At 41.7% G+C, this 71,203-nt stretch overlaps 1 long non-coding RNA gene across 1 annotated transcript; it reads left to right on the top strand.

The window, feature by feature from the left end:
- Window positions 1-10,900: 10,900 nt before the first annotated feature.
- Window positions 10,901-46,701, top strand: Gm40161. Its single transcript, XR_867687.1, has 3 exons — window positions 10,901-11,066; window positions 45,011-45,082; window positions 46,599-46,701. It is a non-coding gene; the product is annotated as a predicted gene, 40161 (long non-coding RNA).
- The last annotated feature ends 24,502 nt before the right edge of the window (window positions 46,702-71,203 follow it).

Here is a 71,203-nt window from a genome sequence, read left to right as displayed (position 1 = left end):
CTCAAACTCAGAAATTCACCTGGCTCTGCCTCCCAAGTGCTGGGATCAAAGGCGTGCGCCACCACTGCCTGGCCCTACGGTTTTATTTTAAAAGCATAATGTTTACCAAATTATTTCACATGAAAGAACATTCCCTACTCTTTTGTTATTGTTTTGTTTTAAAGTGAAAGCTCCATTGATTTAGGACCATCCTTTCTTCACAGGATTCTAATGCATTATACCAACGCGGGCCTTGGTATCAGTTACATGCAATGCGGTGGCGCTTCTGTAGGCCAAGTTTTCACACAAGCCTTATGATACTTGTTAGTCTTTAGAAGGGTAAACCAGTAGGAAACTGTGCCTAACTAACTTGTCAGCAGTTGGGTGAAAATGTGTGAGTGCTTTCTGTCCTGAAGTAGTAGTATATAAGATGTGTGAACTGTTCTTTCAAAGCTCACAAATACTGATAGGAGAGTTTCAATTAAGTCCCTAAGTCAAAAACATCTTATCAGCATCCTAAAGAGCTCTATGCTTTATGCAGTTTAATGCTCGTTATTAGTCACATAGTGGTTCTGCCTGGTTCCTGTACTGTGCAGGCTAATTTTTAAACATTCTAGGTTTGTATTTTTTCCTTTTCTCCTGTCTTTTGCCTACTCTTTGTATTATTAACATTTCTAGTTTTCTATGCCTGGTAGATTTTTGAATGTGTGTGTGTTAAGTACCTCTGTACATAGGCTGTGGCAGCCAAAGGCCAGCTGCAGGTGTCTTACTCAGTCCTGCTTCACTTTTCTCTCGGACAGAGTCTCTCATTGAACTTGGAGCTTTCTGATTAGCTGGACCACCAGGCCTGTGAGCCCCTGGGGCCTTTGAGCTTTAACCCTTGAGGGCCCGGGTTACAGGCACATATTGCCCCATTGGGTCTTTAAGTGTGCATGATAGGGAGCTAAGGAGTTGAACTTGGGTCCTCATGTCTACATGGAAGCACTTGCCCTCTCCAGCTGTCTGTCTGTTTAGCCATCTCTCCAGCCTCAGGCCAACACTTTAATTTTTAATTCATATGTGTAATTTTAAAATTCAGTTTGTAGATGAATTTTGTTTCTTGACAAAATTTGGAGCCTTGATATTTTAATGAAGACTTTAAATCTATTTACATTTATTTTTAGAGCTGACACCCGCGGGTTTCTTTGTTATTTTGCTTTATGTCCTCCCCACTTCCTTCTTGATTCTTTATTTCCTTTATTTCCCCACCTTCACCTGATATATGGACTAGATTTTCTTCACATTATCCTACTTAGGCTTGCCCTACCTGCATTTCTCTGAAATTTTAATTAGCATATATAATCCTATATTTCCCTAATCATGCCAAGAATGAAACAATCTCTTGACCTTTTGTTTGCTAGATGATATAATTAGCATGCAGCAGCTTTTTGAAAATGATCTATGATCATGAAAAAGTAGGGTTTTTTTTTTTTTTTTTATACTATGAAACAACTTTGGTACCTTTCCTTCATTTTGGGAGCTGGTGAATATTGCTATGTTATGGAAGATGTTGGTACATAATCTTAAGTGTTCAATATCATCCATGCCAAGTGTTTCATCACTGAAACGAAACCACAGAGGTCTCAGTGACTTTGAAGGACTTGTTCTAGGTCCCCAACTTAAGGAGCAGCATTATACTTCAAAGACAGGTATCCCCCAAACTCAACTCTTGCTATCTCTATTGTGCTATGTATGTCACTAGAAGCAGTGGAGACGGCGAAGAAGCTTGACGTTATTTGGGACTGGAGGACAAGTGAGTTGAGGAGAACAGATTTGAAGCCACAGAGAGAAAGGTGGTAGCACTTGATTTAGAAAAGGGGGAAATATATAGCTATAGCTTCAACAGAAATATAAGGAAAACGCATAGACTTTCCCTGTCTGCCCGTGTCATCTCAGGAGGGGCTTGAAGTTGCTGAGATGCTCTGCTGTGATAATGAGTCTCAGAAGAGGTCTGAGTTTGAGCATCTTTGGGTGATTTGGCTCCTCCTGTGCCGGGATTTTCCTTCTGTTCGCTTTTATTGAGTTTTAATAAGAAACCATCTGGTGGAATATTTTGGACTTAGGTTGATATTTAACATGCAGAACAGGCTGGTTTCAAGAGTGACTATTTAGCCACCAAATAAAATAAAAAATAAAGGCGATGATTATAGCCCAAATAACACCATGCTTTAATCTTTCCTGATTGACGTAAAGATTCTGGTCAATTATCTTTTAGTCGAGAAACAAAATCTTTGCGGGGACCATCAGCTCAGAAAAATTCTGGCATGAGGAAATGGCTAGCTTTTCTCCTCAATATCAGAGATTCCGGAACTCAACCCACTAGACCTAAAACATGCCCTGCAGGAGGCAGAGGAGAGAGGCAAGCTGGAGTTCAGCTTCCATGAGCATAGATGGCTCCTGGGCAGAGCAACAAAGTAGTCCTCATTTATGTAGGACCCAGTGTTTCATTCATTTCTTTCTTTAATTTTTTTCTACCAAATACAATGACTACCTGCTAAGATATTAAGATGACTGAAATGAGACAAGCTAGAACGATGGCCTGCTTGAGCCTTATAATTTTTTTTAAAGCTTTTCTTTGTCAGGGGGAGAGGTTGGTGTCCAGGTTATTCTGAAGGATTCCATTGCTCTTAATCCATCTTCCCTCTCCCTATGTGTCTTTTCACACCAAGGAGTATGGTCACTGTTGGGATAACCCCGTGGATAATGTTATTAGATCCATTTTAAAGACAAAACCTCAAACATACTTGAGGACATATACAAAATATCTCTCGAAACTGGGAAATAGCCATTGTGCCTGTTCTTCTTCCTTTGCATGGAACCCTCAGTTCTGTACATGGTGTAATTAGTTCTTCAGAAAATATCTGTTTATATGTATGGTCTGGGTGATGCTGATATTTAGGTATGACTCGTTCTCTCTTTAGCACTATTCCAGGTGGATTTGACTCTTGCCAACAGTTGTAACTCATCTTCACATCGGACACTTGTGCTGGCTAGTGTTATGTCAGTGACATACAAAGTGGAGTTATCTGAAAGGAGGGATCCTAAATTGAGGAAACTCCCTCCATAAGCTCTGGCTGAAAGGCATATTTTAGTTAGTTATGCTAGGGGAGGGCCCCGCCCATTGTGGGTGGTTCCATCCCGGACTGGTGGTACTGGGTTCTGTAAGAAAGCAGGCTGAGCAAGCCATAGGAAGCAATCCAGTAAGCAGCATCCCTCCATGGCCTCTGCATCAGCTCCTGCCTCCAGGTTCCTGACCTGCTTGAGTTCCTTTTCTGACTTCCTCCAATGATGGACTATGATCTGGAAGTATAAGCTGAATAAGCTCTTTCTTTCCCAACTTACTTTTGGTCATGGTGCTTTGTCACAGTAATAGAAACCTTGACTAAGACAGTATTACTGTTAGTCCTTGGAATCTTTCTAGTACATGTTCAATTTCATTAAGTACATCTTCATGTTCAATTTTATTAACTTTTTGGACTCATGTCATTCTCTCAATATAGTGTAAGGCTGGCTACTGGGGCTCAGGTCAAGCTCATATACTTTTCATGTCATGCAATCTTATTGACCCTACTTCATTTGGATGCAGGATGATTAAATTTGAATGGAATACCACTACTGGATCTGTCTGTCCTACTGATTTTTAGGATTTTAATCCAGTTTCAAAATAGAAACCATGGTTTGTGGCTATGAATTCAGTGGCAGTGTGCATGTCTAGCAGATGTCACAGCCCAGGTTCGATCCCCAGCACTGTAAATCAAACACTTGATACCATGATATCATCAGCTTCTCTTTTCCCACACATTATTTATAAATGTTTTACAATATATTATGTCAAATGACTATATGGCAACAAAGGTCAAATAGCTTGTATTACACCTTTGCCTGACCCATATATTTGTTCCATTGCACAGAGGATTGGCCGTCCTCTGGTCTACGAGCATGGTGACAGTGCTGCCCCTGCAGAATGGTCCCAGGAGGCTAAGGCTGTGATTCCCAGCCTCGTTGCTCACCCGAGAGAGATCAGGAAGGCTAGATGGGTGCTCTAGCTTCAGTCAGGCAACGGGAAGCAGAATCGCAAAAGTTCTTAGGATCAGAGTTTTAAACCAACTCATTGTTCAGTCTGATCTCTCGTCAGGACAGCTGTTCCCCTTGATGATTGTGTGTGTGTGGATGTCCACATGTGCCTGCGGCACTAAACAGGACCATCTTACAATGAGACAGAATTCTTTGTGCTCTCCTAACAAAGTGAGAGATAAGTTTAGCGTTCTTTGTGGCTTAAGGTACATGAATGAGTGCACTGAGTTAGCTGGGGGAATGGAGAGAAGCACTGTGTGTGTGTGTGTGTGTGTGTGTGTGTGTGTGTGTGTGTGTGTGTGTAGGTGGGGGAGTAAAGTGCCTGACTCTTACCCTAGACTTACTTTCTTTATATTATGCTATCTTTGATATTTATATACTATATGAGCATATACACACATATACGTTACCTATATTTTTTCCACATTTTCCCTTAGAAGACCTAGATTACATATTGGTAGTGTCTTCCTTTCTTGGCCACTGAGACGTACACTAGAGTTTGAGAAGCTATGTGCTAACTTACAGCAGTCAGGAAAGCATCGGCAACACAGGCAGACAGCATCAGTAGCTGCTACACTGAGAGAAGTAGAGCTGGCAGATGAGAGATCATGTGGTGGACCACACAGGCCTCAGAACAAATCCCAGTTTCTCTGTGTGATTCTGGGCAATCCCATTTTACAATTTCTGGTTCTAGAAAATAGACAAAATAAACTTTTACTTCTGGTTGTTTGGTTAAATAGTTTATACGTGGCATCTTATAGTTGGTAACTAGTAATACTTTTCCACTTGTAGAGTGCTTCGTAAGTGCCATGAGTTAGTACCATGGTCACTCAGGCTGAGACTTTCCTTTTTCATTAAACTTTTCTGGAAACACCCTCATAGACACTTCCGGACATGTGTCTCTTCAATAATTCTAAATCCTGATAATAGGGATGAGCAATCAACTGGGGATTTGTTTGTTTTTAGTGCCCTCCTTGAATCTGAGCCTCTTCTGTGATAAGCATTTACACTGACCTACGCGGTCCTCTAACCAGTTTGATCTTCTTTCTATCAGACAGAAATGTGCTCTCCTTCCATGGTCCTGAGAACTAGATGGGCCAAAATCCAAACAGCATTTGTCACCCACATGTGGTCCACCTAGCAAATGATGTTCAGAGAAGGGGTCTCTGAGTTTTTAAGTTCTGGCTGCTCTGCAGAAAGGAACGGGTTCAAAGAGGCATAGACAATGGAAGATGCTGCAAGAAGTACCACTGAGACACGGTAGCTGTGGCATGGACATTCTTCTTTACATCTTCTCTAGTCAAATGAAGAGTTTAGATCATGAAGACTGTTGCTGTGGATAACTGCACCTGCATATGCACTCATACATGCCCATGTGTGAGCATGTGTCCACGCACTTTCAGCTTTGCTTTGTCATTAAACTTGAGGAAGGACTTTAGAAAGCCCTTCACTGTGTGTGTATGTATGTATGTATGTATGTATGTATGTATGTATGTATGTATGTATGTTTGTGTGTCTGTGTGTCTGTGTGTGTGCATGTGTGTATATGTGGGTATATGTATATGTACACACACACACATATATATATATGTGTATATACATATATACATATATATACATGTATACACACACACACACACACACACAATGCTTTTTTTTCCTGCCAAAAATGCTGTCATGAAAACACTGTATTGCTTATGGAATTTGAGCTCCATACCCTGAGGTTGGACAGTTTCCCACACTCTCAGCTTTAACAGTAGCAATGTTCTAGTCTACTCCTGCATCTTGACAACACTTATGCCTTGTCTTAGAATAGTATCTCAGCACCCTTCAGTCTGTTTTTGCTATGCACACAGCACTCTTTTTCAGTATGAGGATGAGGCTAAGCCACAGCCCAGGGCTAGAGATTCCAGCTTAAGCCAGTTGTTACCTGTATCCTCCTGCTCCCATCCCCAAGCACCGATACTTGATTAAATGAATATCTCTTATGCCGTATTTGTGTAAATTAGAATGTATCTGCTGCAGGTCAGTATTGCACTGAAATGGATCATGGCACTCTGTTAACAACACTGCTTTAGCCTCCACTGACTCCAGTCCACGTTAACAGGACAGCAACTTTATTCTCTTATAAATATGTGGGTGTATGCAAGAATCAGATATGTGATGCACCGAACTTACAAAAGTCATAAGCACTATGTGATTATTTAGATTGCAAAGAGATCTTTCACTCTTGGATATCCCTTTAAAAATAGTAGCAGTGTCTTTAGTGGAAAAAGGCTTTGAATGTCTTTCATATACATGATCTCATTTGTTCCTGTCCACATTCCTATGAACTAAGTGGGGCCGGGACTATTATCTGCATGCTTTACGGCTTAGTCATTTGATATGTGATTTCCTTTACAAAAAGTCAGCCCATCACTTCCTTAGAAAGCACAATGGATCGTGAGAGCATGCCTCACTCCATTTGCTCACATATATGTCTGGAGAGTGCCATGATTATCTCTTGCCATGTAACAAATTACCCCCAAATTTAATGGTTTAAAATGTCATCTCAGTACATCTTACATTTTTTTGTTTGGTAGTTTAACAATAGTGAGCTGGATAACCTATGATTCCTGTGGAGTCGCCTGCGATCACCTGGCTTGGTACTCAGTGCTGGAGATGCTCAGAAGGCTGGGATGTCAACTAGGATACCTATGCAGACTTGGGCTCCTGCAGATGTTACACAGAGAACCTAAGCAAATTCAGCTCCACTTCAGTTCTGTCATATTCATTCATTCTGTCTGTCTGTCCGTCCGTATCTATCTATCTATCTATCTATCTATCTATCTATCTATCTATCTATCTATCTATCTTACTACATAGCCCAGGCTGGCCTTAAAGTTGACATCTGTTCACCTCATCCTATACCTGCTAAGATGACAGGCTTGCATTATCAGGCTATATTCTCAAGACCACAGAAAGCCATGGAAGGTACCCTATGCATCCTACTCCTCAGTGCAAAGGGTATTTATTAGAGAATTTGTTATAATCTTTAAACCCCGACAATCTCCTTCCTGTGCTGGAATGCCATCACCCCAGCTAAAGAACGCTTAAGTTCTCATTTTGTAACAGCAACAGGACCCAGGCAGCATTGGGCTTTGGCAGGAGATCCAGGATCTTGTCATTCCAATCAGTCTAGTATGTTCCCGTGAGTGTAGTTCCTTCCAGCTTCTGAAGAAAGCAACACATTAGGTGGTACCCATTCTCCAACATGCAGTGCCTGACATGATGAATGCAATGAATGTTCTTACCCACAAATGGGGAAAACGGAAGCACGCCTTTGTCTGGACACTGTCTGAATATAATTGCTCACTACCACAGTCTTCTTTGATTAGCACAGTAATATAATAAAATAATATACATAATTATATATGACACATAATTAGCATTTATTCTTTAGCCTATTTTGCTCAATCTGTAGTATTTTATAAATGCTAAAAATAATCATTTGGCACTTCTGGTATTCCTTTCAGTCATCAAAATGTAGCCAAATTCATTACTTATGTGTGTGTGTGTGTGTGTGTGTGTGTGTGTGTGTGTGTGTGTGTGTGTGACAACTATGTGGCCAAAGCTGGCCTTCAACTCCCGATTCTCCTGTCAAATCTTCTAAAGCTTATTGGTTGTATTTTCTACTATCTAGATTGCCACGGTCAATATCATCAACATTTTTTGCCACTTCAGAAGCAGGGCACTGGCTCCCAATAGTTATCATTATATTATTATATGATTAGTCACTAGAGTCCACCCACCTTCATGAGCTTCTGTCCACTTTCTAGTTCTAAAATAGGTGGTCTGAGATCTTGCTGTGACAACATTCCACAGCCAAGTATCAGGTTTGATTTTTTTTATTGTTTATTACTGCATATTAAGTTACTCTTACACATGGCCATCAGTAGTCACTCTTTTACAGTTTGTTGCTTGGGAAGTAGACATAAGGCTCTGCAGGGAAATTGTTCTTCTCTTTGACAAATTGACTGAGATCATTTGGAAATGTTTGGCAGGTGGCTAGGTCTGTTAGGAGGGTCAAGATAGACTTCCAATACTCCAGACAAGGTAAGTTTGTCTGGAAGGTGGGTCCTAGCTGGGACTGTGTACTGGTGTATCTGTCTGTACATGGCTTCTAGTAGGGTGGCCTTTGACGTCTCACATGGTGGCTCAAGGTCCTAGAGAGAGTATCCCAAGCGGTCAGAATTAGAGCCTGCTGATTTCCTAAGGCCTAGAACAGCATTGGCTCAGCTTCGCTTCTGCTCTGTTCTATTGGCTAAAATAGTCAGAGTTCCCCCAGACTCACGGGCATGATAGACCTCATGTGTCCCTGAGTAGAAAAATAACCTCTAGCTTTTCATCAGACTTGTACAGGGATGCCTGATTCAATGGAGCAATTCAACATCAGACCATCAGAGTTCCATCTCCCCTCCTTCCCTTGCTCCATGCATCTGAGCTGATTCAAATACCTCAGTACTGGTTCAAATCATAAGCAAAATGGGAATGGTGTTACCTGTTGTCACTCAGTGGCTCTGGGGCATGTGTGCTATGGCTCTCTTCAAATAATTAGCATTCAGAGAGCACATTCTAAATTGCTCTAGGAAGTAGAATAATGAATTACCATAACTAATTGGGCCATTAAAAAGTTTCAGCATTTTTATATTGAGAGACAAAATTGAGTCTCAGTATTTATTATATAGTATTAGCAGGGCTACATAGAAACAGGTACACACAGAACCCCTATATATCAAGCACAGAACTGCATGTCCTAATATGTATTCCCTCTGTCTTTCCTGTGCCAGGTAATATACATTTCTAACGGAATCTTTGCAGCATCCTTTTGAGGAAAGCAGAATTATTAACAGCTTAATCATAGTTCTCTGAAACATTTTAGTTCTGGAGTTTAAATTCTAACATATCCTTTGCATATTTATGCATAATACATCTTAAAAAGAATCTAATGAAAACTTTAGTAGAGTCTGTAGGGGTTTTGTTTAAGTTCTATGGAAACTGTCCCTTTTTACTTTGTACAAATATTCTTGCAAAATGAGATAAAAGCAGATCTATGAAGATATCAAAGTGAAATAACTAGAGGGAGATTTAAAAAAGGACATAGAGAAATGAGAAGCCGTTCATTTTACTCACAGCAGCTGGATGGAAGACGGGTGGTTGTCTCAGTGAGTCAGAGGGCAGGTGGTTGTTCTAATGTGTGCAGAGAATGGGTGGTTGTCTCAGTGGGTCAGAGGTTGGGTGGTTGTCACAGTATGTGCAGAGGATGGGTGGTTGTCCCAGTGGGTCAGAGGTTGGGTGGTTGTCACAGTATGTGCAGAGGATGGGTGATTGTTACAGTATGTTCAGAGGATGGGTGGTTGTCACAGTAGATGCAAAGGAGGTTTGGAAGCCAAGGATGAGATGAGTAACCTTGAAAAGGTAGTTTCTTCCCTTGGGCCAGTTTCTTTTACTGCCTTAGGAGAGAATGGTACTAGAGACCCTGTATAACTCATGTCAATGACAGTGTCCATTGACGACTCCATGTAACCGTAATGAGAAGCTGGATCCAACAAATCTCCCTGGTAAGGAAGTGGCAATGTAGGTTGGAAGGTAAAGTTAGAAAATGTAATGTTAAATTAGAAAAAGTCAAGCACATGAAATTCCAACTTGGAAGATAACAATTAACACAGTGGCCCTGGAGAATGATAAAGCCAACAACGGCGGAGAATTAATATAAAATTAATACTGAGATGGGACATCAATAAGATCATTTTCAAAAAGTCTAATCATTTCTTTCTGCAAATGTTTGTTGAGCCTCCTGTGTATTAGGTATTAAGAGTATAGTGCTATCAAAAACTTTCCTCTGTGATAGAAATTCACTCTAGGTTGGAGAGCCAAGGCAATATATAAGCCTAATAAGGAAATTACAGGGTGTGTCTTGTATGTGCTCAGGAGAACAGCATACAAGAGAAGGATAGAGGAAGACTTCACTTTGAGATGGTGAGGGAATGAACTGTGGTCACTCTGTTTCCTACTTCCTGGAGGAAGTGAGACCTCAAAGGATAGTGTAGGCAGGGGCAGCTAGTACAGACAGAGGAGCTTCAATGGAAGCAGGGCTGCTTTGCTCATGGAATAACCAAAACAGAGCATAGCAGGAACCAATTCCATGAGAGGAGGGTAGTGTGGCCAGGAGTAGACAAAAGACTTCAGTAAATGTCACGCAGAGAATGGTAGCAGTTAGAAGCAATGGAGAGTGTTGGAGTTCTGGGTATATTTGAAGGTGGAATTAAGATATTTGGATGGTTAGGACTTAGGGTAGGAGAAAAGAGGAGCAAGAGAAACTTTGTGAGGATTTGTTCTATTTTAAACATTTTATGTTATGTATATAGTGTTGTGCTTGAATGTATGTCTATACACCGTGTGAATGCATTGCCCACTCAGATCAATCACATGGGAATTTTAAATGAACCAAGAATGGCCAGTTGCTCAAATGAAGTCAGTGAGAAGAACAAGTCATGGTGTTGGGGATGGAGCTAGAAGGATTTAGTTTAGACACGTCTGGCACTGGATGTGTCTTAGGTATCAGTCCATGCTTGGATCATGCTTGTGGTCATGATACATGGATATGGATGTCGGTGGAGGTAGTTGGGCTACAGGCATAAATTTATTATATCCAAGATATCAGATTAAGTTTCCAGTGGTGTAGAAAAATAGAAGAGAGACAAGATCCAGCTCATCTAAAGGGAGATAAACACATTTTCAGTGGCTCACGGCCGACCGGATTCTTCCCTGCTATGTGTCGCTGGAGGTCAGTTGAATGTGCCTCTGTATATTCTTCTCGGTCTGCGGCTGAGGAAGACTCTACACCTACATCGAGCATCGCGATGTTCTCTGGGCGGAAGGAAAAGAACAATGGCAGAGTCACGTGATGCCCACCAAGCTTCTCTCTGGAAGTGGTAATTGTCGCTTTTGCTTACATTTCATTATTGAAGCTCAGTCCATACCAAAACCTGATGTCAATGGGATAAGAAAATACACCCTTCTTTTCAGAAGGAAAACAAATAATTTGGAACAATCATATAATTAGCTACAAATTTTTCCAGGTGTAGCAGGAAAAAAAAATCCTCCTCAAACAATACAATGGGGCAAATTACCTCTTCTCAACCATGATTGACATCTAGCCCTCGGGGGTAACCTCAAGGAGATTAGACACTTCGGATGAATTTCTGGGTATAATTTTACGTCTGGGCCTGAGGGTTATTTAGCTTTAGAATTTAGAAAATACCCTACCTTTAGGGAGTGGAAGCATGCATTTCATCACAGATGTTATGGACATTATAATTGTAAAAGGAACCGTGCCCAATTTTATAAGATACATAATATAAGCTGAGAGAGCAAGTCACATCTAGACCTGTCATTGGAGATGCTCTTACCATCTGCATTCTCAGGGCCTACTTAAAAATAAGACGAAATAAGAAGCAATAGGAGGAAGGAGCTGTGCTGTCAACTCAGTAAGAGGGAAAAAAAATCCAAATTTGGTAAAGAATTCTTTATTCTTTGTCTACCAGGGGGGTTTTCAGAGCTGAACAAAAAGCTTGGGTAGTTTTCTTCATAATGCTATGCTACCAAGCTTCTGGGTTCATGACTTCCGGTGCCCCGCAGGAAGCAATGATGTGAACGCCTAGCCATGGTCTCATGTCAGTGAGAAAGAAGACTGGGAGCGAACCCCAGGACCCCTCCCGTGCCCCCGCTGATGCAGCCCGGGTCTGCGGGCTTCAGTGGCTCCATGCTTCCTTCCATTAACACAGGAGTCATAGTTTTATCTTAATGAGTCTTTTCCTTTTTATTTAGGAATATGTGATTGTGACCACTGACAAAGGACGTACCAAGGACTTAGTCAGAGCCCAAACTTGCACCGCTGCGGGGGTTTTCTCCTCATAGATTTGTCCAATGACCCAGCTCCGGAGAAAAGAGTCAGGTGCTGTGTTCCCAGTGGTAGCTCACTTCCCACCCGCTCACCACTGGTGCCCTCATTAGGATGTTTTTCTTTCTCCCAGAAGTAGTCTTTCTTTCTTTCTTTCTTTCTTTCTTTCTTTCTTTCTTTCTTTCTTTCTTTCTTTCTTTCTTTCTTTCTTTCTTTCTTTCTTTCTCTCTCTCTCTCTCTCTCTCTCTCTCTCTCTCTCTCTCTCTCTCTCTCTCTCTCTCTCTCTTTTTTCTTTTCAGTCCACCTTAGCCTCCCACCACAGTGAATTTATTCTCTGTGAAGGGGACTGGCTGGCTGTCCCCTGAGATGGTATTTGGTTTATTTTTAGTGCAAGCAGTTTGGAAAAATGACTTTCTCTCTAAATAAGCACCCCTTTCATTCGGACTCAGAGTCTGACACTTCTCACAGTGGACAATCTGCAAGCACATCGTCTCTGCCTTCGTTTTGAAGACGGAAGCACTGTCATATCACAAGGAAAAAGTGACTGGAGGCGTCACTTGAAAAGTGTTTTCCTTGGATTTGCTGGCCTCGGATCTGTAGAGATGTTTAGTTGTGTAAAATTGCAAGTTAGTCTGACTAAATTGGGCAGATTGCTAGTAAGACGCCCCACTCCCTCGGTCCCAATTGATCCCCTGAGCCATCCGTACTCCCTAAAAGTGTTATTATTACTATCAGGCTACATGCTCAAAAATTATTTCCCTTGGGAACACACACCTAACCCAGACAAAAAGATTACTTTTTTTTTGTATTTGTTGTTTTACTCTTCCAATACTCTTTGTCCCAGCTCTCTTGTTTATTTCCGTCTTCTTACCTTAGGTCTCACCCTTGTGTTCCTGTTCCCTGTCCACTGCTAGGTAGAACCGTATGAAATTGCCAATATTCCAGAGTTTTTTCTTTTTTCTTTCTTTTTTCTTTTTTTTTTTTTTTTTTTTTTTGACCTACAAAGGCGGTGATGATTTCATACAGTTGAAGTTAACGCAGTTAGAATGAAGTGGTAAATTGGGAAAATTCTCATGCGAAAAAAAATGCAAATTTATTGACCAAGTCAACTACAACTCGATAACAGGCAACAGCGTAGAGTGGGTACCCAAGCTTCAACACAATTCTTTGTAACAGGGAGGATAATTAGCATATTAAATGAGAAGTTAATATTTTGGAATACTGGAACAGAATTTCCACTTCTAATAGGAAAAACATAAGTTTAACTGAGATGCATGCATGGATGTTAATGTGCCAAGATTCTGTGTGCAGTTGGCCGTGACCACTACTTGGCATGTGCAATGTGTTCAGATATCTAGAAAAACTAACTCCCTCTCTCCCCCCCTACCCCTTCCTCCCCACTTCTCCATCTTTTCATGATTAGACTTCTGAAAAAGTCATATTAACCCATACTCATTTTGCCTATATTCCCTCATATTCATTGTGTTTCCTGTGCCCTGGGTTTCTATCCCCAACCCGCGTGCGCGCGAGCGTGTGTGTGTGTGTGTGTGTGTGTGTGTGTGTATGTTTGTGTGTGTGTGTGTGTGCGCACACACAGACACACACACACACCTTCTTTTGACCAAGGCCACTAATGACTTTGATTGAACAATTCAAAGGAAGCCTTTTTTGCCTTTATCTTACTTAGCTTTCTTGCCATGTTTGGTAGGATGGCCTGTGGCTTGCTTCTAAATATTTCACCTCTTTCCCTGACTTGCATGCTCTATTTCTTGTGGTTTATGGATATGCCCCCAATCCAGGTTAGCCTAGGTTAGACACAAAACAAGACCATACATTGGTTATTGTGTAGCTCAGAGACCTGGTGAGTACAGACATTGGAAGGTCCTTTTCTCTATTTGTGGAATGAATGAAAGAAGGAAGTGAAGAAGTTACAGCGCTTTGCTAATCATTAGTCCTTGAAGATACTTTGTTTCTTTTTGCTTGGGTCCCAAAAGTTCTTTACAGATTACATCGTTTAGTTCTTTATTAATGTCTAACAGTGAAGGGGCCACATTCTTTATGCTTCCATCTCTGCTGCTACTCTGTAGTTGAATGTGCCCAGCGGTTTCTCCTCTCATGGCTTCCTGGAGCTCTGAGCAGAATACTGAACCATGTCTCTTGTTTTTAGTAACTACTGCCGCAGCCTGGAAAACATAGTCATGGCCTTTCCCCCTCCCAATACTTAGGGGGCCAATAAAGTGTACCCCACAAACAGCCATCACTTGTTGCTCACTTGGACATATGACCCCACAAAGGGCAAAACAACCCTAGGAAGACTCCTATGAACAAAAGAAACACAGAAGCAGAGACTGTGACCCACGTGTGTGCTTTATGCAAGTGTAATTTCTGTTGTTTTGGTTGGAAAACAGCTGCAGGTGTCCTCTAATTATAACCCCATTTTCACAAATATCAACTGTCATATTTAATCTGTTATACTCACCATATAGCCCACTGTTAGAGCACATTTCTTTCATTATAAATTTAGTAGCAGAATTTCAAATGCTCGAGCTAACATTCAGGCTAGTCAATTAATGCATTATTTACAAGTTAAATGTTATTAAAAACAGGTTCTTAATTTGCTAATGATTTAGTAGACCCAAGGCAATATTCCAATTTTTTTTTCATTGAAAATGAGAGAAGGTTTAGAACAGTTGGGGTTGGAGGGCTCTGAGTGATATTTGGGCTCCCTCGTCATCTGAATTTCCTTTTGGCTTTCTTCTTTATTGTGTGTCGGTTTGGAGGCCTTTGTTAGAGACATCCTATTGGAGAAGAAAGACTTACAAGACACAAACAGCACAGATGCTATTGTGGAGGGTAGGTTCTGCAAAAGTCAGCAGGCAGTTTGTAAGGACTCAGTGTATTTTGATAAACCACCGCTGGAACTGCACAGCAGGGTGCAGAAGGTCAGAAGTCACGGAAATTAAACGTCATTAACAGCCCACAATTGTCCAGCTACACAAACAGAATATATGTCTCTCTAAATAAGCTGTGAAAATGTTCTTTTTGAGGTTCTGGGGTCTCAGAATAATTACCACACTCTGGATTGTATTTTTGTTGTTGTCGTTGTTTTAGTTTTCTTCTTTGTCGTTTGACCCAGATTGTTCTCCATGCATCCTTCATGTATATTGCTCCACAGCAAACTCCTGACTTACAGAAGAGGATGTGGGGAGTTCTGTGGTGGACAGGCTCTTGTGTACCATGGATCCAGTTGCCCCCATGTAACAGTCTCTGTAGAGCTTCTCTTGACCAGGACTCTGACCTTTAACCTCCTTGCTTTCCTCTGCCTGTTTCTCTTAATTTCTCAAGAACTCAAGATCCACGTTCTTAATGACATTGTGTCAGTACTAAGTCTGTCCCACAGCTGTCACCCTGTTCTCTCGAATAGAGAGATTTATTGTGTAGATTTAAGGTCCTCATACTACATGCTGCTTTGATACACATGCCTGCTGAACATGTCCATATCAAACGTTGTTTTCCTTCTTCCTCCTTACCCCATCCCTTCTCCTTTCTTCCTCTTTTTTCACTGCAACGATAATATTTAAAATCTTTTTTCTTGTTTTAGTTCTTCTCTGAGTTTGGCACTGTTCTATTTTTGAGACTGAGTCTTATTTGTAGTTGGTCTTAAATTCATGGTTTTCCTGCCTCAGCCTTTGAAATCCTGAGATTTACAGGCATAGGTTACTATGCTTGGCCTTCTCTGAGGGTTTATAGGTCTTTTTATTTGTGTTTTACAACGTATATCTCTGTGTGCTTTTCATACACACACACACACACACAAATAAATATAATAAGATATTGAGTAAACAACAACAACAACAACAACACACATCAGCTGTGCACTAGTAGTGGGACCTGAGTAAGTTCTCTCCCCTCCGATTTCAGGAAACTCGCCCTTCTGTCTGCTCACTTACCTTCTCATTTAAGGTCTACTACATAACCAGGCTGAATGTGAATCTTCTTGCCTTAGCTTCCCAAGAACAGGGACTACAAACCTGTGCTACCATGTCTGTCTTCCCCATTTCTTAAATGATGACAGAACTCTCCTTACTTAATTGTACAAAATCAGTGAGATTATGTACTCTTGTGAAAAATTTAGTTAAAGGTAGAACCCAAAATATACCTGTTGTTGTTGACTTGTAGAAATAATTTTTTCATCTATTTATCTATCTATGTATCTATGTATGTATGTATGTATGTATCTATCTATCTATCTATCTATCTATCTATCTATCTATCTACATCATCATCTATCTTCTATTTATTTAATCTATTATCTATCTATCTATCTATCTATCTATCTATCTATCTATCTATCTAGTTTCAGGCTTGTGTTTGGCACTGAAAAATCTTAATTCCCGTTGGCATCAGTAAATAGGGCATAATCATTTCTTGTTTCAAACTTCATCCAGAACAAAGTTTTCTCAAGAACAAAGGCTAAGCTCCTTTCTCCTGGCTGTCATATTTGTGTAGAATGCGGACTGAGTGCTGGGTCTTCCATATTCTAGGAGCTATTGTGTCTCTTGGCAAATACTCTCTTCCCCCATCAACCACCCATATAATGAAACTCTGGAGATTTTATTCTTCCTCTTTCCAGCCTGGGATATTACCTTTCAAAGTATTATTGGCACACAAGCCTTGATTCATGAGGAACTAAAACAAAGATATACAGATTTAGAACAATAGACAAAGATAAGACATTAAACGCTGTGTAGAGGTTTCAATAATGGAGTGTATTCATTCATTTGGTAAACATACTGAGTAACATTTGTTTCCTGGTTTATTCCACACACTCTCAGATGATGGGAGGTGGTGATCCCAGTGGACCAGGTCCTAGTTCCCTACAGACTCTTTCCCATACGGAAGATACTTGAAAGGCAACAAGTCAGCATGTAAAACTATGGCAAGGAGTTATAAGACTTTAAAGACAAAAATGACAAGGAGAGAGTTCGACTGAGAAGGATGTAGCACTGCCCTATACGGTGAGGCTTAAAACAGCGAAAGTAGAATAACCTGCCTGATCTACCGCCTTCTTTTGGAGTGATTGTTAAACAAACAAAACCAAATTACTAAGAAAAAAAAAACCTGTGCTAGCCTCAGGTAGCCTGGAGATAGAGTTATAAACATGGCTGGATTATAATCCTAGTTAGAGATATGGACTGCAGGGGATTCTGAGGGTGTGATCTTCTAGGCAGGTACTGGGCTCTTCAGAAATAGCTCTTAAGACTGACGTTTGCCTTCAGCTCCTGTGCAAGGCTGCTTCATCCATATATCCTTCATTCTCCAGCTTCTCTCCTCTCTTGCCCATGATGTCTTCTTTTTCTTCCCAACTTCTCATATAAAAAGAGTCTTTATAGGATAAAGAACACACTTTGTCTCATTTGATGGTCATCTAATCTTGACCACTAAGCAATCACATTCTTTATTCATAGCCATTCGTCTCTTGTAGTAGAGCTGGGACTCAGGATCGACCCCTGCCATCCTCATCCTTGCCATGGTTACCTGACTCCTACAGACTGATGGCTTTATGGAGATTCTCACCATCACACCCTTCTGATCAGTTCCAGGTCAGATTACCCTTGGTCCAGAAGCTTAGCTCTGAATGGTCTGAAGACAATCAACTCCATCACGAGAACCTGCATGAGCATGTCCTGCCTGTCATATCTTAACTTAACCTGTTTGTTCTACTATTGGCTGTGTGGATTCTCATTTCTATCTTAAAGGTAACTATGATTTGAATGTCACCACAGTCTCATATACTTGAACACTTGGTTCCCAGCTGATGCCTGTCCTAGGAGGTATGGAATATTTAGGCCACAGTTACTGATTGGTCAGTATAAACCATTAGGGGGCAGGCATTCTAGAGTTGCGGTCCAACCTGTCTTTGGGTCCTTTTCTCTGCTTCCTGATCCACAAACTGCAAGAAGCTGTTACTAGAAGCTCCTATTACAGTTGATGGCAGTGCTCTACCTGGGGTTGTGTAGCACTTTCCTCTGAATTGAAACATTCAGGATCATCTTTAAGATTCAGAGAGTTCTAAGGTTGCTAAGATTAGGAAGCAAACAACTCAGTAGTCTCAGGAAATTCCTGAAACTTACTACATGACTAAAGTATATGAGTAGGGCTACTGAAAAGACTCTGAGCTAAATGCTGCCTGTGTGTCATGCAGAGAACATCAGGGTTCCAGATTTGTTTACTAATCAATCTTTTGGGGGTGGACTTTTTGGTGTTTGGACTGACTTTTAGTCATTCCTAACCTGTACGTAGCATGTATGTAACCCTTCACCTATAAACTCATTGCTTTACCAAGTTTGACTTTTTTTGTAAAACTTGTAATTGTTACTTTGGTCTGTCATGGAATTCCCTATCTTGGGTAAATAGAAACCTATATCATGCCTCTCAGGGAATGTATAGCATAACAGATGGATGATTATGTCCTGAAAATGAGGCAAAATAGACACATTCCCCTATAGGGGTTTGGTCAAAAATATGTAATTTTAAGATTAATATTAAGTTAAAAATAGCATGTTATTATAAATGTTTATTTGTTGTTAAGAATGTACTAAAGTTGCTGAAACTGAATACTCCTCTTTTTGAGAAAACTCCAGGTGAAATTTGGTCTAATCCTCCTGATCCATCCCCCACCCACTGGGCCTTTTTATTCCTTCAGATCATCCTCTGTGGTTCTAAATCTACAGGACTCCTTCACTCAGCGATGCTCAGGGAAGGGGACGATGCTCACAAACCCTCCCTCTGTGGGAAGAACTTCCACTGTAGCTTCCACTGTATGGTGCAGACTCAGGGCTTCCTTTGGGTTTGGAGTGAGAAACTGTGACGTTTTGAAAAGTTTAGACCCAGTATCTTAGAGAGCATATAAGGTATGCTCACGTCCTTTGAAAGGATGGTCTTTAACTTTGGGAAATAACATAGGATAAATGTTCGCACAAGGCTGTTTCTCCTTGACACACAGTCTGACAGTGCCGAGGATTCTGATGTGTGTGTGTGTGTGTGTGTATGTGTGTGTGCTGTATAGAGCACTCCAACTAAGATTCTTTAGTCCTTGTTAAAAGTAGGTAAGGTAGGTATTTTTGAATTCCATGTAATGATTTCTACTTCACCTCCAGAACACCACCACCACTGTGAAATTATTTAATAAATTAGTTATAATGATTTGTTTAACATGCAAGAATTATACGAGGAAATCTTGGAACCAATCAGACTCCTGACAACATGTGTCCTGTGGTCCTGAGCAGGTGTCTTAAATGGCTGTGAAGTCCGGCATTGTCTTTGTGTGGTTGTTTGGGATTTTAAAGGTGTTACTCTGGACAGGGGTCTGTGCGATGCTTGAGTAAGGTCAGTATTCTGTGTCTTGTTCTGTAACATTCCATGTGAGAGAGTATATGCATGTTACCAGGCATGCTCTTTCATCTCTTGTCAGTTTGGCAGTCATTGGTAATAATGATCCCATTTGCTTTCAGCTCTCCCAATTGTTGGAAAGTTCAGAAACAGAGAATAGAGTCAGTGCTTTCCCAGGGCTGGGGGTGGAGGGATGAAGGCACGGAGTGGCTATGGTTGGAGAAAAGAAATGCCAGAAATTTCTGTAGTGAAGGAGCTGCCAGTGTCACGACTATGGGGTGGATATATGACTGACATAATTGAAAAATTGCATAAGACCAAGCATACACAGATGAGCGCACACTATACCGGGAAACTCTGAAAAAGATTTGTGGGTACACTCACATCTCTACTTAGTTGTGATTCTCCACTATTGTTTGGTGGTGATGTTAGATTTGAAAAACTGGGAAAAAAAACCCAAGATCTCTCTATCACAGTTCCATATGAGTTTACAAGGAACTAAGAATAAATGGTTTAGTCAGAAAAAGATATGGTTTCAGTGGTACCCAATCTTGACAACAAGGCTTGTTGTTCCTCTTCAGTCAAGCCCCCTTCTGCAATGAACTGCCACTGCCTTCTGGGGGAATTCTCTTTTCTTGGTTCTTTTTTTTTTTTTAATTTCATAATTCTTACTTCTCCTAGGCATCTTTTGTTTATTTGTTTATTTGCTCAGTACTTGGCAATCAGACACCAGGTTTGTGCTCTCCGAGCAAAGACAAGAAGGAAGTGAGAGTTAGAACCATTGACCAACTTATTGTCTGTTCCTCCCACAAGAATAAAAGCTTTGTGAAAGGATTTAAGGTTTCAAAACATTTTGTCTTCCTAATGCCCAGGACAAGCCAGGCTCTTAAACACATTTTCTAGGTGAATGACTAAGCCGGTTGCTGAAGGTGACAACTAAGGTTCATGTCTAGTTATCCTTCTTATCCTTAGCATATTGCCTTGTGCATGCAAAATGTTTAACAAGTGTTGGTTGCTTCAGAGCTGCCCAGTCGTTGAGCTGTTCTGTATCACACTGCCTTTTGCCATGCAAAACACTCAAGAATCACATAATTGAGTTAAAAAAAATCCCTTCCACACCTGCCCAAAAAATCCTGCATTATGGCTTAACTAAGTTCACAATTTTGCATTGGGTCACAGTCATAGCTTTCTTGGGCTGGCCAAAGATTGGATATATCCACTTGGTAAGACTGCTGCCCATGGATTTCTGCGGTTGATTATGATAGACAATGATTGTTACTGAGGGCATAGGATGACTTGGTTGGTTTGTTGTGTCCGTGGAACTTCAGCATTTGGGCAAGTCTCTGGAACATAATTGAGAGCCAGTCAATAACCTTATCGATCACATAAGCTCAGAACTGGAGACTGAGGCCCACAGATGCTCAGTGACTTAAGAACTGTCTGAAAGGGGAGCAGCAGGGCTGGAGACTTCACCCTGCCTTTTAAATTCTCAAATTGTTATAGTTTGTGAATATCAAACTGCTTGTGGCTGTCCTGGGGCGTCTCATTTGGCCATAAGCTTCTCGGTTACTTGCTGTCTGCTTCCTCCTTTGCCCACAGAGGTCCAGGTTGTGGTGCAAAATCTCCTAAGTGACAGATGGGCAGGTTAGGTTGAATTATCGACACACCTATTTCCCAGAGGACAGCCTGTCCTCCAGACTCCATAGCACCAGGAGACACTGTCATATTCACAGAGCAGAAGCAAATGTTACCTCTTGGCCACCATTGACTTTGTCAGACAACAGTGCCATTCAGTTTGAAAAACTCCACTGGGAAGTTGCAGGCTTTAAAAACTAATTTGGTGTTTATTCAACTTTGCAATCACTTCTATGTACTATGTCTGTTTCACACACCGTGAAACGGCGCTACACTGTGCAATTGAATTAGTTGTACAGTGACTCAAAGGCACTAAACAATGACTTTGATATTTTAAGTACTGACTAGAAGGGATTTTTTAATTCCTTCCTCATAATGAAAGCAACAACAACAAAAAAAACCCTCTTCAGTTACACAACCCTGGAATACTTACTCTTTTCTATTCTGGGTGGACCCCACTGAGACAGAAAAAAAAAAAAACCCAACACAAAACAACAAAAACCCTTGGAGCATTTAGTTTGCTTAATGGCAGAAGAAAAATTAAACAAGCATAGACGTGCAACCTTAATGACACCCGGTAACTCTAGAATAACAGTCCTCAGCTTCTAAAACCTGTTATTTAATATAATGGGTAAATCTTGTGGGAGCTTTTCAGGTGTTGCTGAGTCTGAAAAAGCAGGCATGTGGTGAGGAGGGGGTGGGGGCAGAGGCAGGGCAAGTGCTTCCCGCTACTCATTTGGTGAGGAGGGTCTCAACATGTGACCCAGAATACTGGCAGAGTCCCTTAGGCTGTGGCTCTAAGATAGTCACTCGGCGAGGCTGGACCTGTGTGTTGTCTGAAACTTTACACATAGAGCCTTTCTGAAGATGTACTGACAAAAGGAAAGGGGAGTGGAGAGGGGGGGTGGGCAAACAAAAGCCACGGCGTGTGAATTAGTGCCTGGGAACTAGGAGCACTAACTGGTAATAGTTGAGGGCAGAGCACCTAACTGATGATTCACATCTGACAGTAAATACTTGAATAGCTGTTGAAAGCTTGTTTGATTTCCACAAAGAGGTTTAAACAAACATTCGTTTGCTCATTAGTCTTAAACAGCACTTTTATGGCACAGGATGCATTAAACCTAACGTATCTTTGCAACCAAGATATTTGGTGGTTTTAAAGATGAAGACACAAAGCCATGCATATCGTTTATACGGAGCGGCCTTGAACTACCTGTAATGGAGTGAGATACAGTTATTATGTATTGATGCTGTGAATCTTCATCCAGCAGGGGAAAGCAAGCAGGGAAGAAGGAAGGCCATGTCTTCGGAGATAAAGACTTAGAGGGGCCCTTTCCGCAACTAGGATTGAGTTTGCATAAACTCATTTTGTAGTTGTTTTTGTTGTTGCATAATTTTTAAAAACGCGAGTGGTTTAAATCTGTTCCCCGAGGTAATTTATGCTAAATGCACATCGAGCCACCATAAATTCCCTGCTTACGGCAGTCTCTGTTCGGGTGTCAGGTCGGTCTAGGTTACGGAGCAAATGGCCACTTCAAAATTTTTAGGGTAATTGCCTCTATAACTCGTTTAGCATGGGCCCTGTCAGGAAATCTCTAATTGCTGGTGAAGCCTCTGTTCCCCTTTCTCTCCTTCTCTGCTGCACATCCTTGTGCAATGGTAGCTACTCTGTTACAGGGATGCTATGGGGCAATGGTAGCTACTCTGTTGCAGGATGCTATGGGGCAATGGTAGCTACTCTGTTGCAGGATGCTATGGGGCCTTTCATCTTCAGTATCACCTTAACCTTGAGATGGTTGCTATCACAAGGTTGGCTTATGAAAGTGTCAAGAGGCCCAGAAGATGGCTCAGTTGAGCCTCGTTTTGTCCCTGACCTGCCTCCATCCTTGCTTCTGAGAGCATCCTTTGTGAGACGATTGGAGACATGGTAATGGGATGGAAGAAGGAATAAAAGAAGAGGAAATGACTCTTCCAAGTATTTTTCTTTTAATACTGAAGATGATTGGTTTTTGTTTTTTTCACCACCGTGCTATGAACAATTCCTTTTTCTTCTAACCTCATGGTGTGGCATGGTGGATGTAGAACCCAGCAAGGAAGGATGCTACTGGTTTTGTACACTAGACTCATGGGCAGCAGCTTCTCTTGATATGTCTCCACATGTGGGGAAGTTTTCATTAAGATGCATCATAAAATATGTTAAATACCGAACTCCTAAAGCCAATTCGTTAATTATCTTGCTTAAAATATGCTTCAAATATATCACAGTTGACATCCTATGTCACTGATCGTGGAGAGAAATGGTAACACTTAAATCAATACATGTTTTAAATTTATTTTACTTATTATGGTTGTCATAACATTTTGACATGGAGGGCTGACATGTCAACAATGCCGTTATCAGAAAGTAAGGCGATGGCGTTAAACTGTCTCCCCGACCAGGCTGCTGTTTCAGGGTAAAGTGGGCCCAGGGGGGAGAACAATCTTCAAGGCAACCTCTCCTTATGGAATCAACGCAGGCCATCACTGAATCCTGAGCTCAGAGCAAAAGCTGAGGGAGAGAAGACCTCACATTAATCAGCTACCACCGCTCCCTGGTGACCTAACAGTAAAATCAGTTTACATATAGAGAACATCCTCTGGGTGCCAGACCTGGGCAGTGTCTTGCGTGGCTTGCTTCATTTCTTCCTCAGAGGTGAGATATTTTATCCCTGATCTATACAAGACCAAAGCTCACAAAGCCAAACATGGACTAGGCCATAAACCTCCTGCAAAGCTTTGCCCAGGTGTGAATGGAGGTCTTACCGGTTCGGTGCCTGGCTCCACAAGTAGACTCAGAGAACTCGCTGTGGTTTTGTATGGCTTGCAACTGAAATTGATTCAGCCTTAGAGGTCCACCTTGTCCCTAGGCCTCCCCTCTCTTAGACTGCTGGATATTGGCGTGGTAAGCTAAAAATCTGAACAGAGGGCTGGATTTTACAGAGTGCTTCTGCTCTCTTGGAAAACTTTCTGAGTTATTTTATTTTATTTTATTTTATTTTATTTTATTTTATTTTATTTTATTTTATTTTTTTGCTCCTAGCTGTTATCAAATACTTGCAAAGAGAGAATGCAAGGAAGAAAGGGTCTCTTTTAGGTTGCTGTTTGAAGAGGTACAGTCTTACACAGTGGAGAAGGCTTGTGACAGGAGCATAAAACATCTGGTCACATAGCATCTGAAATCAGGAGTAGGGAGCATATAAGAAGTGGGGGACCAGGTTGTTAAACTGAAGATCCAACCCCCCCTCCCAGTAACTGATTTCTTCCAGTAAGCCTCCACCTCCTAAAGATTCCACAACATTCTTTTCTACCACCAGCAGCTGGGGAACCAAAGTTCAAAATAGGCCAGCCTGTGGTAGACATTTTACACTCCAACACAACAGCAACTAAATACCATTAGTCTCCAAACATTTGAGACGGAAGGCAGGTTAAAAACCAAACAGCAAAATATGGAGTTTCAGAATTATCCTTTTCTAAATTTAGGATATCAAACTCTCCCCACAGCTCAGTGTAATTTTTGACCATGTTTGAACAAATTACCAAAGTGGTGTGTTGGAATCCTATATAGGGCTCTATTTCCCATGCTAGTAAGAGTCCAGTAATGAGTTCTTCTTGATCCAGCGCAGGTCTACTGTGGGCTGTATGTGAGTCTGTGTCTGGCACAGACTGAGTGTCTAGTCAGTACTTGTTGAGTGTGTTTGCTCACCCACAGCTTCAGGCCGGGAGTTTGTTCTTCTCTTAAGCCTCACTGTTTCTAGGCTTTCAAGTCACACAAAGGTCTATACCAAACCCTCATAATCGGCCTTAGGATTCATGGTGGCCATTGATTCAGGCAGCATGTGTGTAGTGCTGTTCTATAAGCAAGGCCTCCTGGTAGGCACCACAGCTAGAGTGGAATAGAGAAATGAGAGTGACAGCCATCAGTCAACTAAGTAAATGGTTGCATATTTTCCTGTTATGGCTGCCAAAAATAGGAGAAGTTGACCTGTATTGGGAAATCTGTGACAGCTTTTTTCAAGAAATGCTATTTGAGCTGAACTATGGTGCATGGATGGAAAAGTCAAGCACGGTGTCCTGTAGCTACAACACCAGCATTTGGGCGTCAAGAGGATCCCCAAAATGAAAGAAATCTGAGATGTAAGAACAAGACCCCGTCTCAGAACTCCAAGCCAAAAGAGGAAGGGATGAATAGGAATTGACCGTGGTAAGCTGTTCAGGGTAGGAGAGAGAGAGAGACGTAATGACCAGGGCAAGAGAAAGGACTGGTGACAAGTGTCCCCTATGAAGCAGCTCGCTGGATTCTAGACAGAAACCAAGTTAATTCAGCTGCAAACTTCAGGGTAGGGGAGAGTAGAGCAAGATGAGACCTGGTTCAAGTTGGCCTTGAGCTTCCTCAGTAGCCCAGGCTGGCCTCCAATTGCAGTGACTCTCCTGTCTTAACACTACCTACTGAGATCACAGACATACTTGTACCACCATGACCAACCAAAGATATATATGATATATATGTGTGTGTGTATGTAATGTAATGTATGTGTGTGTGTGTATATATATATCTCATATATATATATATATATATATATATATATATATATATATATCACATATATTTATGGTATCTATGATATCTATCTCCTCCATCTATGTATCAGTGTTTCTCAACCTGTGGGTCATATGACCCTTTCATGGCAGTCACACATCAGATATTTTGCATATCAAATATTTATATTATGATTCGTAACAGCAGCAAGATTACAGTTCTGTAACAGCAAGAAAATAACTTTATGGTTGGAAGCCATCACAACATGAGAAACTATATTAAAGATAGGAAGGTTGAGAACCACTGATATAGAAGATGCATATACATATATATCTACCAACCAAGACATTTTGGATGGACAATAAAAGACACAGTAAACCAGAAGCTCCAGAGATAGGATGGCTTCAGCTATGACTAGATCATGGCTCTCTACTTCATTTTGGTTTTCTGAGCTTCATTCTCCCTTTTGCATCTCTTAAATTCATGCAACAGTTCTGACCCTCATCCTTGGTTTTAGTTCTGTCCAGAAGAGGAACAATCTCAGTGGAGCATTTTCTATAGGATCCTTGAGAGTCACCATTCTTGGGCAGTACTGGTTACACTCCCAACCAAAACCCTGCACTGTGTTCAGGAGCTATGAATGACTCGTCTAGCTTGACCTGGGATAGATGGTCTCTTTCTAATTCCAAGAAAGACTCCATCTTCTCTAGAAGCACAGGAATTAGGGATCCAGGGCTCAGGCTGTTTGGGAAATGTAGAATAGATGATGGGGAGGCCATGTACCCACAGCAAGGCTGAACGACTCAAGTAAGGTCTGATCATGGCAGTTGGCATTTACCAATACCATAGAGAGTTGCGGCAGGGGTTATAGCGGGTGGTTTATTTAGAACCATCATTATGAACTCTATCCTCACGCACTCATGGTTTCTAAGAAGACAGTTATACAGCTAAAAAAACATCACTATCTTAAGAACAAAAGTATTAATTACTCCTTTTTTCTAATAATTTCACCTATCTAATGTTAGCAATAGTTAATAATAGTAACGAAGTAGCCACTGTGCAAAAAGGTTCATAAGTGTTACACATTTTTCACTATAACCCTGACAGGTAGGTTCTATTATTATTCCTGTATTACTGGTAGGGAAGGTAAGTATTGGAAGGTTAAATAATTAGCCCAAGGTCCTGCAGCTGGCAAATAGCAAGACCATAGCTATGTAAATCAAAACAGTGTATTATTACAACGAAAACCTTTTGCTATCATGGGTGTCGGGGACACTGTTATTATTTACCTGCCAAACATCCTTATACCAGGATTCAGAAATCTCAACTGGCAAAATTAGGTTGAGTAAAGAAAAATGGGGTAAAAAGTATAAAACACAGTGACTTGTGAACAAGACAAGAACACTATACTTATAAACACATGGGAGCTGTGGAGGCCTGAACAAGACCCATATAAGATAAAGCCAGTCAGCATTATAGCACTCCTGAACTACCCGTCCCTAACCAATGAGCGAGTAACAGAGATGGCTTCTGGAGAAAGAGATTTACTTCAAGGGTGTGTGACTCCTGGTAGGACTATGGCATTTCAGGTGGCAAGTCTGCATTCTCTCCTTCCCTTGGCTTCTTGACACCTCTATCTGCTTTCTTCCACTTTGAATTTTCTAATTCTGGGTTCTATAAGGAATCATAATATTTATTTATTTTTCTGTCTGGCTCATTTCACTACCGTGCAATATTTGCAAGGTTTATCCATACTGTGGCATGTATCAGAACTTTCTTCCTTTTTCAAGGTTAAATATTCTGCCACAAAATTGACAAAAATACTTTTGCTAATAGAGTGACTACAAAATATTCTAAATTTAATAACGAGGTTTAAATGGCTCCGTGGTTTAAAGGTGCCTGCTACTGAGCCTGATGAGCTTCTTTTGGTCCCTGGACCCATCAGACAGAAGGGAAGACGTGAGTCCCACACTTTATCCTGTGGCCTCCATACTTGCCACATGGCACACATGCGCATACGTGTGCATACACATAGAATAAATAAATAAAATATTTTTAAATGCTAAAAATACTTTAAATAAGGAGTGTATTCGGTGTGTTCCACTGTCTTCATAATGCCCCAAAGTCTTAAAATCTAAGACTTTGTCTACCTGATGACAGTGACTTGTCCAATTTAGAAAGTGCTGGTGATTGCAGGAGTGACCCCTCTGATGAGAGCAGACAAGGTCTTGGAGAATTACAGTAAGCTACCTTAAGGTTGTCCCTGTAGTCTTTTTTATCACCCCATTAGCACTGAGCCTTATATGTTAAATACTTAATCCTTATCTGTGGGTTTAAATTAAATGAATAGTAGACAATCTGCACCAAGTATTTGCAGTACTTGAGACACTGTGCAGTAGACAGATACCAGAAAGAAAAGGCTGTAAGACTTCTGTTGTCTTGGAGACTCTCCAACCTGTGGCGTAGCAGTAATAATGACAAGAGTTGGTGGTCTTTAAAAATATCCATTCCTTCCATTTTCATAGCTTTTGGTCTCTAAAAATTGTTTACACATGTGAGCTCATTTAGTGCCCAAATGTTTGACATTCATTCACATTTTAAAACTAATGGCATTTTATTTTATTTTTTTTCCATTTTTTATTAGGTATTTAGCTCATTTACATTTCCAATGCTATACCAAAAGTCCCCCATACCCACCCACCCCCACTCCCCTACCCACCCACTCCCCCTTTTTGGCCCTGGCGTTCCCCTGTACTGGGGCATATAAAGTTTGCATGTCCAATGGGCCTCTCTTTCCAGTGATGGCCTACTAGGCCATCTTTTGATACATATGCAACTAGAGTCAAGAGCTCCGGGGTACTGGTTAGTTCATAATGTTGTTCCACCTATAGGGTTGCAGATCCCTTTAGCTCCTTGGGTACTTTCTCTAGCTCCTCCATTGGGAGCCCTGTGATCCATCAATTAGCTGACTGTGAGCATCCACTTCTGTGTTTGCTAGGCCCCAGCATAGTCTCACAAGAGACAGCTACATCTGGGTCCTTTCGATAAAATCTTGCTAGTGTATGCAATGGTGTCAGCGTTTGGATGCTGATTATGGGGTGGATCCCTGGATATGGCAGTCTCTACATGGTCCATCCTTTCATCTCAGCTCCAAACTTTGTCTTTGTAACTCCTTCCATGGGTGTTTTGTTCCCAATTCTAAGGAGGGGCATAGTGTCCACACTTCAGTCTTCATTCTTCTTGAGTTTCATGTGTTTAGTAAGTTGTATCTTATATCTTGGGTATCCTAGGTTTGGGGCTAATATCCACTTATCAGTGAGTACATATTGTGTGAGTTCCTTTGTGAATGTGTTACCTCACTCAGGATGATGCCCTCCAGGTCCATCCATTTGGCTAGGAATTTCATAAATTCATTCTTTTTAATAGCTGAGTAGTACTCCATTGTGTAGATGTACCACATTTTCTGTATCCATTCCTCTGTTGAGGGGCATCTGGGTTCTTTCCAGCTTCTGGCTATTATAAATAAGGCTGCTATGAACATAGTGGAGCATGTGTCCTTCTTACCGGTTGGGACATCTTCTGGATATATGCCCAGGAGAGGTATTGCTGGATCCTCCGGTAGTACTATGTCCAATTTTCTGAGGAACAGCCAGACTGATTTCCAGAGTGGTTGTACAAGCCTGCAATCCCACCAACAATGGAGGAGTGTTCCTCTTTCTCTACATCCACGCCAGCATCTGCTGTCACCTGAATTTTTGATCTTAGCCATTCTGACTGGTGTGAGGTGGAATCTCAGGGTTGTTTTGATTTGCATTTCCCTGATGATTAAGGATGTTGAACATTTTTTCAGGTGCTTCTCTGCCATTCGGTATTCCTCAGGTGAGAAATTTTTGTTCAGTTCTGAGCCCCATTTTTTAATGGGGTTATTTGATTTTCTGAAGTCCACCTTCTTGAGTTCTTTACATATGTTGTATATTAGTCCCCTATCTGATTTAGGATAGGTAAAGATCCTTTCCCAATCTGTTGGTGGCCTTTTTGTCTTATTGACTCTGTCTTTTGCCTTGCAGAAGCTTTGGTGTTTCATGAGGTCCCATTTGTCAATTCTCGATCTTACAGTACAAGCCATTGCTGTTCTATTCAGGAATTTTTCCCCTGTGCCCATATCTTCAAGGCTTTTCCCCACTTTCTCCTCTATAAGTTTCAGTGTCTCTGGTTTTATGTGAAGTTCCTTGATCCACTTAGGTTTGACCTTAGTATAAGGAGAAAGTATGGATCGATTCGCATTCTTCTACATGATAACAACCAGTTGTGCCAGCACCAATTGTTGAAAATGCTGTCTTTCTTCCACTGGATGGTTTTGGCTCCCTTGTCGAAGATCAAGTGACCATAGGTGTGTGGGTTCATTTCTGGGTCTTCAATTCTGTTCCATTGGTCTACTTGTCTGTCTCTATACCAGTACCATGCAGTTTTTATCACAATTGCTCTGTAGTACAGCTTTAGGTCAGGCATGGTGATTCCACCAGATGTTCTTTTATCCTTGAGAAGAGTTTTTGCTATCCTAGGTTTTTTGTTATTCCAGATGAATTTGCAAATTTCTCCTTCTAATTCTTTGAAGAATTGAGTTGGAATTTTGATGGGGATTGCATTGAATCTGTAGATTGCTTTTGGCAAGATAGCCATTTTTACAATGTTGATCCTGCCAATCCATGAGCATGGGAGATCTTTCCATCTTCTGAGATCTTCTTTAATTTCTTTCTTCAGAGACTTGAAGTTTTTATCATACAGATCTTTCACTTCCTTAGTTAGAGTCACGCCGAGATATTTTATATTATTTGTGACTATTGAGAAGGGCGTTGTTTCCCTAATTTCTTTCTCAGCCTGTTTATTCTTTGTGTAGAGAAAGGCTATTGACTTGTTTGAGTTAATTTTATATCCAGCTACTTCAATGAAGCTGTTTATCAGGTTTAGGAGTTCTCTGGTGGAATTTTTAAGGTCACTTATATATACTACCATATCATCTGCAAAAAGTGATATTTTGACTTCCTCTTTTCCAATTTGTATCCCCTTGATCTCCTTTTGTTGTCGAATTGCTCTGGCTAATACTTCAAGTACTATGTTGAAAAGGTAGGGAGAAAGTGGGCAGCCTTGTCTAGTCCCTGATTTTAGTGGGATTGCTTCCAGCTTCTCTCCATTTACTTTGATGTTGGCTACTGGTTTGCTGTAGATTGCTTTTATCATGTTTAGGTATGGGCCTTGAATTCCTGATCATTCCAAAACTTTTATCATGAATGGGTGTTGGATCTTGTCAAATACTTTTTCTGCATCTAACGAGATGATCATGTGGTTTTTGTCTTTGAGTTTGTTTATATAATGGATTACATTGATGGATTTTCGTATATTAAACCATCCCTGCATCCCTGGAATAAAACCTACTTGGTCAGGATGGATGATTGCTTTAATGTGTTCTTGGATTCGGTTAGCAAGAACTTTATTGAGGATTTTTGCTTCTATATTCATAAGAGAAATTGGTCTGAAGTTCTCTATCTTTGTTGGATCTTTCTGTGGTTTAGGTATCAGAGTAATAGTGTCTTCATAAAATGAGTTGGGTAGAGGACCTTCTACTTCTATCTTGTGAAATAGTTTGTGCAGAACTGGAATTAGATCTTCTTTGAAGGTCTGATATAACTCTGCACTAAACCCGTCTGGTCCTGGGCTTTTTTTGGCTGGGAGACTATTAATAACTGCTTCTATTTCTTTAGGGGATATGGGACTGTTTAGATGGTCAACTTGATCCTGATTCAACTTTGGTACCTGGTATCTGTCCAGAAATGTGTCCATTTCGTCCAGGTTTTCCAGTTTTGTTGAGTATAGCCTTTTGTAGAAGGATCTGATGGTGTTTTTGATTTCTTCAGGATCTGTTGTTATGTCTCCCTTTTCATTTCTGATTTTGTTAATTAGGATTTTGTCCCTGTGCCCTCTAGTGAGTCTAGCTAAGGGTTTATCTATCTTGTTGATTTTCTCAAAGAACCAACTCCTCGTTTGCTTAATTCTTTGAATAGTTCTTCTTGTTTCCACTTGGTTGATTTCACCCCTGAGTTTGATTATTTCCTGCCGTCTACTGTCTACTCCTCTTGGGTAAATTTGCTTCTTTTTTTTCTAGAGCTTTTAGATGTGTTGTCAAGCTGCTAGTATGTGCTCTCTTCCATTTCTTCTTGGAGGCACTCAGAGCTATGAGTTTCCCTCTTAGAAATGCTGTCATTGTGTCCCAAAGGTTTGGGTACGTTGTGGCTTCATTTTCATTAAATTCTAAAAAGTCTTTAATTTCTTTCTTTATTCCTTCCTTGACCAAGGTATCATTGAGAAGAGTATTGTTCAGTTTCCACGTGAATGTTGGCTTTCCATTATTTATGTTGTTATTGAAGATCAGTCTTAGGCCATGGTGGTCTGATAGGATACATGGGACAATTTCAATATTTTTGTATCTGTTGAGGCCTGTTTCGTGACCAATTATATGGTCAATTTTGGAGAAGGTCCCGTGAGGTGCTGAGAAGAAGGTATATCCTTTTGTTTTAGGATAAAATGTTCTGTAGATATCTGTCAGGTCCATTTGTTTCATAACTTCTGTTAGTTTCACTGTGTCCCTGTTTAGTTTCTGTTTCCACGATCTGTCCATTGATGAAAGTGGTGTGTTGAAGTCTTCCACTATTATTGTGTGAGGTGCAATGTGTGCTTTGAGCTTTACTAAGGTGTCTTTAATGAATGTGGCTGCCCTTGCATTTGGAGTGTAGATATTCAGAATTGAGAGTTCCTCTTGGAGGAGTTTACCTTTGATGAGTATGAAGTGTCCCTCCTTGTCTTTTTTGATAACTTTGGGTTGGAAGTCGATTTTATCCAATATTAGGATGGCTACTCCAGCTTGTTTCTTCAGACCATTTGCTTGGAAAATTGTTTTCCAGCCTTTCCCTCTGAGGTAGTGTTTGTCTTTTTCCCTGAGATGGGTTTCCTGTAAGCAGCAGAATGTTGGGTCCTGTTTGTGTAGCCAGTCTGTTAGTCTATGTTTTTTTATTGGGGAATTGAGTCCATTGATATTAAGAGATATTAAGGAAAAGTAATTGTTGCTTCCTTTTATTTTTGTTGTTAGAGTTGGCATTCTGTTCTTGTGGCTGTCTTCTTTTTGGTTTGTTGAGGGATTACTTTCTTGCTTGTTCTAGGGCATGATTTCCGTCCTTCTATTGCTTCTTTTCTTTTATTATCCTTTGAAGGGCAGGATTCGTGGAAAGATATTGTGTGAATTTGGTTTTGTCATGGAATACTTTGGTTTCTCCATCTATGGTAATTGAGAGTTTGGCCGGGTATAGTAGCCTGGGCTGGCATTTGTGTTCTCTTAGTGTCTGTATAACATCTGTCCAGGCTCTTCTGGCTTTCATAGTCTCTGGTGAAAAGTCTGGTGTAATTCTGATAGGCCTTCCTTTATATGTTACTTGACCTTTCTCCCTTACTGCTTTTAATATTCTATCTTTATTTAGTGCATTTGTTGTTCTGATTATTATGTGTCGGGAGGAATTTCTTTTCTGGTCCAGTCTATTTGGAGTTCTGTAGGCTTCTTGTATGATCATGGGCATCTCTTTCTTTATGTTTGGGAAGTTTTCTTCTATTATTTTTTTGAAGATATTAGCTGGCCCTTTAAGTTGAAAATCTTCATTCTCATCAATTCCTATTATCCGTAGGTTTGGTCTTCTCATTGTGTCCTGGATTTCCTGGATGTTTTGAGTTAGGATCCTTTTGCATTTTGTACTTTCTTTGACTGTTGTGTCGATGTTCTCTATGGAATCTTCTGCACCTGAGATTCTCTCTTCCATTTCTTGTATTCTGTTGCTGATGCTCGAATCTATGGTTCCAGATCTCTTTCCTAGGGTTTCTATCTCCAGCATTGCTTCGCTTTGGGTTTTCTTTATTGTGTCTACTTCCCTTTTTAGTTCTAGTATGGTTTTGTTCATTTCCATCACCTGTTTGGATGTGTTTTCCTGTTTTTCTTTAAGGACTTCTACCTGTTTGGCTGTGTTTTCCTGTTTTTCTTTAAGGACTTGTAACTCTTTAGCAGTGCTCTCCTGTAATTCTTTAAGTGACTTATGAAAGTCCTTCTTGATGTCCTCTATCATCATCATGAGAAATGTTTTTAAATCTGGGTCTAGATTTTCGGTTGTGTTGGGGTGCCCAGGACTAGGTGGGGTGGGAGTGCTGCGTTCTGATGATGGTGAGTGGTCTTGATTTCTGTTAGTAGGATTCTTACGTTTGCCTTTCGCCATCTGGTAATCTCTGAAGCTAGCTGTTATAGTTGTCTCTGTTAAGAGCTTGTTCTTCAGGTGACTCTGCTAGCCTCTATAAGCAGACCTGGGAGGGTAGCTCTCTCCTTAGTTTCAGTGGGCAGAGTATTCTCTGCAGGCAAGCTCTCTTCTTGCAGGGAAGGTATCTGGTGTTTGAACTGGCCTCCTGGCAGAAGTTGTGTTCCACTCGCTAGAGGTCTTAGGATCCCATGTGGAATCCTGTGTGGGCCCTTGTGGGTGTCAGGCGACTCCGCTGGCAAGGTACCCTGGTGCTCGAGTGGAGTGGAAGGGACTTGTGCCCCAGGTCAGGCCTGGGTAGTCTGCTTCCCTATTTACTGCAGTCTCAGGTTCCACGCGATTGGATTGGGGCAGGCGCTGTGTTCCACTCACCAGAGGTCTTAGGATCTCGTGGGGGATCCTGTGTGGGCCCTTGTGGGTGTCGGGCGACTCCGCTGGCAAGGTACCCTGGGTCTCGAGTGGAGCGGAAGGGGCTTGTCACTAATGGTATTTTAAAAAGTAGGTATGAAATAGAACCGATTTGGGAAAGCATATACGTTGACGTTAGGATTTTTAAGGTTTGATTTTTATGGGGTGAAAATGATGAATTCGTTCCTTCAGAAGAAATAATGTGTTTATATTTAAAAGTGGTTGTTATAAAGATCTCAATGCTCAGCCCAGGTGGGAGATGTGTAGTTCTCATCATGGTATTTTGTGAACCTGAGTCTGATAGCCCAGGTTTAAGTTAAAAGGGTGTCTTCAAACAAGAGGTCCAGAGCCCATTTCTCTAATCACTCCTGAGTGTTCTGTATCAGTGCAAGGCTCCCCAGAGTGTCAGGATTTCCTTCAGTGGGTTTGTTGAGTTCACCAGACTTGCTCTCAGCTATAGCTGCTGTGCATGCTTGCTTGTTCACAGTGTCCCAGTGTAGAAGAGGGTGAGAACCATGAGTAGCTACATAGGCTTCAGCGGCTTTCCTTATTACTGTGCAGTGTACTGGAGTGGAAAGTGCTGGTCACCACCTTCACCTGCCACTCTGAAGACCAGGGAGAGGGGAACAATGGAAGAACAGATAACCAGAACTGGCTCAGATGGGATGAGGTCTTCTAGAACTTTCTGCTAAGCACTCAGTCCTTGGCAATGGCCAAGTAAGGGTGGAAGGGGCCATAGGCAAGGGGCAGTTTCACTTACAGGAGCCACATACACATCATGGTTATCAAAGTGCATTTTGTCACACATTTGAAAAGAAAACCTACTCCGTTTGAAGAATTCCACCTAGGAAAATGGTACAGAAGGCAGGGAAGACTCTTCGTGTGGGAGAAAATTCCAGTTCCATCTGGTTTAAAAAAATACTTTGACCACAATGTCTTTTCAAAAGTCTATCAGGATTCAAGCATTACATCATCCCAAGAGCCTCTCATTGGCTGGCTGACTGGAGTTTTGAGTCTCTTTATCTCGCCCTTTCCCAGTCTGGGTGGTGCCTATACTGACTCTGGGAATACAAGTCCTCTGTTTTGTGTGTTGACCCTTAGGATTTTGGCAGAGAACATTACTGGAAGGATTCTTTCTGCAAACCCTTCTCCCCCATTTAAGTTTTCTGTGCGTATAGTGTCAAAAAAGTTATTTCAAATGGCTTTGTTGCTATGTAATTGCAAAAACAGCATCACTGAGAGAAATCTTTCAATAAAAGGCTTTGGAAAAATAGAGAGCCTGAAGCCATTATAGCTTTACCTCCCCACACCTCAGTCTTCTCTCTCTTGTGGCCACACTCCTGGGTTCCGGATCAACATTTGTGTCAGATTATGTACTTTGCCCTGTCATTATGGACAGCTATTAAAATTACAGGCTTTATAAATAAGCAACCACTTAGAAAAAAACTGAAGTAACTTTATAGGGCTGCCAAAGAGTAAGTATTTTGGTGAAAAGTGATAATTTTGAGTATTTTCCACTTTATGAAGAAACGGCAGTAATGTAGCTAATGATTTCAAAAAGCATACCACACTGGATTGACAGAGTCTTCCCATGGGATAACCAGGTAGACACACAGACAGTCATTGTGGGTTAGACTCAAGAACTTGGCAGTTGTGGGAGTTGGGGCAGTTATCTTGACTTCATATCAAGTTTGCTTCCTTCTAAAGATACTTTAGAAGATATATGTTTTAACAGTTTCAAAGCTTAATTTGTCTCTATTTCAATCATTTTTGTTTCACATAATGTTCTTTGAGGTTGAGGAAGGCAAGCCTAGGAATCGCAAAGCCAAATCAGGAGTGACAGCTCTGGGGACAGAAAGAAGGTCCAGCATAGAGAAGCAGGAAGATGAGATGTGTACCTCTGACCTCATACTCTTTGGTAGTAGGACTGATGCCTGAGATAAAACTGGACCAAACACTAGGGAGAAACCAGCCACTTCATGGGTTGTCAATCATGGAATTCTTGCCCCCTTTAGGTTTCACTGAAAGGAACCGTGAGGTTTGGACTCACCCTTTAGGATTTGTTTTCCCAAACTATGAAGTCTCTTACCTAAGAGACTGAAACCCCAGTTGGCTTATCTGCAGAGGAGATGAGAAGATGAGGCAAGTTCAGCAACTAGCCAGAGTAGTCGCAGCCATTCCTGTACCTTAGTGTACACAGGGACCTGCTTTTCAATTGTGTAATTGGCATGGCTTAGAATGGTACAAGCTTGAATACTTTACAATAGTTATCTTTGTGAGGGCTAAGTTTGCGTATTCTTACCTGGCTTAACAATGTTCCCTTGTTATTCCCTAACCATTTTCTTTAGATAAAAATGTAAACTTTTATTTCAAACAAGATAATTTTAGATGGGGTGCTGTGTGAGTTCCCAGGCTCTGGAGATACCCCCTGTGTATTGTTGACTCACAAATCGAAACACAGTCCTGTGACTTGGGTTTCACATCCCACTGATCAACGTACTTGGGCATCCTACAAACCTTTTCAGTTCAGTATAGTCTGTTTGTGTTTCCGCTCTGAGATTTGTTGACTTCCTGTCTAGTCCAGATCAGAACTAGCATCATCTCTACAAAGACTGATCTGGCCTAGAACTTGCAGCTAACCTTCTCAGTGCTGAGGTGATAGGTGGGTATTCACACACCTTACATCAACATCATCTTTCATCAGGAACACTGAAGGCCTTCTAGAAGGCCTGACATATGAACCATTTCTGGAATGGAGGGTCCCTCTAGCCCAAAGCTCAGGTTTATTAGTCATACTGAAAAGAAGAACAGAAACAAACCAGCCTGTGGTTATGAGTTTGATTCTGGTTCACAAACCACCATTTTTCAAAGACCCTCACTAGAAGGCTGGTTCTTTAGGAATCAGATTCCGAGGACATGTCTGAGTAGTGTCCCACCCTTGCCAGGAAGAGAAAGGTTCACGCAAGCATAAGGGAGGAGTCATGCTGTGGAGTGGTCACGCAAATGGGTGACTTGAGGGTGTTGACCTTTGTAACTTTACAATGGTCATTCATTTGTCTTAGGGTGTGTACCATAGAGTTCCTACCTTGTGACAAATGCCTGAGAAGAAATCACCTTAAAGGGTAAAACATTAATTTCCACTCAAGGTTTCAGAGATTTGAGTATATAGTTGGCTGGCTCCTATTTCTTAGCTGTAGTGAAGAACAACAATAATATCATTTGTGGGAAGGCATGACAGAGCAAAACAGCTCACCTCATAATGGACATGGGAGAGAGAGGGTGGGGAGGCAAGGACAGGGAGAGAGAGAGAGAGAGAGAGAGAGAGAGAGAGAGAGAGAGAGAGAGAGAGAGAGAGAGAGAAGGGGGAGAGGGAGAGGGGAGGGAGAAAGAGGAGCGAGGAAGGGAGAGAGAAGGACAAAAAGGACATTTCAAAGTCATGTCCCTAGTAACTCCTTCCTCCAATTAGGCCCTATCTCCTACAGTTCAAACACTACCAGTTGGGGACTAAGCCTTTCCACCTGTGAGCCTTTGGAGAGCATTACAAATCCAAATCCTAACAGGATGAGGCCACGACCTTTGGTGAGGTGGGTCTCTAGGGAAAGTTCTAGTTGGGGAATTCAGCGGATAGCCTATAAATGGTCAATCTTTCTGGCAGCTGATGACTTTCTTCTTAGGCATAGAAGATCTGGGCAGCATACTATAGTATCCACTACAGTGCTGATGAAGGGTCCCAGCCAAATTCAAAGATAACTTCAAACTATAAGTTGTTTTCTGGCCTTTCAAAAATTGCCAAAGCAAAATCAGGGCAATTAACAACTTCAGTGGACTCTCACTGGCCCAGAGTGATGGCAGATCTTTCAAAATATCAGAAGGTGAGATTCTTATTTGAAACCTAACTACTTCAGTTGTAAATAGATGCCTTTTTCCTAAGACAGATAGAGTGAGCACACAGGGACCTGCTTTTGTTAATCTGTTCCATGGTGGGGCACAGAGGAAGGGATTCAGCTGCCTCCATCATACCTTGCTTGAAGAAGATGACGAGATTGGATTAAGTTTTACTTGTGCCTCCCTTTTCAGTGGGTAAACTTGAAGGCTGCATTCTAGATCTTTCTGCTTAAGATGGGTAGCATGCACTGCCAAGCACAGATGCATTAGAGCCTCAAAATGGAATCTAAATTCTGATTGTGGGTTTGGAACAATGCCTTATATGGCATTGCTCTTCGGAGCCACTCCAGGCTGCTGTGGGTTCATCGTGGCATTGCCTGGGATAATCAGAGAGGCTGCCTGAAATTCAGGAGGTGAGGCAAGAAGATACGTGTGGCTAATGTTGAAGAAAAGCATTTTTTATGTCTGTTAACATTTATGGTGTCCGATTGAGTGGGTTAGCAAAATAAAGACAGATGGCAGCAGATTGATGCGCAGGCTCACAATGCCCACAAAGGCTGCCCCCACGGCAGCTGAGGCTCTCCTGCTCGACTCCCAGTCAAATGTCACTTAGTGACCCCGAAGAGACGAGCAATTTATGATGGATCAGGAATCAGGATTAAGCATACATTTATCATGGAATGAGGAATCAGAAAGTTCATTTACTGTGTAACTGTGATGTTTGTCTGGGACCGGTGGATCATTACTTTGCAATCGCTCCTTGTGTTAGGAAGCAGGAATTGATTAGCCCAGGGTCATTAAGTCCATCCCCTGCCTCTAGGCCGTACAGTTTGTGTAAATGGTTCCAGCTGGATAGGTCTTTATGCCGTTCTTAAGGAGCTCCTGAAGAGGAAATTATGAGATAACCAGAGGAGTGCACATTGTGAGGGTCACACAGCCCTAAGAGCCAACACGTTCTTTGTCAAGTTTAAGGCGGTCCCAAAACCTGTGTTCTCTTGTCAGTTTATACTCACTAGAAGTTAGACATGATATAGCCATTCTTTTACTTCCATCTTACTGATATATGGGGAAAACAGAAGTATGTCTCTTGATGTTCTTCATGAGGCCGTTGGGAAGCTCACAGAAGAGAGTGAGGGTTAGGGAGATGGCTTAGGATAAGAGTGCTTGCTGTATAGATCGCTAGCACCCACTGTTCAAGCCACTCATGGCTGGATACGCATCTGTAACCCTAGTGCTGTGTGTGTGTGTGTGTGTGTGAGAGAGAGAGAGAGAGAGAGAGAGAGAGAGAGAGAGAGAGAGAGAGAGAGAGAGAGAGAGAGAGAGGTGGAGGCAATAGGATAGTTTCATGTTTACTGAAAGACACTGTCTCAAGGAAGTAAGATAGAGAATTATAGGGTAAGCTACTCAGTGTTCTTCTTTGGCCTTGGCACATCATGCATTGGGTATATGCACCTGAACACACACACATACACCCAGACACACACACCCAAACACACACACCTACACTTAAATATATACCCAGACATGTGCGCATGAACATACACACACAGACACACACACACACACACACTTAAACATACAAAGAGGAAGACATTGATATGTAGAGAACCACTATGTCTTTATGCTAGGTTCAGACTTAGCAATGCTAGAAAATGTATTGAGATCAATTGGACACAGTTAAGAGCTGCTCAGGACAAGGGAAAGCAGAATGAGAAAGAGTTGAAAGTTCCCGTGAACTTAGCTTGAGCTACACAGCTGGTCTGCAGGATAGCCAGTATCATACAGGGTAGCTTGAGTGCATAGGGTTAGGATGGAGTGTCTAGAGCTTTAGGTTGCGCATGGTGCACCCCTCACATGGCTATGCTCAAGTCTATTTATCATTGCAGTGGGATGCTGAGCACTGCTAAGCACTATGGGTATCATGAAAGTCATTGCTGGATTTCAGTACTTATTTTTTTTTCCCACTAATTTTTGTTTCCTAGCTCTACAGCCAGCACATACCATTCGGCAGTTGGCTGCATCCAAGTACTCTTAGGAATAGTGTAAGTTTGGTGGTGAACCAGAAACCCACCCACTCACCCACGTGTGTCTCCATCTTGCACAACGAAAAATACATAATAGCTTCAAGCCTCTGATAAACGATGGCAAGGCTTTTTTTTTTCCCTCAACACTGGAATCTTTCTAATGTCTGATAAATGTCTTTCATAATTCACCGAAGTTTTTTCCAGTATAAGAGTACATCCATTATAAAACTGAGATATGAGTGTTCCCTATATCCTGCCTCCTGACAGGACCCACCTCTGCTTTGCTGGCACGTAAAGTGAGTTGCTTTGTTGTCTCTGCCCTGTGGGCTACACTGATACCCTGTAAGAGTTGTGACCCTCTTTCCCTTGATACTTGGACACAATTTGTCCTGTCTCTTTCACCCTTGGAGAGCTACACAGCTGGTCTGCAGGATAGCCAGCATCATTTTTATGATAAATGAAGGCTTTCTTAAAGTACAGTATCTTTCCCTCCTGTCATGAGCATAATGCTTTCTCCAAGGACTATAAAGTTCTTAGGTGCAACTATGACTCGGTCATCTCTGTTCCTTGTTTTAGGTTATTTGTTTTCTATTCTAAAGTTTGGGTATATTTCTCTCCTTCATTTTCTATTTGATTCCTGGAGCTTTATAGAAGTTTGTTGAGGCTACCGTCTTTTAGGAACTTAAGAATAAAGTTTTCTTTGCCCTTTGGTAGTGAATGGAGGCTTCGATAAAGAGCACACCATGAAGACTGAAAATAATTCAATATAATACATACCATTTGCAACAGTGCCTGAATCCCACAGTAATAGTCGGTGGTAGATGTTGGAAAGGTCAGGAAACTGAGGGTCAAGTGGTGTTTTGTCTTTTTTTATCTTTCTGGACAGGTGACAGGGCCAGAATACAAAGTCAAATTCTCTGACTGTTTTTCTCATGTCTTTTCACTAGATCACAGTGTTTCTCATTAAGGAAAACTTATAATGATATTTATTTGACACACATTTAACAACACACACAACAGTTATAGGTACAAGGTATCTACAGAGTATCTACAAAGTGAACTATCTGGAATCTAACTAATCTCAGCTTCTTTTTCTTTCTTCTGCTCACTGCTAACACCCCACAAATGTGGGCTTTAGCTGTGCCTAAACGATGCTTATTCTGTTCATTTATGTAAGTTGCCATGGATGTCGGGAGTGAGCAGAAGAGAGGGAAAAAGAAGCTGAGATTAGATTCTGGATAGTTCACTTTGTAGACACTTTGAAGATGCCTTGTGGGAGGTTCTGTTCTGATGCCAGTCAGGCCTGATACTTCAGGCTGCGATAGTGGAACAAGCCAGAGGTGTGGAGAATGAAAATCCATTCACTTTTATTTCATACAGTTGTTTTCTTTGTGCATGCATGAGCATGTATATGTGTGTGTGTGGCATGTGTGCAATTTTTAAATTTATTTTTTATTAGATATTTATATACATTTCAAATGCTATCTCGAAAGTTCCCTATACCCTCCCTCTGCCTTGTTCCTCTACCCACTCACTCCCACTTCTTGGCCCTGGCATTCGCCTGTATTGGGGCATATAAAGTTGGGAATACCAAGGGGCCTCTCTTCCCAGTGATGGCCAACTAGGCCATCTTCTGCTACATATGCAGCTAGAGATACAAGCTTTGTGGGTACTGGTTAGTTCATATTGTTGTTCCACTTATAGGGTTGCAGACCCCTTCAGCTCCTTGGGTACTTTCTCTAGCTTCTCCATTAGGGGCCCTGTGTTCCATCTTATAGATGACTGTGAGCATCCACTTCTGTTTTGATTCTAGAAATTAAAAAGAAAGTAGATGCCTCTGAGAAGATTTTTAAATTTATGTAGTGGTTAGTAGGTAGTTAAGCTGACAAGTGTGTGTCTGTGATTATTTTATGTCACCTAAACTGGTGGTAGTTAGATATGTGGGCAAATATGGGTCAGGATGTGTCTGGATTCTTTGGATGGTATTAGCATGGAAGTACGTATCCAGAGTGAAGTAGGTTATTCCCCTTGATGTGGGTAGCCCCTGCTCTGGCTTGAATCTGCTTCCCAAGATTCATGTATTGGAAATTAAGTTCTCAAGATGAGACAGTTGGTAGGATGGATCCTTTAGAGGCGATTATGTCATGGGAGGATGGATTCATGGGTCATAATGGGAGCGAAGTTGTTATCACGAGAATGGGTTTGCTAGGAAGTCAGTTGGACTCACTCTGCTTCTCTCTTGCTGTGACATGCCACCAGCCATGTTAGAACTTGCTGTGACATGCCACCAGCCATGTTAGGACTTGCTGTGACATGCCACCAGCCATGTTAGGACTTGGCAAGCAGGTCCTTGCCAGATTCACCTCTAAATTGTCCTTTCCCACCACCGAATGATAAGAAGCAAGTCAAGGTGGCTAAGCAGAGGACAAAAAGAGAGGGAAAACGCTGCCTTTCCCACCAATCAGAAGGGACCTCTGCGTTCCCACAGTTGGAGCTGGAATGTTGTTCTTCTCCCTAAAACCTGAATGGATCAAGGATCAAGTCACATTATACAGACTTGGACTACTTTTGGGAATATATATGTATATACATATGCATATATGTATGTGAGAATAACTGAAAAAGAGGTCATGAATTTGAAAGAGAGAAAGGAGGGCCATGTGGGGGGAGGAAAGGGAGGGAGAAATGACGTAATTATACTATGATTTCGAAAGTAAAAGAAAAGAAGCATTCTGACGACACAGGTATCCTATGAGCAAGCAGCTTGCTGCATTTATTCAATGTGTATTATAGGAATAACTTGCTTATCCAGTTAGTCAAACCATCGCATCATACCAAATACTGCATCCCTCTTACTTATTCCATAGCTTTGAACTACTCAGTTTTACTTTCAGTAGTATTGAGGATACCCAACTTCCAGATAAGAAGAAAAGTATCCTGGTAAAAGCCACAAACATAAATCAAAATGTAGTATTTGTGATATTTTTAACAGATTCTTATTAGCCACTGCTGTTAATTTGCCTTGTGATTTAAAACAAATATTCATTTTCAGTTCTAAGAAAACAAAACAAAACAAACAAAATGACTAAATGGAAATATTAGCTCCTCTGGGGTTTCACCCTTCCTGGGTTTTGAACTAAAATTATACCATCCCTTCCCCACTTCCCCTCCCTCTCCCTTTCTCCTTTTTGTTCTTCCTCTGACTCCTCCCCCTCTGTCCTTCTACCTCCTTGGCTCCCTCCTTTTCCCTCTGCCCCATCTCCTTTTGCCCCCTCTCTCTTCTCTTACTTTCCCTCCCTCCTCCTCCCACCCCCTCCCTCTGCCCCAACAGGAACAAGTACACAATGACAGCATTCTTTCAGTAAGATAATGAGAGAGAGAGAGAGAGAGAGAGAGAGAGAGAGAGAGAGAGAGAGAGAGAGAGAGAGAGAGAGAGAGAGGAGAGAGAGAGAGAGAAAGTGTCAAATGCAAGTCAGACGTGGCCAAGATGAGCACCTTATGGCCATTTTGGGGAGGTACTAGTGGTCTTGCTGGGCACACTGAAGAGACAAAACACAAATGTAAAACTCACTAGGTGCTCTGGTAGAGGCAAGCATGTTGTTTCTCAGCATAGCTGTGCCTAATGGTGTGGGAAGCTCTGTGGGTGAGAGTGCCTGCAGGATCTCTAGAGAGGAGGTGACACGGAGCCTGAATAAGGCCATAGAGAGAGGCCTGAAAAAGGGCAGTGTTGGGAAGGTGAGGCGGGGGTGGGTGGGTATCTGAGCCATGCTGGTGGGTGATGGGCCTGTGGATGACACATGCAGGCTCTGAGTTTTGCCTTGAGCTTGGCCTGCCTGCTCTCCTAGAGACAACAGCAGCAGTCATTCATCCCGACAAATGAAACTGTACAGTTTATTTTTAAATGGAACCAGCAAATGGTTTTCCATTCACGGGTACTTACGATAGGCCAGGCAGGGTTCTAAGATTTCGGCTCTGCAGATGTTCACCAAGCATGCAAAATTTCCTGCCTCCTGCCATTTTATTCGTCTATAATGTCACAGCTCTGGCCTATCCATGACAGACCAGGATCTCCTCTCGAGTTCCTCAGGGTCATGGCTCCTGCTCTTGTGAGACCCTGGATCCTAAATAAACAAGACAATTTCCCCTCTGAAAAAATATGACTTTCCTCTCCCTCTCCCTCTCCCTCTCCCTCTCCCTCTCCCTCCCCCTCCCCCTCCCCCTCCCCCTCCCCCTCTCCCCTTCCCTCCCCTCCCCCTCCCCCTCCCCCTCCCCCTCTCCCCTTCCCTCCCCTCCCCCTCCCCCTCCCCCTCCCCCTCTCCCCTTCCCTCCCCTCCCCTCCCCTCCCCTCCCCTCCCCTCCTCTCCTCTCCTCTCCTCTCCTCCTCCTTCTCTCTCTCTCTCTCTCTCTCTCTCTCTCTCTCTCTCTCTCTCTTTCTCTGAGTTCTTCCTTCCTAATTTTGTTTAACATATCTCTTATTCTATACCCAATCATTATATCATACTTAAAAGACTCCAAACTATATTTGATATTTTATCTCACTTATACTCTGGGGAATCCTTTAAGTTAGATACAATATGACTAATTATTTTCAAGTTTGAGTCGATGAATGGCTAATGTGAATGGTATATTTTTTAGGCAGAATTCTGTACTTATGTTCCTATCTCATATCATACTACATGACCTGTCTTTTCTCTTCTCTCCCCACCAACAGGAGAAGTGAGGAGGGGTCTGGGTGAGCCGGTGGCAGTGAGCTGGGTCCTAGCATTAGCAATCACGGTCACCGGTAGGTGCAAAGGGACATTCAGCATCTGGGCACAGGATCCTGTTTCATGCTGTAATTGGCTGTGTGCTGCTTGCCCAATCTATGTGTAATGCAGTGTGGGGGAGAAGTGTTATATGATATTAAAATTTTCTACAGAACATTTTCCCCTCCACCTACAGAGAACCTTTAGTATGCACAGATTTTTTTCTGTGAAGCAGATCTCACAGAGTGGTGGCTGAGCATTGGCTAGGGAAGGCAGCTGGAGAGGAAGGAGCAGGGCTCCTCTGAGTGCTCACTCTTCCTTTCCCAACAAGTGGGCATGAGGGCCAACCTCCTAATATGATCATAAGGACAGATGCAAGGACTCACAATAGTCTGAAATGCAGAAAACTGCCAACCAAGACAGGCTCTGGACCAGGAACACAGCTTTAGAGGTTTGCTAGGAGCTGGTTAAACTCATTGGTTGGGTTGGGCTGGTACTGTTTTTTCTACATTTTGGATAAAAATCCAAAAAGAGACTTCGAGTAATCTATAGGGATTATGCAAAAGTTAAATTAGAGTGGAGACCTGAACCATACCTGTCATTTAATCTGTAGCCCCGCTTTCTCCTGTACTTGTAATAAATGTATGTTAGTTTACTTGTTTCCCAGCCCAGCATAGATTTTACTTGGAGTTGTTATGGTCCTTGTCAGTTTCCTGTGGCTTGTAAAATCTTAGGGCAACATATCTCAACTTTGTCATCCATCTGGAATGTCTCGCCAAATCTAAGACAAGAACTGGGAAGATAGCTCAGTTGGTAAACTGTAGGATGCAGGTTCTTGCGTGCAAAGCTGGGCATCCTGGTATCCTTGTAATCGCAATGCTAGGGAAGCTGACACAGAGACATCCATCCTCAGGATTCATTGGCCACCAGCCAAGCCTACAAATGGTTCCAATCAGAGACTCTTGTGTCTCAAAACACAGGGTGAATGGTTCTTGAGGAATGACATCTGAGATTGACCTCCTAGTGCGAGTGTGTGTGTGTGTGTGTGTGTGTGTGTGTGTGTGTGTGTGTATGTGTGTGTGTGTGAATTTCTAAGTAATAGACTATAGAAATCCCTTTGCCTCTAGCCTGGGATAGTGGATTAAGATATAACACCAGGTCTGTTCAGTGCTTAAGTATATCATGTCTTGCCAAATGTTCAAACTGCTAGTAGATGTTCTTAGCAAGGCCCGCACTTATTTGGCATACATGGAAAACATACTTCCGATTGGTGCGGTTCTATAAAGATGTCTATGACTCCTGCCTAGTAGCTCATGGCCCACAGTGTTTTCTGGCCTGAGGAGAAACTGAAGTGCAGAGCCCCAAGTCTGGTTTCCTGACCACGGGATCTGGGAAATAATAATTTTGTGCTGTTTAACCTCTCCGAGTTCGTGATAATTTACTATAAAACAATAAAACCACCATACAACTCAAAATAAAGGTTTTCTAGAACGGTGGCTAATAAGCTTTGAAAAATCTTGGTGCTATTATAGCGTTTATCTTTCTTTATTCTAGGTGAAAAGAAGAACCATCGAGAAGAGAAGAGAAAGAACTGGCCTTAGATCTGCTTGTAGCCAAACTTTTGTTCACACCTACCCCATGGTTTGTGTATGTGTCCCTCCGCGCATGCACATAGATGTGCTTGCACACATGCATGCTTGTGTATGAAACATAAGTAAAATTCGTTTTAGAATTTAATATTTATTTAGAATAATATTTATAATATCCATATTAGAATTTAATGTTAATTTTAGAAACTTCTCATATCATGAAGCTAAACCTTTTTAAAAATCAATTATTTTAATTACTACATTTCAAATGTTGCCTCTCCCAGTCCTCCTTCTCAGAGTTCTTCACCATCCCCTGCCCTTTGTCTCTGAGATGGTGCTCCCCATAGGCATCCCCCTTCCCAGGAGGCATCAAGTCTCTACAGGATTAGGTGCCTCTTCTCCCACTGAGGCCAGACAAGGCAGTCCTCTGCTACATATGTGTTGGGGGCCAACCTTTTTGTGGGAAGCCACATATGCCATTACAAGGTGGTGCTGGCTACTGCTGGCCACCATGCATAAGGTTGGGTAAACAACCAATGTGTACATATGCAGTAAAGTTTTTTGCCAAGACACTGCCTGGCCCGGGCATGTTAATGAGGTTCTGTGAGGTACTGAGAGTATAACCAATCAAATGAGAGACATGCAAATGAGGTAGTAAATGCATAGCCAATCCAGGTGTGAGACACGCCTCTCCTAGCCCTATATAAGCAGCACCAGTTCTGGGCTCGGGGTCTTTTTGCCTCTGCAATCAAGCTCTCCCAATAAACATGTGCAGAAGGATCCTGTTGTAGCGTCTGTTTTGCTGGCGAGTCAGGCGCTCACACCTTTTAAAGGATATAACTATTGATTTTTAGTGTATCAACCAGTCTAAGTACCTAATATAACTATCCAATTCTGGGATACTTTCATTATGCCTCCCAAGTCCTGCAGCCATTAGCAATCCTTCTCCATCCTGCATTCTCCTTCACTTCTCCAGCCACACACCTACATCCTATCTCTGTGCATCAGCATACTCAGAAAATGCATGCAAGTTCAATCATGAAATATGTGGCTTTTGTGTCTAGCTTCTTTGACATTTTCAAAATTAGGCTGTTATGTAATAAAATGTAGTATAACCATACAATGGATAGTATACAACCATAAAAAGAGCAGAAGGACTTTGTTTTATGGATTTTGAATCTTCCAAATTAATATTTATTTTACCACAATTTAGTTTATGTTACTATTATCTTGATTTTAATGATGTACACAAACTTTAGTATTCTATAACTCTATCCTTGTCCCCTCATCATGTTGCTGTTTCATAAATAATATGACTATACATTATTTGCTCATTAGTAGAAATTGGACATTATTACTTGAAGAAATAGTCTTAAATATTATAGGGGAAAATGTAAAGCAGATAAATCTGCACTTTAAAGTTTTCCTGTATTATGATCTTTACTCACTTATTTACAAACATTCATTTGCTATCTAATGTTCTTTCAATTCAACTAGGATTGCCTTTCATGACTCTTGTAGGACAAGCTAGCTATTCACAAACTTAGCTCCTACTCATCTGGAATGTATTGAAAGATAGTTTTGCTGGATATAGAATTCTCATCTTTCTATCAGCTCTTTCAGTATGTCATTCTACTGTCTTCCGGCTCCTATGTTTTCTGAGAAAAAAAAATCACCTCTTAGTCTTCACAATGTTTCTGAGTATATGTTGGGTCTCTTATTCCTTCCTTGTTATTCAATATTGACCAAAATAAGAGTTAGGGTCTTCACATGTCTGACCCGGGCATGTGGAGAATCCCATGGCTTACAGAGTTTAAGATTCCTAGGAAAGTCCCAGAAAATTTCAAATCATGACAAAACATCCCATTGACCAATTTTATCCTTAAGATTTTTAAAAAATATTTTGTTCCTTTTATTTTATTTTATTTATTTTTATTTTTATTTTTATTTTTTTGTCACAGTTGCTTCCAGCATGTCACTTATCCTCTATTGTTTGGATATGGTCCCAAGGTAGAAGATAGAAGTGAATTTGAGTCAAGTCATATAGAGGCATATTCATCTAGTTGCTTACAGGGGGGCTAGAAGACTATTTAAATAATAGTTGTTTTCTGGCAAATCTCCAATAGTTGCTAGTTGCTGGTTTTCAGTTTAACTGTGGGGCTGTTGGGTTTGAAGGCTACAGAAGGCACCAACAATACGATAAAGTGTTTCCTTTTAGGTAAAAATCCAGATGTTTTGCTTACACAAGCACACCTACCTGTTGTACTCTTTTGTTGCCTTTTCAGGTTTCTGAACACTTTGATTTTTACAATTTCTTCTAGGGTTCCTTTTCGTTTTATGAGAAGTTAGATTGACATCACCCTCTTCTATATACATTTTCTACCTCGTTCAACAGATGTTTCTATCGTTTTCCTTTTTTGGTGGGGAGGGCAGTGTGCAGCGTTAGTGTGTTAGCTAAGTGAGTGTTTTTGTGAACTTGACACAATCTAAGATATACGGTAAAAGGAGATCTTAGTTGAGAAAATGCCTCCAGCAGATTGACCTTAGATAAGCTTCAGGAACACATTCTTGATGAATGCTTGATGTCTGAGGGTTGAGACCACAGTGCATAGCACTACCTCTGGGCAGGTGGTTCTGAGTTGTTTAAGGAAGTGGACTGAGCAAGCAATGGGGAACAAACTGTAAGAAGCATTTCTTCATGACCTCTGCTTCCGTTCTTGCCTCAAGGTTCCTTCCTTGATTTCCTGTCCTGATTTCCCTCCATCATGGACTATAAACTCTAAGATGGAATAAACCCTATCTTCCCCAAGTTGCTTTTGATCGTGGTGTATCTTATAAAACAGAAGCAGAGTAGTACCAGTAGGAATGGAGTAGCCTTGCTTTACACTGATGGTAGGCACTGCAGGGGAAATATCTGCATGGGAAATGCACGACAAACGAAGATGTCATAACAAGATTCAAGTTGATAGCGTGTTCTTGCTTGTAGTTCTTTTGTTAAGACACAGGCCTGTGGAGTGCTCTGATAAGCATAGCTCCTCAGTGTTACTACCTTTTCTTTCCCAGGCAGGGTAGGGTTATTGTAGTGAATATATGCATATATGCATATATATATATTCCTAGCCTGAGTCTATATTTTCTACTTTTCCCCCTTGTATCTAGGGGATCATGTTACTTTTACCTGAGCATATAGATCCTGAGTAAGAAATGTTGAAGATACTGGAACTATAGGTACAGGGGGATCTAGGATTCTATATCAATAAACCCTTTGGGCTTTTACAACTTGTTTTTGTTTTATTTTGTGTTTTCTCTTTGGGAGAAATCAACTTTACTGATTGGTTATTGTATAGTTCCGGTTGTTTTGCTATGTATCAAATAGGATGTCCCTAATTCAAATGGTTGACCAATTAAAAGGTTCACTTGATCAATACATTTTATACACACACACACACACACACACACATACATATATATACACACATATATTTACACACACACACACACACACACATATATATATAGTATATGTAGAATATATATTCCTATATTCATGTATATATACATTGCTAACACTGCTGGGCTTTGAGGATCTCAATGTGAGAGCCCCTCCACTGTATAGTCAGCCAATCTGAGCTAATCTACCTGGGCCATCACAATTAGCTAGTAAAACTCTTTGGTCAGAAGGAAGAACTCATATTTGTCAGGTTGGGGTTGGTGACATGCCCCCTGAGGAGAAGACCATCCTAAGAACAAAAAGCTAACCTTTAACTGTCCAACGAACATGCTTGCTACACCTAGAAAGAACGGGTTTCTTTTATGTGGGCCCAGCAGGGCTTCTCTAGGCCAAGGTCAGCCTCTTAAAAGAGACAATGTCAGGTTGGAAAAATCAGGATAGCAGACTGATGTCAAATTTAAAAATTTAACATCTGGAGAGTCATTCTGGGAGTTAGGGATGGTAGAGAAAATGGCACGGGGTGGGAGCAGGGGACACTGGTAGTGATTTGGGACACATGTGAGGCTCCCCAGGGACCCCTTGAATCAGAGAGCTATGGACTAGGGATTCTGGAGGTTTTGCCAGGCAGGGTTACAGAAGGGACAGATCTTTTGTTGGTTCATTTTGACATACATTTCTCATTGAACCATCAGGCATTTGAAACCTGAGGAAACACGGCCTTTACATAGGCTATGATGAGCTAGGCTATGCAGCTTATAATAGAGGCTGAGAGAGAGGCTGTGATTTCCGTCGGTCCTTTGCTCATTCTCTTTCATTGTCTGAAGTCTACATTTTTTTTCCCCCGTCTCCTTAATTGTGTGGCCACTGGGACTAGAGAGCTGGTGGATGGAGTTCTGAGAACTCCAGGGGAATGCTGTAAGAAGAAACTCTTTCCTATTGATCCCCTCTGCTCCCAGTAAGCTCTGCATTTGGATTGCTTTGGATGTGGGGGGAACAGGGCAACCATCCAGCCACTTACATTTTCTGGAGCTTTGTGGTTTGTACTCAGAAGCGCAGTGAACTGATAATGATGGCAAGCAGAGGTTAAATCCCCATCTCATCGTCAAACCGGGAAGAATAAAGGATTTGTATTCAGTCACACAATGTGCAACGAGGGCAGCTCTTAAAATAATTGCTCAGGGTGCTTGTATTTTTTTTTTTAAACAGCCTCTATCTGTATGTGATAAAGTCTGCTAAAAAAGAAACTTTTGACTAGACATATAATAAATGAGAAATGTCCTTGGGGAAAGGAAAACACCTGTTTTCTCCACTCTGATCAGTTCCCTCCCAATTAATTCCCCAGGGATATGTAGGTGGCAGACATCAAGAGCACAGCTTCCCACCCCACTTCCCTTCAGTCTCTGTCCTAGCGCAAGTCCCCTGGGCGTTTTAAAATTAAAGAGTTATTTTATTCTTCCGTTGGCAAACTGGCTTGCCTTTCCACAGTCCCTGCAGAGCCCCGGGAGTAGCCTGCTCCCACTCACCCAACTCTCCAAAGCCCATTGCGGGAAGGAGCCCTAGAAACAAGGGGGTGCCTTTGCCTTTGACCATACATGGGTCTCAGAACAGCAGCAGAAAACTGGCCTATGCCCTTAGCAGGCAGGCAGCTGTGCTTCCCTTAGAGTGGAGAGAGGGGGAGAGAGTGGGGGGAGCGAAAGACACACACACAGAGCGAGAGGGGAGAGAGAGAGACAGAGAGAGAGAGAGAGAGACAGAGAGAGACACACAGAGAGAGACAGAGAGACAGAGCGACACTGAGACACTGCTCAAAATCTCTGGTGCTTTTCCCTCCCCACAGATTACCTCAGAATTTTAGCCAGAGTAGATGTGACCCAAAGGGAGCTGTTTGTAAAAGCTCTCCCTTCCGAAATGTATCTCTGCCTGATCAAGTGCTTCCGGAAACGGCCGAAGGACATCTCCCTCAGAAGTTTAATTTCTTGCTCTTTCCTATTAACTTGCTTTTCTACATCTTACTTACATTTGGCGACTGCCTTTATTTTACTTCTGTGAGAGTTGAAGGTGATATTATTTAATACCCACATATACACCTTCCCACACAGGGGCTACACCTTGTCCCATTCAAAGCCCTCAAAATAAAAGAGAAAATTCAGGCAGATAATTAGTTCTGTTCTTTCCTGTTGGTGGCTGAACACAGTTTTGGTTGACTGGAGCCACGGTGCTTCAGCTAAGGGCAGTAAGAATGTCGAGGGAGAGTGTAGCCAGACCCACAACTCCATCAACCTCATTGGTTATAAATTAAGCTCTAGGTGTGTGTTGAAGCTCTCCTTCCCAGTAAACACTCTGGCTCACCCCTGAAAGTGCATTGCATGGGCGGGTGAGGGGTGGTGTGCTTTGAACAGCCTTAGTTTATCTTTGGCAGCATTGGTTGCCATTCCAACTTTGGGGTTTTAGCCTTAATTGGGAGAACCAGATAAATACAATGGGTTTGTTGCTTAGAGATGATGGCCCAGGTGTTGTCACTTAGAGCCGAGTTCTTGTCTCTTTGCTCAATACCCCCACGCCCTGTGTCTCTCTCTGTTCCATAGCTGGCCTGTAGCCCTTAAAGACAGGAAAGCCCTTGTGGAAATGCCTGTTAAGCACACAGTAACAGGAGTAGTCCAGCAGGAATAAGCCAGCAGTCTCTGCCTGGTATTTGAACATAATTTAATGAGTGCCCAGAATTCATCTGTAAACGCACATTGTTAATTTAGGGCCTGCTATCCATTAATTAGGGCTTTAGTGGCAAGTGCCACTGAGCTATCTGCACTGTTTAAGGTTACGTCAGGCCCTAGTAAACGGCTCGCTGATAACAAGGCGCATCCATCTTCATTACTCGGCCACTCCTGTCTGTCTGTGCTCAGCATCTTCGAAGGGCTTATGCCTGTTGGAACTGAAGAATTAAACTTTTATCCAAACCAGATTCTGATCTTTCACCTTTTCTGATTCCTTGAGCACTTCCCATTTATTCTGCCTAAATGACATCTGATTACCTAACGTGGAATGGAGCAGGGGCTTAACCTAAAACAGTCTGCAGACCTTGGTCCTCGGCTGGGACGTTCCAGTGGGTTAAACATGAGGGAAGCCTGCACGCTTCCATTTCATCTGATACTGGGCACAGTGTAAAAGAAACGGTTTCTGATGTTTTTTTTCCCCTTCTCATGAGGTAGCAGTTCCAGTAGGCTTTTTTTTTAATGCCAGAGAAATACAGGAAATTAATTTTAGACTTGAAGAATAAATGTCCCAATTGGTTCGAGTTTACTTTCGCAGTGTTTCTCTCTCTGAAAATATGTATTATTTGAGGCAGTCACAGTGCCAAATGAAATAATTCCAACCACCTAAACAGCCCTGCGTGTCAAGCCCTCAGCTGTATAAACGTAGCCATGCTGGAGGTACATGCTCAGTCACCAGGGCTCCAAATCCTGCCCTCCCTTTTCCATTTCTAGGCCTGCAGTTAGAGCAGGCAGGGAGCTCTGACACCACGGAGGATCCTGTCCTACAGAAATTATAAAAGTGTGAGTCTGTTATCCTCCAAAGGCTAGATCAGAGGACGTGTGTTAGACGAACTACCATTGGCAGACGGTTTCTGTAAGCAGTTGATTTGGGGAAAGGAGTGAGTTACCTGGCATGGCAGCTTAACACATTTAGGGTGCTTGCTGGGAAAGCCCACTGCTCCCCTGAACCATGGTTCAATTTTAAGCCTTGCTGGGCAGGATGGGTTGTTGTAACTAGGTGGAGAAGAAGCTCTGAGAGCTTCAATGTGTGAGGGAGAGGGGAGGAGCAGGAGGAGGCGGTGCTGTTTCCTGGAATGGTAGCCCGAGGGAGGGCAACTGAAACCTTTGCACCGCTGAGCTGGCACACTTATCACAGGGTGACAGTCTATACTGCCGGCCTGCAGTGTGATGCTGTTTGGGGTGCACGCTGCCAACTGGCTTAGAAAATGCAGATCCCACTCTCAGATAGAGAGAGCAGGAGGCAAAATGTCAGATGACTGACATTCCTAACAATAGGGGCTTCCTCAGCTCAGGATGCTGAAGTGTGGATCCCAGCTGGGTTGCAGCGGGAGTAAGGTAAAGTTGTGCCGTCTCACCACCATGCCCATCGAGGCTGGCGTTCTGCTGGAGGCTCCTGCCCTCGTTGGGAATGCCATCTTGCCTCTCCTCCTTTTTATTTTGTAATTCAATTTTACAAACACTAAGATATTTTTTCTTTTTTTAACAGAGGATCATCTTCTGGTCTTACATCATACTGAACACAAATAGATAATGCACCAAGGGGAGAGAGAGAGAGAAAGAGAGAGAGAGAGAGAGAGAGAGAGAGAGAGAGAGAGAGAGAGAGAGAGAGAGAGAATGCAAACCAAACAAAAGGCTTGGTTTATTGCATGGAGTCATGAAGTCATCTACATCATATGTGATTGAAAGAAATAATCTTAGGCTGAGTGTTCCTCACAGTCATAAGAACGAGGCACTGGACACTTGAGGCAAGAGCTCGTTGAAGCTGACGTACTACAAAGTAAAATACATTCTTCCTCAGTGAAAGGGAAAGCCAAGATATTGTGGGGGCAAAAGGGACAATGGGGTCTGTGAAACAGAGGTCAGAGTTGAAGGTTTTGGCTACACACAGGTATTTTAATTAAAAAAAAATTCAGTCAGAAATTCAGTTGCAACAATTCTGCATGCAGACTGCTGGTCAGAAAAGCACTCAATTGTTCAGTTTTATTGTTCAATATTATATTAAAATTTTTTAGGCTCTTCAGGTCAAGGCGACTTTTAAAAGGTTAAAAGCTACTCAAAGGGGATTCCATATCCATAAAAGGAAATGAGATTAAGCATAAAGACTGATGGAGAACAGAAACAATAATTTAGATAAACTGCTATTGCCTTTAAAATGTTTTGGCTTTTATCAGGCAAAGAATTGCAATGATTCGTGGATTGGCTGTTGTATCCAAGAAAGAGTCCTGAGATGTGAATCATTTTCTTGCTTCTCAATGTTTGGTGTGTTTGAGACAAGGCCCCAGCTTTCTTTGGTTACATTCTTTCTAATGGTTAGGGAGAAGTAATTGCCTGGCTCCAACTTCCATCTGTCAACTCTTGACCTTGCTGGCTGTGCATCTGTAGCATCAGACACTGTTGTCATGGGAAGAATTATGGTGTTTCAGTCGAATATATTGCAACGTTAACAAATCCATAACACGATCTGGATCACATGGAAGGGGTTACACAGTGCATTTCCGAGGTCCTCCAGAAAAGCGAGTGGGGTATCCCCAGTCATCGCCGCCACTCACCACCAACTGAGAAAGTCATCGTCTTACCATGCAGAGGCTAAATCAGACCCTCAAACCTGAAGGGATTCTTGTAAAGAGAATTTGTGGTGCAGCAACAGCAACCTAACCCATTACACGCCTTTACTGTCACGCCATCCATCCCATCGTTGGCTCCCTTGGGTAACCATGGAATGCAGGACCTCATCGGAACCTCCCCATGTTCACCCAGAATACTTACCTGCTGGATTCAGTTCTCAGTCCCAGAAAACTAAACCTGCAGAATGCAGATCTCTTAGAATAGGTTAGATCAGCTCGAAGGGATCATAGCCTCATGGCAGGCTGGCACTTCCTGGAAAACCTATGCTTATCAAATAGCATTTTGACAAGAAAGAAAGTAGTGAGTTGACATAAATGTTTAATTTGGTCTTCTGTGGAAACTGGATTTGGTCTGGACAAAGTTAAAATGCATAGAAATAATATTCTGAACACCAAAAATTTATTTTTGTGGTTCCTATGTTTGAACAAATAAGCATTCTAAATCAGTAGGAGAGTCTAAAATTTCCATTTCAGGAAATGTGAACCCCAACAAAGAGTCTGTTTTACTTGTCTCTCATATCTTTCCTATATATACACTCTGAGAAGAGGATTGCTGTTGTGTCCATTCAAATGATCCGTGCCTTAGATCCCTAGATGGCAAAGCAGAGCCGATACATTTGAGAGACACTGAAAATGCAGAAGTAAAAAAATCAAAACAAAACAAATTCACTCCTCCCAACACCCTCAATGTAGTTGGCCCTGACTGAAGAAAATCTATGATATGAAACCCATAATGTACAGATGAATAAATTAAGGATGATTATTCACATTGTGAAAGAGTCTTTACAGAATTCCCCTAGGGTTCCTCTCAAGGCTGAGCTTCACTAGCTCATGTAAGTGTTTGTATACAGACCATTAACTGTTTGACAGGCAGGCCAGAGATGCAGGTAGGAGGAGGAGGTACCCAAACAGTAGTAGAATCACTGGTACCCTAGGGTCCCATGTCTCATAAAAAACATTGATGAGACAATAACAGACGTCCGGTGAAAACATGGTATTTACTTAGAAGATGGCCTTCTACCTTGGGGCTCTTGGAGGAGTATCTGTATTATGTGGTCTTAAGTGTTAACTTAGCCACCTGTTAGGATAGTCTTGATTGAGTTATGTGATTTCTGTGAACACCAATCTTCTAGAGTTACAAGAGTTTATATGTCACATAAATATATATACATATATAATATATACACATATATACATATGTACATATATACATATAATATATGTAAATATATTAGTTTATAATATGCACATATATATATATATACATGCAGCACTTAAACAGGAGCCTGATATTGTATACAGATTTCTAAGATGTTTTTAGAAAGATTTATAACATACTAAGTATTCTCTAAAGCAAAAACTATGAATGTGACCATCAACCTAGCAGAGCTCTTACACATGCACACGCACACATCCATGCACATGCAGGCACACATGCACATAGGTATGCATGAGCACACATACTCCAACGCACCCCCCCCCCCAAATTTCCAAATACCCTCCAGTCCTGAAAAGGAAAAAAAGAAGTCCAAACATTGCAAAAATGAATACGTTTCTCTTTGGGTTTTCCAAGAAAGTCAATCTGTAATTTAACTCTCTTTGAAATGATTGCTCAGACTTCAGTTTGCTGTGTGTTTGGAGGAAAAAAAAAACCCAGCAAGATTTGGAAGTGCATAGAGGCAATCAAGAATGTGATGTCTGTTGGTTTCTCTGTGTTACTGGGCTTTGATGCACTTATTTTTGAATTAGTTATTTTAAGAACAATAGCACCAGGTTGAAATACAGCTTTATTTGTGGTAGGAGAAAACCAAACTTCTTGCTTGGTTGACTTTGCATGAGTCACACAAGAGTGGACGTGCCCCGTGTGTGTTCCACCCAGTGCAGCTGCTGAGCACAGCTTTCAGCTCAGAATGGACATTAATTGATATTTTCAAAGGGAGCAACCGGTAACAAAGATGTCCTGGCCTGCCCCCCTGGCCTGGCGAAATGGTCAAATGATTGAGTTTAATGGGTTGTCAAACTCTCATTGTTCACAATAGGCAGGAAACTCAGATAGTGTGTCTGACAGTGGTCAATGTACATGCTCTGGCCTCTGAGAGTCAGCAGCTACACAAGAGAGTGGAGGCTCATTGTGACTGGGACAGCTCATGATGGCCTCCTATGGACCTGTGGACTCCTGTAGGCACATGACAACTCCCACATGTTTAAGGACCAGATAATGATACAATTTTAAATTATGAAAGCATCCTAGCATTGAATATATTCTTCTCTTAGGCTCCCTAAACCTCTTCTCCACTTGCAATAGGTTATAGTGCCTTGTCAACTCTGTGGTCATGCGAAAAGACCCCTGATCTCGTACTATGACCTAAGTCTTGGTTAGATCCAGGAGGAGTAAAAGTATTCTCTCTTTTCCTCAGGAGTTCCTATGAGTGAACCCCAGTAGAGATGGCATGAAAATAGTTCATAAGTGAAGGACATACAATTATTTCCTTCACAACCTGAAATTCTTCACAGGTATGGAAATACCAGTGTTAAGGTACAGTTGATCTTTACCTAGCTTCTTAGCATACTGGCAAATCATTAACCTTTATTACATTATTGTCTTAAAATTTAAGTGATTTTGAATCATGTTTGCAGAGACATTTCTCAGATTCAGAAAACATGGAAAACCTTGTTTCTATTTCTGAAATCAGGCATTCACATCTCATCTCAAGGCTCAGAGATCTGTCAGGAAGAGGGCACAGAAAGATTGTATGAACCAGAGGTGGTGGATAACTTCAAGAAAACTGGTTTTTGGAAGCAACAGGGCAGATGCCCATATAAATTCACAGTGATTGTCACAGCATGCTTAAGACCTATATGAGTTCCAGCCAGGCAAAAACCCCAGCATAGAGGGAAGAAGGAGAAATCAGAATCCTACCACTGGCTGAGGGCCAGTAAGCACTGCTCGCTGCTGGGAGAAGCACTGCTCGCTGCTGGGAGAGGTAGAATCAATTGTTATTGTTTTTAATGGTGTGTCTCTGGTAGGCTGAACATAAAGCAGAGAAGTCCCCAATCTCAAGACTAACTGGGCAACAGAAAGTGGCCTCAATGGAGAGAGAGAGAGAGAGAGAGAGAGAGAGAGAGAGAGAGAGAGAGAGAGAGAGAGAGAGAGAGAGAATGAATGAATTATCACCACCACCACCACCACCAAAATAAAACCAAAGAGTCAGTTGGATGGGAAGGGGTAGGAGGGTAGGAGGTAGAGAGGATTGTTAGGGGAGGAGTTTGTGTATGAATAAGTATGTTCAAAATATATTGTAGGAAATTCTCAAAGAAGGAAAAAACATACTATTTTGATAAAGAATGAGAGGCAGAATGTTGTTTAGGTGGGAGAAGATAAACTTGGGCTTCAGAGACCAGGCTGCCTTGGAAGTAAAGGCAGGTTTCACACTCATCACCCCTTGCTACTGATGTTCTAAGCCCAAGTTTATCTGCTTGTTTCCCTTACTCCTTACTTGCCCCTCCTAGCACTTCATACAAGAGGAATTGAGCAATTTGTTCATGGACCTACTCGCTTAATGTCTGTCTTTATAGCTAGACAGTGAGTGTGTCCGTGGTGATGGGGACCTTGCCTCTGGGTCATTGTTAGAGATGTGGGTCTTACACAGAGTAAATACATAGCAAATGCTGGCCAAATATGAAAGACCGATACTCCTCTTCTCATTCGTCTCAGTGGAAATAAGTGTCTACATGACCGAAGCTTCCCGAAGCTTATTTTTCTATTTATGAATTCTTATTTTTAGACATCAACTATCATGTAAATATAGTGACTCATACATGTGCAGAGGAGAAATAGAATGGCTTGTAGATTTCCTCAAATATTTCCAAAGGAAATGATTTTCACTGCATCTCAGGGCACTCTGATATTTGCCACCATGTGGCTAGATAACACACTGTATTGTTTGTTTGTTTGGGTTTTTTGAGACAGGGTTTCTCTGTGTAGATGTTGTGATAGCTGTCCTGCAACTCACCCTATAGACCAGGCTGGCGTCGTACTCGTAGTTCCACCCGTCTTTGTCTCTTGCGTGCTGAGATAAAGGCATGCACCATCACCACCCAGCGTAGTCTCGGTTTTCTTAAGAAAACAAGAATATCCACTGACTTGCAGACTTATGGCTCTGTTTTCTCCTCAGTCCCTGCTCAGCTCTAATATTTATTCTTGGTGTCTATTTGGTTGTTGCTGTTTTAGGTTTTCTGTGGAATCACACTACTCAACCAGTCTACTTATTCTACGTTCACTAGTAGTTTTCATCCACTGGCTTTAGATGCACTTTCCTTTTGCTGGTGGAGATGAGACAGAACAACTCACCAACCAATGAATCTTCTGCTCACATAGGTGTTTTTCATTGTACTTGTGGATTGGTTTATGTTGTTCTTACATTCTTTTCCTCAGATTATGTTTTCATTTCCTCCTCCTCCTCCTCTTCCTCCTCTTCTTCCTCCTCCCCTTCCTCCACCTCTTCCTTCTCTTCCTCCTCGTCTTTTGGGTTGTTTGAGGTTATGGTTCTGTATTATTAAAATATACCAGGCAAACTTTCTGATTTCTTTCATCTCTAAAATAGCTTGTATCTGTCATTGTAGTTAATACAGAATTCTATGTTTAAAATGGCTCTTTAGTCCTTGGTACCCTGTTATTACTAAAAGTAATTGATGGTCATCTGTTTACTCATTTCTCACTTAGTTACTGTTCTTTTTCATCCTTAAAAGTTTGGTAAAGATTTTTCTTCATGTTTAGTAGTCTAAAGTTTTACCAAGGTTAGCATTTAGTGAATAATTTTATATACTTGATATTTATTGGATTTGTTAATTCTTAGATTAGTTTTCTTTTTTTTCCTGTGGGAGGAAATTTTCTCTATTTTCTTTTGTTATTTCTTTGCTTATTTCAGTTCCTTTCTATTTATTGTCTCCTACTACCTATATACAGATTTGTTTAAGGTTCTCTGAACTTATGTTCTATATGTACTTTTAATGTAAATTTAATTCTTCTAAGAGAACATGGGGGACTCTTTTTCATATAACAAATACAATATATTCTTGACTTGGATAATTAAAATCTTAAAACATTTAAATAGATTTAGCTTATTTTTTAAATTGTGTCTCTCTCTGTGTGTGTCTGTGTCTGTGAGTGTGTGCACATATAGGTATATATTTGCATGAGTACATGCATCTGAAGAGGCCAGAGATGGAGCTGGATCCACTGCAGCTGCAGTTACAGGTGGTTGCTAGCCACTGAACATAAGTGCCAAGACGTGAACTCAGGTTCTCTGCAAGAACAGTGTGTGTTATCACTGTTGAGCCATCTTTCCAGCCCCTAAAGTTTAATGTTTTCTTAATTCTCTCCATTACAGCTGTTTCCATGGAGATTTGTTTCTGTGTTTACATTCATCTTTTTTTCTCTTTTATTTGGTTTCCCTTCAATGTTTGGTAATCTTTGAATAATAACTAATTTTGTGCACAAAAGACTACCTTATTAGTGTAGTGGCTGGCACAGGTAACCTTCGAGATGAAATAGACTATTTTATCAAAGAGGACAGCATACTAAATGGAAAAGAAGCCACCAGGCTCTTTGTCAAAGGCAAACTCTGGTTTTTTCTTTCTAGAACAGGAACAGGCTTGGGGCACCACAGCTGCCAATCAAGTCAGAGGAAAAGGGGCTTCTTAGCCTAGATGTAGGAGCTTGCATGAAGAAAGCAGTTCCCACTTGTATTATATTTTCTCTCCCCTGCTCCTATATTTTAGGTTGTTCCTGATACTGGTGTTTGTCTAACAAGGTATTCCAGCCTGACTCCTGTCTGCAAGCGTCTCCTCAAGTTCTGCCCTGCCAATCCCGTTCTCTCTCCCCACTTTTCCTTTTTGTTTTATTATTTATTTATTTGTATAGTTTGTCCCAAGGTTTAAATTTTATTGTCATTTTTTTTTGTTTCTGGTGGGCATTGGCATTTCTATGGAGATTTGCAACAGATGGGAGGCCAACTAAATGGTCTAGCTATCAGCTTGAAGTAACGAAATGATGTTGCTGACCTAGTGCTGCTCTACAGGGCTACAGAACTGTTCACAAACAGATATACTGTAAATATAACTGTAAATCGATGAATTTCCATACAGGCTCCCCAGACCTTGCTAAACATTCCTCGTGGGTCAATTAGGAGTTAACTGTGTTACAGGCTTTAGATGATTCTAAATTGTTCCCCCAAATTCTTTCCAGTTTCATGTGTGTGTAGATCACTCAACAGAATAACCAACCATATAGACATGCCTGATCAAAGAAGGCAAAGATAACAATCCAGGGGAAAGCACTGAGGTACTACACATTTTTGTTCATTGGGCTTGACCACCTCTACCTTGGATCAGCCAGGAAAATAATTGATGTAAATCTGGATCCAAGATTGATAACTTGTGAGGATCCGTGGAGAATTGGCCAGACCCCAGATCACTGCAGGAAAGCCAAAGGAAGGACCTACTTTTACAATGGAATAAAAGGTTGTTTGAGAATAAATGACTGTCCTGTAAAGAGAAAGCAGTAGATATGGCATAGTTCCACCCGGATAGCTCTGGACGGTCTAGAGTAGCAGTGAACGTGAAGAGTAGAGGAAATCGATCCACATCTGTGACATCACCAGGACAGGAAGCACCCAAAGCAGAACACACTTTTCATTGAAAACATTTACAATGTAAATTTTAATCTATCATCTCCATGTACGAGGATTTTGATCCACATTTTGTTATTAATGTAGTTGAATGAAGGCATCTGGGTTGGGGCACATTGTTCCCTATGGTCGAGATGTATGTTGTCATCTAGATTCCTAGAAATATGAAAACTGTCCAAAATGATTATTCAGACATCAAGTGCCCCTTTAATAAGATGAAGCATATAGATTAAAAATTTGCCTATGAGGTAAACATGGTGGTGGCTTCTTTACCATTAAAAATGGAATAGCTAGTCATTCCAGTAGAATCAAGCTATTCTAAAGCCAATCTAAATAATGTGAAACGAGTGTTCACATTTTGTGCTAATTAAAGCATAAAACAAAGAATTGCCATAGATTCGAACTGGAGGAGCTATTCAGCGGTGCTCGTGTGCAAGGGGGTCCAAGATCCCTTATCATGTCCAGCCTGTGTTCACTCTCAGATTGCATCCGGGATTTATATTGATGCTTTCACTTCTGGAACCTTCTGCTTACCTTCTTCAGATTATAATTTCTCCACCTACCCCTCAAGTTTAGACCCTTCTCGCCTCACGTGTTGAGTTAATTTCCCTGTCGTCTGTGTTTCCTTAGTATTTGGTGCGTCCAGTTACACCCAGTGTCTGTTGGATGTCTGTTACCTTCCAGACACTCTGCTGTGCAGTGGCAGCTGCATCACAGGACCACTATCTCAATACGACCATTCTTATTGGTTCATTTGAGGCAGGTGAGTCCTGAGAAGGTAATGTGAATGGTTCAACGTTTCACGATAAGCAAGTAGTAAAGTTAGACGTAACTATACAATTGTCTACGGTTTTTCTCCATCACTGTGCTTTAAACTCTCAGGGTCAGAAAAATCATCTTATTTCTCCTTCAATCCTAAGAGCAGCACAGTGCCTGGCCTGTGGTCAAATCCTCCATGATGAACAAACAAATAACTGAATAAACAGGGAGTAAAGTCACATTAACAGCAAGCTGGACTGAAGTCCCCTTTCAAGCTGGCATTCAATAGGCATTCATTAACACTCCCATCTCCATGCTTGACTCCAATTTTGGCTTATGTAGCAGCCCTGTCAAGAGTGATGAGGAAAACATAGACCGCGAAAAGAGTTAAGAGAATGAGGTACATGTTGGGTAGGTACGCCATGCTGATGGTTTGGTTCTAAAGTGTCATATAATGTAGAGTAATCAGGCTACTCTTTCATTAGCTATTTATTTACATTTCACATGTGTGAAACGTCATCAGTCATTATGGATAGACATGGCTGCTGACCTCAAGTTCAGAATTTCAGCAGAAGGCAGGGTATGCGTGTCTACAAGGATGCACACAAGGCTACTAAGTGTCACTGACTAGTTATGAGGTGGGACTCTAAAGAAGTGGCCCCCCAACCTGTGGTTCGAGTCTCCTTTGGAAATTGAATGATCATTTCACAGGGGTTGCTTCTCAGGTATTCTGCACACCAGATATTTACATTACAATTCATAACAGTAGCAAAGTTATTGCTATGAGGTAGCAACAGAATAATTTTATGGTAGGACATCACCACAGCATGAGGAACTGTATTAAAGGGTCACAGAGTTAGGGAGGTTGAGAACCAGTGGTCTAAAGAACTTGGATGTAAATGAGGTCTTCAACAGGGCCCATTTCATGTTAGGTGCTTAGTATTTTGTTGAGTGGTATTTTTAAAGTTTAGAGCCAAGTCTTTTAACTCTGTGTATTTATTCACTAACACATTCTTGAATGCACATTATATACTGAATCCTCTTCTGGGCATTGAGATTTTGGCCATTACCTCAGTTGTAGCTCTTTCTTTAGATGCATCTATATAATTTTTTATTCTTAAAGATGAATTGAATCTCAGGGTTAGAAAGGATATTTAAAGATCATAAAAATCCACTTCATCTTCAGGCCTAGTGTCTAGAGCAGTGGTCATGACCAAAGGTTAATTTAAATACTGTGTTTTTTTAAAAAAATATATTCATTCCACTTAATATAATTCACCAGCCCCAAAGAAGAAATCACAAGAATGTTATTGGTGTTCTTTATGCATTATTAGCTCCTTGGCAACCTATGTGAGTGAGGAATTAACTCAACAAAGGAATTTTTATTGGCAATATTGGTCCAGATAAGTATTTCTGATATTTATCTGATATTAATATTTATCTGATGTCCAGATCCTACAGAGAATCTGGGTAAGTGATTACCTGCTTCATTGAGAGAATGTGGACATACTATGTAGTATTTATTGTAGATCCTAAAATGAGTGGAGGGTAGGTACAAGAACATCTACCAGATGTCCATCAAGGACATCTCTAGATGGGGCATCTCCTAACTGATATGATAATGGCCAGCTGCACATGAGGAGGACATGAGTCATACTTTTGCAGGACAACTTTCCTAAACACATTCCATTCCAAAGTAGAAGATGCTGCAGAGGGCTGGTGGTTTTGGAAACGACGGGACAAAGAGATCTCACTGAGGAAGTGGTGATGTACCTTAGTGGTTGAATCTTTTATTGGCATGCATGAGTGCCCAGAACTGGAAAAAGCAAAACAAACAAACAAACAAACAAACAAACAAACAAACAAAAAGAAAACCCAAAACCAACCAAACAAAAAACCCTACAAAACCCACAACTCTAATGAAAAGTTTCTGACTCTTTAGGCTAGAGAAGTAGCTTAGAGCAGAGTGACTGCTTAGTGTGTTTATAATGTCCTCAGTGTTGTGACCAAATGATTGAGAAAAAGCAAATTAAAGGAGGAAGTGTTTGCTTGGGCCCATGGTTGGAGGGAGGGTTACAATCCATCATGGTGGAGACAGTATGGCAGCAAGAGTTGAGCTACCTGGTCTTATTCACATACAGATCAGAAACCGAGATGGATAAACTAGTGTACTTGGCTCAAGTTCTCAGGCTACTGTAATCTTGACTGAACCCTTGAGATGGTGTGGTCCACTTCAGTGAGCCTAATGGTTATAATCCCTCATAACTATTCCCAGATGCTTGGTTTCTAGTGGTTTTCTATCCTGTCAAGTTGATAATACTATCCATCATGTGTAGCTTTTGTTAGTTCCGACACTATAAAGGAGAGAAGGGAATATTTCTTTCGCTCTTGTGCTTGTAATCTGGTGTTTGTGTAGACAAAGACAGGAAATAAATTTGAAAACCATGTGTAGTAACATATTTGGTAACTTGAGGCAGGAAGATTTTTCATTCAAGATTATTTGAGGCAATACATGCCCCCCCCCCCCACAGACACACACAGACACACACAGAGACATAGGCACAGACACAGACACAGACACAGACACAGGCACAGGCACAGGCACAGGCACAGGCACATGCACACGCACACGCACCCGCACACACATGCACACACACACACACACACACACACACACACACACACACACGGTGGGGGGGGGGTTTCTGAAACAAAGAATTGATTTTTATTTAACTTTTCTCTCTTACTAAAGGGATAGATCCTGATTCAGAACTAGAATAAATACCACCAACATTTATAAAAGAAGAGAGAGAGACAGAGAGAGAGAGACAGAGAGAGAGACAGAGAGAGAGACAGAGAGAGAGACAGAGAGAGAGAGAGAGAGACAGAGACACAGAGAGAGATTAAGATGCCTCAAAATCAGACATATCTAACAAACATTATTTTGTAGAAACAAATGTTTGCTTCCAGACTAAGAACCTGCCACATTTCATGTTAGCCTAATGTGTCTTTACAGCGACAGAATACCTGACAGGTGACAAACGATTAAAATGTTGAAAAAGCATCCGAAACCCATCTCGGGAGAATCTTCCACGGGATGGGTATATGAGGACTCTGAGACAAATGTACTATGTGTGTCTATGTGTACAAATTTGTGAATATCATATCATGTATACTATACCCATACAGACACAGTATTCTGTGGCGTTTAGCAAAACTAGCACAAGGCCTGGCAGGCCAGGTTGGCACTTCTGTTGCCACAGATGTGTACAGTGAATGTCCAGTTGCTCTCTCTATTCTTAGCCATTTCTTTTATTTCTCACTGAAAGTTCAGATGTCTAGAACCCCGGGCCTCCCAAGCCTGGACCCTCCCTTCCCATCAGCACAAGCAGAGGCTACCCCTTTCCCTCACTCCAGCTTCCAGAAAACAGAGGCTCATTGCTTATGCTGAAATTTTGATAACCTAACTGGCAGAACAGTTATTCAAATTTTTAAGCTTCTGAATGCAGCCAGATCAACCTGGCCTATCCACATAAATAATTTTGACACGATAAGTATGCGAGAGCGATGATAACCGATAAGTGAAGCAATTACCTTGCTTTTTTGGATTATATTAAATGAAGATTCTGATAGAGTAATGAAAAGAGACACAGCAGACAAAAAGGCTGCCGCGGAGCTTTGGGGCCTGTGTTATCTCTATTATACCACATTGAAATAGAGACGCTCACCAATCATGCACTTCTATGTAACTTCTGCCTTCTAACAGTGAACAATGAATAAATTGTCACAAGACAGTAACTGATAAATTAGGATTGGCAGTGCTCTTTAAAAAGCATAAATAAACTTACTAGTCACCCTTTTCCTTTGTAAAGTGGCTTTTAGGGAGTTCGGGGGGTAGGTGACTGGATAGAATCCATGACAGCAATGCTCTCTTTCTTTCCTTGCCCCCAAATCCCTTTCTGGTACTCATCCATACTGATTAACCTTAGAGAATAAGGACCTTTCTGTGCCTTTGTCATCTAAATTCTGCCAGACTTAGAATGTGGCTTGGCTATCTGTCTATAATTCACAGTACACACTTGCAGTTAAAAGTTTACTGTTAGTAAAGAACAAGGTACCTAAATCCAAAGACTGAGGTTTTCTTCATGGATACACTATCCACCTGAAGAATAAGCATATAGATTCTTCCCAAATGTGGGTAGAGCAGCTCCCGAAGGCAACAGTGCCCCTTTGGTTTGCTTCTTTGAATTCTGGTGTCTTGTTTTGTTTGCATAAACTTTGTTGCTGAACTTGAAACTCCCATTTGAAGATGATAGCTACCCAGTGATCTCCAGGAATGCCCCTGCCTCTGCTTTCCCAGTGCTGGGATCCCAAGCACACACTGTACTAAGCTTTGGATTTTGTAGAATAAGCTCAGGTCTTTGTGCTTGTAGGGCAAGCACTCCAACAACATCTCCCTCGTCCCCAAAAGTGTCTTCCAACTTACAAATGCCTTAATGATGGCCCAGCTAAGAAGAGACCATACCACCACAGACCTCTTAATTCTAGAAAGCACCCAGCGAGCAAATGGGGACTTCTAATTGGAATCACTGTAACTCGGTATCTTAGAAGCCTATCTACCCTGTGAGTTTGCAAGGCTCTGGGGTGAGTTGCTTATGTTTCTTTTTTACTGATGGTCTGTAGTATGAGAAGTATACGATTGAGGAAGGGGTACCACGCTGTTATTATTGGAATCCCAGCCCTGACTGCCAAAGCCAATTGTACCAGAACACTGCCCATCACAGGAGCGGGGAAGGCAGCGGACACTGGAGGGCAGAATTCCAGACTCCAGGTTACACTTTACTATGCGTTTGTATGTGTGTTAGCTGTACTCGGAAGAAAGTGCAGCTGATCTGACTGGTTGGTGGTACGTGTCAAGGTGCAGAAGCAACACTGCTCATGCTGCCTGTGGCTTTACCCACAAGGCTGGAGTTTCAGGCCAATGAGTGGTGATGGCAAGATGCGCCAACTTAGTTCCATAAGCAAAGAACACAGGAACAAACATTATTAGTCTGTTTTGGCTCGCACAATCACTTATCTCGTTGTTCATTTAAAAAAATAATAAAAAGCAAACCACTCACGTGGCTACTTTTCAAAAGGACAGGGCCAATAAAGTTATGAAAAGCCAATCACGTTTGATTAGACTGTTATCATTACAGGGTTTAAAATAACACTTGCTCTGTTTGTGAAGGCCCAGTCTTACTGCACCGGTAAGGAATTTGCCTTTAAAGACAAGAAAAACAACAACAGGGAAATGAAGCCCAGTACCCACACTGAGGGCCAGATTCTCCATTGTTTTTGTATGAGTTCATTTACAACGGCCCACACTGCCAGTGCTGAAGCCTCCAGACCACTAGCCACACATGTTAACAACAGTTGTGCTGAGACAACTCCAGGGTGTGGGTAGAGATGAAGGAGGAGAAAAGATGTTGACATTAATAATAGGAATGCAAGGTCTCTCTGCACTTTCTTAGAGACTATGCCACTTTTTGCACACTGTGGTCCATTCAGACTGATTTTGTATAATTTATCAAAATCTGTTTTCTAAATGTATTGTTTTTTCCTGTAATTAAAAAAAAGTGGCTGCTGTTACTTGGAGTAAAAGCAAATAATATGCATTATTTTGTGTTGTATTCTTTATTAACAGAATTAGAGAATGCAGTTTTTAATTATTTTATTGAATTTCACATCATGCAATGCCTCTTATTCCCCTGTATCTTCATATCCAACCTCCACCCTTGTAACCTCCCCCAAAAGAAAACAAAAATAAATAAATAAACAAACAAACAAAAACCAAATTTAAACCAAACTAAACCAACCAGAACACAAAATCTCATCATGGAAGCTGCAGTGTGTCACGGTGTCACACAGTACACCCTTTGTCCAGACAGCTTTACCTGCAAGTATTCATTGCAATGAGTGATTGGTCTGGATTGTGGCCTCTGGCACCTGCTGCACTATCACTACTTCGTCCTCACCAGGATTCCTCTCAGATTCTGTTGTTGCTATGTGTTATGGAGACTCTGCAGCTTTGGATCTGCAGGAGTGTCCCTTTCAGTGTGCTCCTACAGTTCATAGATGGAGCAGATGCTGGAAATTCAGAACCCTGGATCTGGGACTGGGTAGAAGCTGAGTTGATCAGCTAACTAACTCTCGTGTGCCCACCAGGGTCAACTCTACTGAGCTGTCCAGGTGAGGTATGGGACTGCTCTCCTGAATGCTGCAGCCATCGAGGGGTAGGGCTGGCTCTCCTGCTCTCATGCCCTTAGGCCACCTCACACAAGTAGTGGTGTTAGTGATGGTGGTCATGGGGAACTCTCTCTCTGCCTGTGTCACCTCATGGAAGGCGAGGGTTGGAGCTAGTTCTTCCAAGTGCCATAGACAGTGAGGGTGGGGCAGCTCTCCTGCACTCACACCACCAGAGCCAGCTCTCACATGTTGCCCAGGTGAGGGGCAGTGCCAGATTTCTCAAGTGCAGAAAGCAGGGCCAACACTCCCACCACAGGTGAGGGGTGGGGCCTACTCTAGAGTGTGGTGGCCAGCATGGGGCTGGGCCAGCTCTCCTACAGCAAACCAGGGGCAGGGCCAGCTCAGTACAGTGCTTGGACATCAATATGGTCTCAAGCAGCAGCCCAGACAAGCACATTCATATAGCCTTTGGTGCTAACATGACTTCTGACCTCAGCATAGATGCTGGCCATGATAGGATATGGAACCAGACGTGGCCTCTGGCGGCAGCACAGGCCTACATGTCACTATGGCCTCAGGTAGCAGGGTAGGTCACTCAGATCAGTATGTCTCTTGGCCTCCGTACAGCCCCAGACATCAACATGGTCTTAGGCTGTAGCCCAGACCATTGACATCCAGGTGGCTTGTGGTGGCAGCATGGGACATAGACATCAGCATTGTCGGTAGTTAGGGCCATGGACCCAGATGTGGCCTTCAGCCACAGCCCGGTCCCAGATCTCACCATAGCCTCAGGGGGTTGTGGAGGCTCCTCATTTCATCGCTCTCTATATGCACAAACCACTGGGCTTCACTTTCCCATCTCTCCATTCCATATTTGCTCATCATAGTGGTGTCTACCCTGGGGGTCAGGGTGGGAGCTTGGGTATCTTTCTTCTAGCCACCCCCTTCATGACCACCCCAACTTTACCTTCCTCCTTCCCAATATGAGAAATCAGCAACCTTAAAAATACTTGTCTATGACTAGCTGTGACTAGAATGGTAGGTAGTAGAGCTTTCTGATGGGACAGCTCAGTTGCCATGATTGGTCAAAAGCAGAAGATCAGAGTCTCCCAAAGATTCCCTCTGTTCACAGATGCTGATCACCATAGTACCTCACTGTGCTGGCTAATTTTATGTCCATTTGACACAGGCTAGAGTCATCTGAGAGGAGGGAACTCAAGTTGAGAAAATGCCTCTGTATGATTGGGTTGTAGGTGGGCTTATAGACCATTTTCTTAATTAATGATTGATGTGGTAGGGCCAGCACACTGTCAGTGAGGGCTGCCAGTGAGGTTATTCATGGACTGATAGTCCTGGATTCTAGAAGAAAGCAGACCAAATAAGCCATGGGGAATGTGCCAGTACACAACACTCCTTCATTGTCCTTACATCAGCTCCTGCCTCCATGTTCCTGCCCTGTTGGAGTTCCTGCCCAGAATTAACTTCAGTGATAACCAGTAATGTGGAAGTTTAAGTCAAATGAACCCTCTCCTTTCCAAGTTTCTTTTGTTCATGACGTTTTTAAATAGTAATATAAAGACATTCACGTATTTTCTGTAATCCTTAACAATATCCAACTGAGGCATAAGGGGCACACCCAGGGCCTTCTTATGCCTACTCTGATTGACTGGTACCTGTTATAGTTATTAATATCACCATAACTATTCCATGCTACAAAACCAAGTACAAACACTAGAGCTATATTTTAGTCCCTGGAGATGTTTTTGTCTGTAGTCTTTATAAAAAGCCAAGCCATGAGCCACAGTGTTGAAGCAGGCAGACTTTGAAAATGCATTCTATTTACACTTCTATGGGAAACTCTAGGTATATTTGGTAAGGTTCATAAGCTACCACTCTGAGTGGCTATTATCCACATCTATAGAGAACATGCAAGGATCCTTGAAATAGCTAAACATCCCGCCAACATCTCGTAGCATGGTACTTCTGATAACTAACTGGAAGTATGGGAGAGACAGAAGAATGGCATTTGATCTTGCCAACTATTCAGG

Source organism: Mus musculus, chromosome 3 (genome assembly GCF_000001635.26).
Source record: "Mus musculus strain C57BL/6J chromosome 3, GRCm38.p6 C57BL/6J".
NCBI classification, from domain to species: domain Eukaryota; kingdom Metazoa; phylum Chordata; class Mammalia; order Rodentia; family Muridae; genus Mus; species Mus musculus.
Note: the sequence above shows the minus strand (reverse complement) of the source record. Positions and strands in the feature narration are given on the sequence as shown.